The sequence below is a fragment of the Manihot esculenta genome, chromosome 15 (assembly GCF_001659605.2).
Source record: "Manihot esculenta cultivar AM560-2 chromosome 15, M.esculenta_v8, whole genome shotgun sequence".
Taxonomy (NCBI): Eukaryota; Viridiplantae; Streptophyta; class Magnoliopsida; order Malpighiales; family Euphorbiaceae; genus Manihot; species Manihot esculenta.
The window spans coordinates 15,215,718-15,287,172 of record NC_035175.2 but is presented as its reverse complement, the minus strand read 5'-3'; the positions used below and the strand labels follow the sequence as shown (position 1 = coordinate 15,287,172).

Below are 71,455 nucleotides of genomic sequence, written 5' to 3'. Positions count from 1 at the left end.
TCCAGAATGGAAATGGGAAAATATAGCTATGGACTTCGTAGTGGGGTTACCGGCGGCGTCCAACAGATTGGACTCCATATGGGTGATTGTGGACAGACTCACCAAATCTGCTCACTTCATCCCTGTCAGGAGTGGTTATTCTGTGGACAAGTTGGCGCAGGTGTATGTAGACGAGATCGTCAGACTGCATGGGGTTCCTGTTTCAATAGTGTCAGATAGAGGGCCCCAGTTCACCTCCAGGTTTTGGCGGAGTCTGCAGAATGCCATGGGTACTAGGTTGGATTTCAGCACTGCCTTCCACCCCCAGACTGATGGACAGTCAGAAAGGACCATCCAGACTATCGAGGATATGCTCAGAATGTGTGTGCTGGACTTTGGCGGTTCTTGGAGGCAGCATCTACCTTTGGTGGAGTTTGCCTACAACAACAACCATCATGCTAGCATCGGGATGGCTCCATATGAAGCTTTGTACGGAAGGAAGTGCAGATCACCTGTTTGCTGGGAGGAAGTTGGAGAAAAGGCCTTGGCAGGGCCTGAGCTAGTAGAGATTACCAGCAGGGTGGTACCCATAATCAGAGAGAGAATCAAGACTGCTGCCAGCAGACAGAAGAGCTATGCAGACGTCCGCAGAAGACAGTTAGAGTTTCAGGAGGGGGATCTGGTATTGCTCAAGGTGTCTCCAATGAAGGGAGTGGTTCGTTTCGGGAAGAAAGGTAAACTAGCCCCACGATACATCGGACCCTTCGAAATCTTGCAAAAGATTGGGAATGTGTCGTACAAGCTGGATTTACCTGCTTCGATGGAAAGAATCCATCCGGTTTTCCATGTTTCAATGTTGAGGAAGTTTGTGTCAGATCCGAGCAAGGTTCTTAGTGAGCCTGATGTGGAGGTCCAAGAGGATCTCACCTATGTTGAACAGCCAGTGCGGATCATAGACACCCAGATCAGAAAGTTAAGAAACAAGGAAATCCCGATGGTGAAAGTCCTGTGGAACCACCACAATTTGGAAGAATGCACTTGGGAGACACGGGAGTCTATGCTCCAGCAGTACCCTCATCTCTTTTAAGGTTAGATCCCTATGTGTTGATGTGTTTATGTGTTATGTTCTTTGCCATGCTATGTGTGCTAGTGAGGAACATTCGGGGACGAATGTTCTTAAGGGGGGGAGAATGTAATACCCGGCTAGACTCCGGTATCGGAATTCCTACCGTCCGGTGGAATCTCGGATGTCGGAGACCTCTAGAAGGGTAGAATCATGTTTTATAAAAATGTTTTCATGCTTTTAATGGTTTTAAAGTATGAACTAAATGAGTTTTTGCATGAAAATAGCTTTGGAGGAAAACCCAAGTTCGGCCGCCGAAAGTCAAGTTCGGCCGCCGAACATGCATGCGTTTTGGAGGCACGTTAGGCCCCCGAAAGCATGAGTGAGGGCAGTCCAGGTTCGGCCGCCGAAAGTCAAGTTCGGCCGCCGAACATTGCATGGATGCGGAGGCACATTCGGCCCCCGAACGTGGCCTGGCCAGCCACCTATAAAAGGGGCACTTAGCCGAAATGGGCGAGCTTTCTCCCATTTTCGACCACAGCAAGCTTCCGACCTTCCCTTTGCAAATCTAGTGTTCTTCTTCCAAATCTCTTCCATTTTTTCTTGAGTTTTAAACTCACATTGTAAGTTTTGAGCTTTTAAACCAAGTTTTGGAGCTTTGGGAACTCAGGAGCTCATTTTCGTGGATCTCCAAGTTTAGGTCGTCTCCCTCTCGATCTTCAAGAGGTAAGGGCCGATCTTAAGCTCCTTATGTGTTTTAAGTAAGTTTTAAGTGATTTTATGGGGTAGAATGGCATGTATAGGGTTGTATGAGTTTTTAAGCAAATGTTAGGTTTTATGTGATTCTTGAACAATGTGGCTTGTTTGAGTATGCTTGAAGTGTTGTAGTTGGGGTATTTGATGTTTTGAGGCCCCTAGGAACTTGTATGCATGATTTAGCTGAGGTATATGCATGATTGGTGAGTTTGGAGGCGAAAATGCACAAAGGAGCCAAGTTTCTGCCCTTTGGCAGAAACCAGGTTCGGCAGCCGAAGGCACTTTCGGCCGCCGAACATGGCTGGGGAGGCAGGCCTTTCGGCTGCCGAAGTTGCCCCCGAAAAGAGACTTTCGTCTCTGTCTGGCACTTTCGGCCGCCGAAGGTGCCGCCGAACCTACCTGAGTTTCGTCTCTGTCCAAGACTTTCGGCCGCCGAAGGTGCCGCCGAAAGTGCCCTGTTCAGCCACTTCATGCATATCTCTATGTGATATTTTCAGGATGTTTTAGGGGGTTTTTGGGGTATATATTAGAGTTATGTTTATGTGTGTTTGGTCCCTCATTGGAGTCCACCTGTGTAGGTTCGGACCCGAGGAACCAAGGACCCCAGCAGTGAGCCAGCTGCTACAGAGTTTGTCAGAGTCAGCCAGAGGTGAGTGGAACTAAACTTAACCTTTTTAAATTAAGAAATGAAATGCTTTTATCATGCTTCATGCATCATGATCATATTATAGGTTGTTTGCATTAGAATTCACGACTATGCCGCATTGTATTGTTGTGATAGATGATAGTGGATGGACATTAGGATGATTCATTAGCCTTCTGTATACGAAGTCCTGTGGTGCCCATAATAGGGTCGGGCAATACGAAGTCCTGTGGTGCCCATAATAGGGCCGGGCAATAACTCCGAGTACGAAGTCCTGTGGTGCCCATAATAGGGCCGGGCAATACGAAGTCCTGTGGTGCCCATAATAGGGCCGGGCATGGAGTTGAGGGATTTTTGAATCAGTCCATCCGTGGTGTGATTTGTTTGTGCAGTGGCGCATTTCATGATAGCATGTTTTAAATATTCTTTTTATAGTTCTACTCACTGGGCATCTAGCTCACCCCTCTCCCCTAACCCCCAAGTTTGCAGGTACGGGATAGATAGAGAAGACAAGAAGAGAAAAAGTCATATGTATGTAATAGTTAGTTTGTGGACATGACAATTGTATTATGATGAAATGTAAAAATATTCAGGATGTTATGTAATGAGGTCATTGAGGATAGAGTTGTGCTTGACCATAATATATTGTTAATCCCTTTTGTATATACATGATCTTATGCTATGATGTTTATGTAAACTAACTCAACACAGGTTGTTTTGCCTTTAAGGCTTGATGAGATCCCACAGAGGGACTATGTTATGTATATGTTCAGAGTATGCACAGGTTGAGTTAGTTGATGACAGTATGTATGAAGAAAAGTTTTAATTTTATGCATGTTGTTGATCATGTATGGGATTATACAGGTTTACAGGTTATATGTCAGGCTTGCTACTGGTCCCGGCGGCCTTAAGTCGACCCGGATCCTAGCGCCGGTAGCGGTCCGGATTTCCGGGGCGTTACAGAACCAGAGATTTGTGTGGTCTGAGCAGTGTGAGGAAAGCTTTGATGAGCTGAAAAAAAGATTGACGTCAGCACCGGTGTTAGCTCTGCCTACCAGTAATGAAGACTTCACGGTGTTTTGTGATGCGTCCCGTGTGGGACTAGGTTGTGTGTTGATGCAAAATGAGAGGGTGATTGCTTATGCTTCTAGGCAGCTGAAAAAACATGAGTTGAATTATCCTACACATGACCTAGAGATGGCAGCCGTGATCTTTGCACTCAAGATGTGGAGGCATTACCTGTATGGGGTTAAATGTGAGATCTTCACATATCATAAGAGCTTGCAGTACATCTTGAGTCAGAGAGAGTTGAATCTGAGGCAGAGAAGATGGGTAGAACTGCTTAGTGACTATGATTGCAAAATTCAGAACCATCCGGGTAAGGCAAATGTTGTGGCAGATGCCCTAAGCCTGAAATCACTTGGCAGTCTATCCCATATTACAGCAGAGAGAAGACCTGCGGTGAGGGAATTCTATAAGCTCGTTGATGAAGGGTTGCAGTTGGAGTTGTCTGGTACATGTGCTTTGATAGCCCAGATGAGAGTGACACCCGTGTTTCTGGAACAAGTGGCTCAGAAACAGCATGAGGACCCAAAATTAGTGAAAATTGCCAGGACTGTTCAGTCAGGCAAGAATGAAGAGTTTAGATTTGACAGCAAAGGGATCCTCCGCTATGGGAACAGGTTATGTGTACCAGATGACATGAGTCTGAAGGGAGACATTATGAGGGAAGCTCATAATGCCAGGTACAGTGTTCACCCTGGAGCCACCAAAATATATCAAGATCTGAAGAAAGTTTATTGGTGGCCAGCTATGAAAAGAGAAGTGGCACAGTTCGTGTCCTCCTGCGAAGTATGTCCGAGGGTGAAACTGGAACATCAGAAGCCGGCTGGAATGCTAAACCCTCTGCCGATTCCAGAGTGGAAATGGGAGAATATAGCTATGGATTTTATGGTGGGGTTACCGGCAACGTCCAACAGATTGGACTCCATATGGGTGATTGTGGACAGACTGACCAAATCTGCTCACTTCATCCTGGTCAGGAGTGGCCATTCTGTGGACAAGTTGGTGCAGGTATATGTTGAAGAAGTGGTCAGGTTGCATGGGGCTTCCGTTTCAATAGTGTCTGATAGGGGACCCCAGTTCACCTCCAGGCTTTGGCGGAGTTTGCAGAATGCTATGTGTATCAGGCTGAATTTTAGCACTGCTTTCCATCCACAAACTGACGGACAGTCAGAGAGGACCATCCAAACCATAGAAGATATGCTCAGAATGTGTGTGCTAGATTTTGGCGGTTCTTGGAGGCAGCATCTACCTTTGGTGGAGTTTGCCTACAATAACAGCTATCATGCTAGCATAGGGATGGCTCCATATGAAGCTTTGTATGGAAGGAAGTGCAGGTCACCTGTCTACTGGGAAGAAGTTGGAGAAAATACCTTAGCAGGGCTTGAGCTAGTAGAGATCACCAGCAGAGTAGTGCCCATCATCAGAGAAAGGATCAAGACTGCTGTGAGTCGGCAGAAAAACTATGCAGATGTCCGCAGAAAGCTTGTAGAGTTCCAGGAGGGAGATATGGTGTTGCTCAAAGTGTCTCCTATGAAAGGGGTGATTCATTTTGGGAAGAAAGGTAAGCTAGCTCCACGATACATCGGACCCTTTGAAATCTTGCAGAAGATTGGGAATGTATCGTACAAGCTGGATTTGCCTACTTCAATGGAGAGAATCCATCCAGTTTTTCATGTTTCCATGTTACAGAAGTTAGTGCCAGATCCGGGCAAGGTTCTTAATGAGCCTGACGTGGAGATCCTAGGAGATCTCACCTACGTTGAGCAGCCGGTGCGAATCATAGACACGCAGATCAGAAAGCTGAGGAACAAGGAAATCCCGATGGTGAAAGTCCTTTGGAATCACCACAACATAGAAGAATGTACCTGGGAGACACGGGAGTCCATACTCCAGCAATACCCTTATCTCTTCTAAGGTTAGTGTTTTATGTTTTTGTGTGCTTCCTTGTTGCTATGCTTGTGTGTTGAACATTCGGGGATCAATGTTCTTAAGGGGGAAAGAATGTAATATCCGGCTAGACTCCGGCATCAGAATTCCCACTTTCCGGCGGAATCTCGAATGTCAGAACCCTCTAGAAGGGTAAAATATGTTTTTCTAAAGTGTTTTTAGGTGTTTTTATACTTTTAATAAAGAAAGAAATTGAGTTTTGAAAGAAAAGACCAAGGAAGGAAAAAGCCAGGTTCGGTCGCCGAACCTCATGTTTGCCGCCAAACATTGGCCTCTTGCGGAGGCACCTTTGGCCCCCGAAGGTGGTCTGGCCAGTCACCTATAAAAGGCCCATTGTCCGAAAATGGGCGAGTTTTCTCTCTCTATTTTCGGGCATAGGTGAGATTTCGCCCTTCCATGGTCGATTTGTTGTTTTCCTTCAATCCCTTCAAGTTTTGATGAGTTTTTACTTTGTTTTGAAGATTTTTTAAGCTAAGATCAAGTTTTTGAAGCTTGGAGACCTCCAGAGCTCGATTTCTCCCAACCTCCAAGTTTGGATCACCCTCCTCTCGATCTTCAAGAGGTAAGTGTCGATCCATGCCTTTTATGATATTTTAAGTAAGTTTTAAGAAGGGTTAAGGGTTTTGGTGCATGTTTAGGCTAGGGGTTAAATGTTAGGGTTAATGTTAAATGTATGCTAAATGTGATGTTTGTTGGGGTATAGGCTAGTTTTATGCCCCTATATGCTTGAATAAGTGTTTATGCATGTTTTAGAATAGTTGAATGCATGTTGAGAAGTTGGGATGGTTGAATGTGGGATGGCAGAATCGGGTTCTGCCACTCAGAAGGATCTAGGTTCGGCCGCCGAAGCAAGGTTCAGCCACCGAACCTGTCAGGGAAGGGAGTTTAGGCCGCCTAAACTCGCCCCCGAAAGTTTGGACTTTCGGCTCTGGAGGGGAGTTTCGGCCGCCGAACCTGCCCCCGAAAGTGGGTGACTTTCGGCTTTGGAAGGACTTCCTTTGCATATTTTCTATGAATGTTTTATGATGTTTTATGGGATTTTTGGGGAGTTGCTAAGAGTCATGTTAGAGTTTGTTTGGTCCCTCATTTAAGTCCACCTGTGTAGGATCGGACCCGAGGAACCGAGGAGGCCAGCAGTGAGATAGTTGCTTCAGAGTTAGTCCAGTATCTGCCAGAGGTGAGTAGAACATAACTTCTTTTATTTTTAAAGCAATGAAATCTTTTTTAGCATGATCCATGCATCACGAATGCCATGATATGTATTAGGTTATTTTGCATTAGAATCCACGAATATGATGCATTGCATAATATGATTGTTGATGTGGATGGATATTGGATGACCCATTAGTCCTCGGTATGGTATGTTAAGAAAGTCCAGAGCTGCCCATGCCACGCGTCCTGGCACCATGTTAAGAAAGTCTAGGGCTGCCCATGCCACGCGTCCTGGCATTTTGTTAAGAAAGTCTAGGGCTGCCTATGCCACGCGTCCTGGCATTTTGTTATGATTAAGAGGAAAGGGGGTTATTGGTGACAAATCCATCCATGATGTGAATTGTTTGTGTTGTGATGCATTTCATAAAAGCATTTGTTTAGTAAATTATTTTATTATTCTGGTCACTAGGCTTTAGTAGCTCACCCCTTTCCATAACCCCCAGGTTTGCAGGTTCAGGATAGACCAGGAAGTCGTCAAGGGTAAAAGCTATGTTTATGTAATAGATTAGTAGTGGACATGATATATAAAATGATGTAATGTAACGTAAGATATTGTCCAGCGATGTAATGAGGATTAGTATTGTGCTTGGCCCTAATGTATGGTTAATCCCTTTTGTATATGATCTTATGTTAATGTTTTAATGATGAGTTATGTTGAACCAGGCTTGACTTATGATATGTTACCCCGCTAGAGCATTTGATGAGGGCTATAGTGTGGGGCTTTATATTTACAATTATGGTGTATGCTCAGGTCAAGCTTGGTATATGGAAAGTTTTAAAGTCTTTATGAAAATGTATGATTATATATGGGATTTTATCAGGTGTACGGGTTGTATAGTAGGCTTGCTACGGGTCCCGGCGACCTTAAATCGATCTGGATCCTAGCACCGATAGCGGTCCGATTTCCGGGTCATTACTGGCAGTGTTCATATCTCGACAACTGCGAATTCCTAAACCACCGTGGTCCATAAGCAGAGTGACTATATCCCAATTTACCGCTTGTAAACGCTGTCTACCAGCCAGATCACCCCAGATAAAATCTCATATTTGTTTATCAAACTGGTAACAAATTGCCCGTGGTAGATAAATAGATTGCATAACATGATTTGGCAAAACATTTAACACAGATTTAGCAAAAACAACTCTACCCGAGAAGGAGAGCATATGTATTTTCCAACTAGCAAGAGCAACATCCATTTTCTGAAACAATGGTGCAAAGAGGTGTTTGTATGGACACCTATGAACAATCGGCACACCTAAATACTTACCAATATCATTAGTAGCAGACATACTGGCAATCTCACAAATAGTTTGTTGTAACCCACATTCCACATTCGACGAGAAGAGTACTTAACACTTGGAATAATTAACTTTTTGCCAGACACTACACCGAAATCATCTAAATACTGTTTAATCAAAGTAATCTACTCAACAGAAGTGTTGACAAATAAAAGAAGATCATTAGCAAAAAAGAGGTGAGATAAAGGAGGGCAGCGACAAGATAAATAAACAAGGAGTCAATGTCTCTATGAAATAGCAGAGTAATAAGATGACCCAACCTTTCTATGGCTAACACAAACAAATATGGTGAGATTGATTCCCCTTGACGAACTCTTCTAGAAGGCTGAAAACTAGGAGAAGGCTTATTATTCCAAAGAACCCGCATAGAATAGGAAGACAAATAATAAGAAATAATTATCACCCAGCTATTCAGGAAACCTGCCAATAATAGAGATTCAAAGATAAAGTCCCATCAAAGTCTATCATAAGTCTTCTCCAAATCAATCTTCAAAATCATCCAACCATCACCAGTTGAACGCCTCTTTAATGAATGAACCACTTCTTGAATAACGATCACATTATCATGAAGTTGCCTCCTAAGAATGGAACTGCATTGGGTTGATGAAATGAAGGAAGGCAACACTCACTTCATATGACTCACAAGTACTTTGTGATAGCTTTGTAAGCAACATTACACAGGCTAATGGGATGAAATTGAGAAATAAACTCAGGACCTTGAACTTTCAAAACTAATGTAATGAGAATATCACAAATATCACTGGGAATCAGCTTACCACAAAGAACATCAAGAACTAGGCCTACCATCGAATCACCAACCACTCCCCATGTCTTCTAGTAAAAACATGTTGGATATCCATCATGACTAGAAACTTTAAATGGATCCATGGCAAAAAAAGAAGATTTGACATTGTAATACCCGGCTAGACGCCGGCATCGGAATTCTAACTTTCCGGTGGAATCTCCGTTGGAATCTGAAATTTGAGGATGTCGGAGGTTCTTTGAAGGGCAAGAGAAAGGTTTTCAAAATGTTTTTAAGTGTTTTATGGTTTTGACTGTAAAGGAATTGGGTTTTGAAAGGAAATGACCAAGGGGACAAATTGCAGGTTCGGCCACCGAAGGATAAGTTCGATCGTCGAACATTGCATGGTTTCGCCCGCCGAAGGAGAAGTTCGGCTGCCGAACGTTGCATGGTTTTGCATGCAGCTTAGGCCGCCAAAGGAGAGGCGGTTTGGCCACCTATAAAAGCCCCGTTGACCGGAAATGGAGTGTGTTTCACTCTCTTTTCATGCAAGGGTAGGTTCCTGCTCTCCTTGGGGTGTTTTCATGATGTTTCTTCAAATCTTTTAAGGTTTTCATGAGTCTTCTCCTTGTTTTGAAGAGTTGTGAGCTTTGAGCAAGATTTTGAAGCTTGGAGACTTGTGGAGCTTGGATCTCCATATCTTCACGTTTGGGGTCACACCAACTCTTGTTCTTCAAGAGGTAAGTGTAGATCCTTCGTTTTTATGAAGTTTTAAGTGAGTTTTATGGAGGTTTATGGGTAGAGATGCATGTTTAGGGTAAAGTGGGTTTTTGGTTGATTTGTGGTCAAAGCATGCTTATGTGTTTCGATGTGTTGTTTGTTGGGGTTGTAAGTTAGTTTTGGACCCCTTTGTGCCTATACTTGAGTATATGCAGGTTGTGGAATTGTGGTTTGCATGTTTTGGGTATTGGAAGTTTTGGGTGGCTTGTTTGTGCATGAAGCTGAGTTCTGGATGAACTCAGGTTCGGCCGCCGAACCCCTTAGGAAGGCTGTGATGGCCGCCTAACCTTGCCCCCGAAAGTTGAGTTTTGGCTTGAAAGCAGGCTTTCGGCCGCCGAAGGAAAGTTCGACTGCCGAAAGTGCCTGACTTTCGTCTCTGGAGAGGGACTTTCGGCTGCCGAAGGTGCCGTCGAAAGTACCCGAGTTTCGTCTCTGGAGAGAGGGTTTGGCCGCCGAAGGTGCCGCCGAAGATGCCCTGTCCAGCTTTTCTTTGCTTGTTTTCCATGCATGCTTAAGGATGTTGTAGGGGGTTTTTGGGGAGTTGTTTATGAGTTGTTTAGAGTGTGTTTGGCACCTCATTCGAGTCCACCTGTGTAGGATCGGACCCGAGGGACCGAGGAGGCCATCAGTGTTAGCTGTTGCAGAGTCAGTCCAGCGTCTGCCAGAGGTGAGTGGAACCAAACTTAATGTTTTAAATTGAGAAATGAAATACTTTTAGCATGTTTCATGCACCATGAGTATGCAATAGGTTGATTGCATTAGTAGTCACGAATATGATGCATTGCATTATTTATTGATGATGTGGATGGACCAAGGCGACCTCAATAGCCCATGATCTGTTAAGTAAGGAAAGACCTGTGTGAGCTCCCGGGGGGGCCGGGCGCTGACAGAGGGAGTTTTGAGGTCATGTCCAATCCGAGATGTGAAATGTTTGTGCTGTGACTCATTTCATGAAAGCATGTTATTAATGAACTGTTTTCATTGTTTCTACTCACTGGGCTTTTTAGCTCACCCCTCTCCCCTAACCCCAGTTTTGCAGGGCCAGAGTTAGCTATGGGAAGTCAGAGTCAGCAGAGTGCTGAGTATGAGTTGGTTATGTAATAGAGTAGCGGACATGATATAAATGAAAGGATTAGTTTGTAATGTAATGTATAGATATGTATTGTCATGTAATGGATAGAGTTGTGCTTTGCCCTAGTGTATGATTTATCCCTTGTTATGCATGATCCTGTTTTATGTTTCTTGATGAGAAATGTGTTGAACCAAGGCTGACTTGTGATATGCTGACCCTATGAGAGTGGGTTCTATGTGTTCAGACATAGTGCATGCAGGTCAAGCTTGGTAAGTGGAAGGAAAGTTTTTTTTCAGTTTTATGTTTATGTTTGATCATGTATGGGATTTATCAGGTACACAGAGTTCAGGATAGGCTTGCTACGGGTCCCGGCGGCCTTAAGCCAATCTGGATCCTAGTGCCGGTAGCGGTCTGATTTCTGGGTCGTTACAGACATCATCAGCAGTAAATGAAAAATTAAGCAACTCTTTATTTTCCAAAGACAAATAGGAAAATAGATTAACCAAAGAAGCAGAAGAGTTAGAAGCAAATCATTAGTATATAGCTGCTTATAAAAAGAAAGAGCCATATTTGCCAGCTCAACTTGATCCCAACACCAAACTCTATTGGCATCCTTAAGGCCTTGAACCACGCTTTTATTACCTTTAAGGACTGCACATGCATGATAGTATCTGGTGTTTCTATCTTCATCCATAATCCACTTTCTCCCTTGACTTCTGAAACCAAAGCAAGAAGTATTAAGAAAGGCATGCAAAGCAAATAAACTTGAAAATAATTTATGTTGTAAATGGTCTTTTAGGCTATCATACACAATTGTAAAACACCAAGATCCACCACGTTGTCTATCAACCTGGCAATGTATAAACTGCAGATGTGTAGACAAAATCGAAACCATCCCAACCGAGGTATTCCAAAAAACCATAAACCACCAATGTACCCAGCTAGTTCCACTCGTATCCAATGATCACACCCAAACTGAGGCAAATTACTATTAAGATATAGAAGCTAATAATATATTATGGATTGTACACTATACCCCAAGTCACGGATTCAACTGCAGTTTATGCATTGCCAGATTACTATTAAGATATGGAAGTAAATTTTTTTGAAAATTATTTTATCTTTTTATATTTTTTCTAGGCATATAAATATGTAATATTCTCCTAGTATATTCGATTTGAAAACTCACAGAGAAATAAAAAAATCCTAACTGCCATGGACGTAGCCAAATTGGTAAACCACTTTAAATCTGTGTGTTGATTTCTTTTCGTGCTTATTTTTTTGGATTGTGTGATTGTTTGATTCTTAACAACTAGTATCAGAGCTTTTGGTTCGTATCACAATAATCTAAAAAGATGATGGAAAGCCCGAAGGTTCGAATTGAGAAGTTTGATGGAACTGATTTTGGTTTTTGAAAGATGCAGATTGAAGATTATCTATATCAAAATAACCTCCATAAATCCCTGTCAAGGGAGAAGTCAGAAACTATGAAACAGGAGGCTTGGGATCTGAAGGATTGGAAGGTATTAGGGTTGATTCGTTTGACATTGGCGAGAAACGTTACCTTCAATATCATTAAGAAGACAACGACTACAGGATTGCTGGTGGCTTTGGCAAACATGTATGATAAACCGTTGGTTGTTAACTACATATATTTGATGCATCCTTTGTTTAATTTGGAGATGTTTGAAAGTGGATCTATCACATATCATTTTAACGAATTTAATATAATCATCAATCAATTAAGCTCTGTCAAGATTAATTTTGATGATGAGATTAGAGTCCTAATTTCGTTGTCATCTCTGTCTGAGTCGTGGAATACTATTGTTTCTAAAATTAGCAGTTCACGTGGGTCTGAGAAGTTAAAGTTTGATGAAATCTGGGATGTTGTCATGAGCGAGAGTATTAGCAAAAGAGAAATCAGAGATTTATCTAGTAATGCACTCAGTATTGAGGGTAGGGGTAAGAGTAAGTCGAAGGGAGGCTATAGTAAGCATGGTCGATTGAAGTCAAAGGGGCAAGAAAATCTTAAGGCAGAAATGAGGTTGTTTGTTGGGGCTATGGTGAAAAGAGACACTTTAAGAAGGACTGCCTTAAACCTAAAAAGAAGAAAAGCCAAAAGAACAAGTCCCATGAAGATGATGATTCTGTATATTCTGTAGATGACATTAGTGATGCTTTAATTCTTAGTGTGGACAGTCCGGTTGACTCATGAATACTTGATTCGGGTGCATTATTTCATTCTTCTCTGAGTAAACAGTTATTCCTTAATTTTAAATCTGAAAATGATAAAAAAAAGTGTATCTTGCTAATAATAAAGCCTTGGAGGTTGCCAGAAAGGGAGATGCGTGGATTGTGTGATTGTTCGATTCTTAACAATTACATCAGCTTGAAAACCACTAACCTGTATCTCCACTAGAATTAGAATGGTAAGCTGATAACGCAAACAGAAATCACGAAGGATACGCTAGCTTTTCTTGCTCTCAATACATTACACATTCCAGGCAATAATGGACATAACTCCAAAAAGGGTGAGAAAAGAAGAAAAACTAGCAACAACTCACAAAACATACCCATACAGAAAAAAAACAATAGTCACAAAGAACTCAAATTAGAATTCTTGGAAACCTCCAGCACATAAGGATCCAGTGGAGTGATAAGCGGTTGTCGAAGCCGTCAAAAATAAACCTATTAAACAATCAACAATAAACTTGCAGATAGTGGCAATAGGGTCGAATCCACAGGGAATTGATACTTACTTATTTTCCTTGTCAAGACCAAGTAAAGAAACAAACAATAAAAGTAAAATGGGGGTTTTGAGGTTTGATAAACTAAACTAATATTGAAAGCAATCGAGAAAAGCAAATAATTAAAGTAGAGAAATTCAATAATGAGCAAGGTCTAGTTGAAGAGTTGGATCCACTTTAGTTGTTGGGATTGATCATTGAAACTTATATTCTCTTATTTAACCCAATAAATTAGTTATGGAGGTGGAAGACGCTTCTCACCAACCATATCCCTCCTTAAGCATAGATTATTTAGGGAACGTCCTCTAATTAATCACTAATTAACAAGTTGCCAAGGAACGTCCTTGGGCCTTTGGCATCTAACAACTGTTAATTGCATTAAGAAAAAGAGAGACCTAATTCTAGCTACCCAAACGTATGGTGATATTGCTAGATTATGCAATTTCCTAGGTTTTTACACCAAGGGTTACTTGTGTTTGAATAATTCAAGCAATTACGGACTTCAAACTATCCAAACTAACAAAGAATTACTTTGCAATCAAGAATCAAGTGGCCAATTTGATCAAAACAACAAAGCAACAATAAATTAAGCACAAAATTGCATAAATACTGATTAATAAAAGAATAACATGAAGGTTCAGATCTCCCAATCCATAAACAACCAAAGTTTCACCTTATTCTTCAACTAGAAAAAGGGTTTCAGCCACTCATGGCTGAAACTAACATAAAAGAAAAGAAAGAAAGCAAAAAGAAGGAAGAAGAAGGGTTGGCACAAGGGCGCAGCTGCTGTGGTGCTTCTGTCGCAGGTATTCTTGATCCCAGGATGATCCAAAGATGATTGATCTGCTGGTTTGCATGCCCTTTTATAGCTGAAGAGGCTGCCCTAGGGTTTCCTTGTTGAGTTGGGACTCCTTTTCCCAATTGGAGTTGAATTCTTGGAAGATAATTGTATTTTGATGAGATTTGTCTTCCTAAATATGTGGGATTGAGTGCTGAGGTGTCTCTAGGGTTTGCTGAGCTGTCCACACGTGTTTGGGAGGAAAAACACTTCTTGAGCATTTGAATTTTGATTTTCCCGCAATTTACTATCTGCTGGTTGCTGGTGTTGTTTGCCCGAGTTGTTTGGGCAAACAGTCTGTTTTCCCTGTTGCCTGCGCACTGCTGACCTGTTTGCCCAGTCTGCTTGGGCAAACAGTCTAATTTTTGTGCTCCGCTTCTGCCCTGCTGATCTGTTTGCCCAGTCTGTTTGGGCAAACAGTCTGGTCAAACAGCAGATTGTTCCTCTTCCATTTCAGCTTCAACTTTGGTTTGGGCAAACAATTTGGGCAAACCATGCTTGTGCAATTTTGCTCTCTTTTGGGCAGATTTAAGGCCATTTTTGCCAAATTACCATTTTACTCCATTTTCTACAAAATAAGGTTAAAACCACAAAATTAGGTAGAAAATGTGTAAATTAACATAAATATCAATATGGAAAATGGGTCTAAATTTGGCTCTATCATGGAGCAAGATGTCCAATTTGGGTACAAACACCAAAATAAGTTATTGGAATATTTGAGATATCCCTTAAAATCCTTTAATCATAGAGAGGAAGGACACAATCACCCAAATCATCAGGCAGAGATCTGTTAGTCACCCTTCAATATACTAGAGGCCCAACACTAGTCTTATCAACCATCACCATATGATCATCTATTGCAGCAGCCGAAATAAACTTCCTACCCAAATGAATGGAAATCGAAGTATCAGAACTAGTATCAACCAGAATCAACTCCACAGGAGCCACACGTGCAAAATAACACAAGCCAGAAATAGGTGGAGCAGGCACCTGTTGAAGTGCAACATTACCAACGGAAGATAAACCATCCGGAGATTTGAAATGAGGGGAGCTCCCGTAGGAGGAATCACAGGCATGGGCAAATCATCAACTATTTTTCTAAAATCACCATCTAACTAAGTATTATTTAATGTAGCAAACCAGTTACCTACAGCAACTTGCAGGGTAAAAATATTGGCCCGACCATTATTTGGAGCACCTACGGTAGCTAACCTAGCTGGTTTTGTAACTGTAATTGTCAGACTACTAGAGACATGGAGAACAAAATGTCGTGATTTTTTAGCTAGCATCCAAGGCTCAAAATATCAACAACCTCTACCAACACATAGTTATCGCTAGCCGCAAAGCCAAAAACTTATCTTATGGGGAAATTGAAATATTTAAATTAATTCATATTTATATTTAAAATTTTAAATAATGTAATCAATTTTTAATAATTATAATTAAATTAAATTTAAAAATTAATAATAAATTATAACATAATCTCTAAAGTTGTATTTGACTAATAAAATAATTCTTAAAAAACATACTTTTATTTCAATAAAATCATTTTTTATTAATTTCATTATTTATTTCTCATTTACATATTATAAAGTAATAAACAAATAAATATAAAAACATTATGGACTAAAACATATAATATTTTATTTTATTTAATATTATTAATTTGAAGTATAGAATTTATTTAATAGGTCAATAAATTGATATATACCACAAGAAATTCATATTAAAGAAAGAGAGAAAAATATTGAAAAATATTGAAAAACTCACAAAACTTATAAAATATATGGCTAAGAGGTATGAGTTTCTATGAGATCATAAGAGATACTTTATAACCAAAGCGTACAATATTTTATTTTATTTATTATTACTAATATGAAATGTATTTTTTAATTTATGATGTTGAGTATAAATATTTAATAAAATATTTTAATATATAATATTTATATGTGCTATTTTATATAATGAAAACTTATTTATAATAAACAGTTATTCAATATAATATACTTAGTATTAGGTAAATTAAATTTATTTTTAATATAAATTTTAAATTAAAAATTAAGAAATTGTATGTTTTATTAATATAATTCTATTAACTTTTCATATTTAATTTAATTTTTTTATTATAACCGTGAAAAATTAAAAGTGTTTGACTTTATTATTTAAAATTTTAAATTTTTTATATAAACATGAATCAACCTAAATGCTTAAATTTTTTTTAATAGACCTAAAATAATAATAATATATAGAATGTCATGTAAATTAAATTTTTTTATTAAAATTGAGATAAATATAAAAAAAATTTAATGTATAAATTCATAAATATTTTTTTCGCAAGTCCTTTCATTAGTTAATTTTATTATTTACTCAATTAAAATAAAATTAAATAAGATTATAATAATCAATTTATATTTATATATTATTATAATAAAAATAGAAAAATACATAATAATTTTAAGACAATTAAAAAAAATAGGTAAAAATTATGAGACGGAATGAATAATAAAAATTTTAGCAATTTATTTAAATATTGTTAATATAATATTTAAATGCATAAATAATATATAATTGATTAATAATTAAGTGTATGTAATTATTACATAAAAGAGTTTTTTTTTTTTTTTTTTTTTTTTGTAAAAAAATGAGGAGTTTTTTTTAAAGAGGCCTAAGGTTGAAACCCATCAATATTATTTTTATAGTGGGCACTCGCCACCTTTGTATGCCATTCTTATAATCGGAGTAAAATATCAACTCAAATTTGAACCAACCACTCAAATTTGTAACTTTAAGCAACAACTTAAATTTGCAAAACTAGTTTAATCGTGAGGAAGATGAGATTCGAAATCAATAGGATGGATTAATAAATGAGAATAATAATGAATTTAAATATATTTTAAGTGTTTCTCAAAAGTAAAATGAGATTGAATTAGTAAACCACAGCAATAATGAAATTGAATATGTTTTTTAAACATCTTAAATTTGCAGAAAGAGTTATAAACTTATATATTCCCTCTTCAAAGACAAGAGGGTATATATACTTTCGGCTATGTAAAGTATAATTAGGACATGTCCTTTCAAAGCGGATAAATGTATTTTTTGCAATACTTTTAAATGACTCATTAATTATAGACCGTTAATTCATTTAATACTAAATCGATTAAATATATATCGTCTTTAATACATGTTGCGTTAGAATTGTCATCACACGCGCATTATAAGCAGTTCTCTCATACGTATCGCCTTTAACACATTTTACGTTAGAATTGTTATCACTCCGATTGAAAGGTCGAATGCTATGCCCGTCTTAATGCTATGGTTACCCTTATAATTAGATCATCTCCATATATCTTAATATGATATGAGGGTGTATTTTAGGGGTTATCAAATAGAAAAGGACAGGTTCAGGATCGACAATAGAAATAACAAACTAGCAACGGACCAGCAAAATTAGCGACATAATCAATAAACAAGAATAGTAAAATTAGCGACAAAAATATGTGCGAGGAGGTAACGAAACTCGATAACAATAGAAAACAATGAAATTATTCTCCATTTTATAAAGTAAATTAAGGCAAGACAGTAGAGGTAAAGTATCAAAACCTTTCTAACAATTCAATTTAATAGATTGAAAAAATAGATTTGATGTCCGAGATTCAAGATGAGTATGTTTTAGTAAGTTTGCTTTTAGTTTGATAATTTTCTTTTTTATTTTTTTTTTCAAACATGTTTTCACCGTCTTATACTCTTACTTATCTGCCACCTTCCCGTGAATATTGTACGTGAGATTGTTGTATATGAGATTCTAATTTCTATTAGACAACTATTTAATTTCTCTCGACTCTTTTGAGACACGATATTATTATGGATTTTGCTCTCATACGGAGTCGAGCCTGACTGTCCTCGCACTCTTTCGAGTCTTATCTGACTTATGGAACTAGGTTGGTTCGGATTCTGTCTTATGCGATACGTTATGGATCTATGTTATGTTGATCCAGTAAAGGACTAAAATATTATTATGGATTTTGCTCTTATATGGATATTGATGATCAGTCGAGTCTGATTGTGCTCACACTCTTTCGAGCTTTATTTAGCTCATGGAACCAAATCTTAGTTGGTTCGAATTTTGTCTCATGCGACACTTTATGAGCTTATGTTACGTTGGCCCAGTCTCTTCGATATGGCCGCCGGATTATGTTACGTTGGCCCAGTCTCTTCGATATGGCAGCTGCATATGCGGCGGTCTGAAACCATTAGTCATCAAAATTTATAGAGGTCTTGAAACCTGCAAAAGTCTTACATTTCTTTGAAAATACCTTCCTCCTAGTTCTGATTATTACTTTAAAATCCTTACCTCCCAAAACTTTCCCCTAAACATCCTGTTAGGTAACGTCGACTTGACGTTTTAGGTTTTCAAACTAAAAGAGTTGAATGAAGGTTTTTGGTGTCTTCCTTTTTCAATTTGTTTGGTAAAATATCTATGAGTTGCATAAACGCTTAAAAGAGACAGAGAAAAGAGAAAGAGACAAAGTGATCTATTATTATTATTTTTTTTTTACATAAAAAATAAAAATAACTAAATCTATCTAATTTTGAAAAGCTCAAGCTTGCTCATTAGATTTAATCTCGATTAAGCTTTAGCTTGTATTATCCTTATCACCAGCTTATATTTTGACTTACATTAGCTCATTTTATGATGACTCCAGTAAATCATAGTAACAGCATCAATTAAAGAAATGAATCTATTTAATTATACTTTCAATTGTATGACTATATTTTAAATAATTCGATTATATTATAATTTTAAATGATAATAAGTAATATATTATTACATAACAGAGTCAAATAAAATTAATTTATTTACAATATCATGGAATAAACAGTTAAACAAGGGATATAAATTTCAATAGAATGAACTAAACCAATGACCTCGTAAACAAGTGAGTTTACTCAATGAACTACTATTAAATATGAATCTTCAAATTTAACTAGCCTAAAAATTAAACTCAAACTTATTTATTAAGGTAATAAGTCATACCACGTCAAACTTCTATAAACGGATCGGCTCATTAAGATCTAATTATTTAAAAATGGGTAGAAAATATATTTAACTGATAAAAAAAATTATAAATTGAGAAGTATGACTGGCGAAAAATAACTTCAAGAATCCACATATGCGTTCAGCCAAAATTTATTCCCTTAGAAATGAACTTTTACTAAATCAAAGTGCAAGAATGTATTGCCAAATCAAGAAATATAACAAGTTGGTTCCTAAAACAAATTATTTCATGTCACAATATTGTACATCTTTGAAGACCAAGAGCAGAAAATAATCTTTTACCAGTAGGCCACAAGCGAGAGAACAAGCCTACTCTAGGCGCATTGGCTGCATTTTGAAGCAATGCCTCTTCCTCAATCCCATCTGAATCCTCCTGATCATCTTTCCTCTGATTTTGATTTTCACTTGTACCTCTTTCTTCTGTATCTTGAGTTCCAACATCTGCAATTTCTCCTGGCTTCTTGTCGAATAGTCCTTTAAATTGTTTACGGGCCTTCTTCTCAAATTCCTGCTTAATAAATGGAAGTCAGACAGAAAGATGTGAAATATTAAGCTACCTATAATATCTCGATTCTCAAATAACAAATATATATAAAATTTTGGGATTTAACCAAAACCTGTTTCTTCTGCTTCAGTTTTTGAAGCGCTGCCGTTGCATCAGGTTCAGAGGACTTGTCAACTTTCATCATCTAGGAGCATCCACAGGCAATTTTAGAAAATGAATGCCAAGGATTTTAATATGTAGGGCTAGAGAAGAAAATAAAAGACACCTTCTCAAAATCATTTTTTGCTTCCTCAAAATCTCCATCTGTCATGTAGGCCATTCCACGGCGATATAGAGCCTTCGCATGTGCAGGATTTATATCCAAAACCTGAATAATTTTATCAGGGAAAAAATGAAGTCCGTGAAGGAAGTTACAAAGAAAAAAGAGAGTGACATTGGAATGCAAACTCGATTATTTTGGCAATGAGAAGGGATTTTTTTTTACACCATTAGAAAGACTGCATTGACATCGTTTAACTGACTTTGAAGCCTACAACAGATGATCTTAGATAAGTACAACACACATCCCAATATCATAAATTCCTTGTTTCTAACTGGAAACCCAAAAATGTCTTGTCCCAACTCCCCGTACTCATATGCTAGTGGGGGAACTATGATCTTGCCAGCAGAATTTTCTTCAGAGACAAGCCTGATGCATACAATGCTTGAGCATGAGATCTAACTTCAGTTGCCCATCAAATGGAATTTCCCATCCCAAAACGTTGCCAATCCTCAAGTCTTATAGGATATCTGACTTGCAAAAGCCAATGTTGGAACTGATAAGATTTCCCTTAACACATTGAATATCTCTCAAGTTGAAGTATCCGATGATTATGAAAAAAAATCATGTATTTGGTTATCAAAATCAATGGCTTAGGAGATGTTTATGGTTCGTTGATATGATGCCTTGTATATCTTGTTTCCGTTACAAGTATGGCTCTTGTATACCATGTAAATGATAAAAGCGAGTGAATAACACTTCGGATACAGTATCCGTACATGTAGGCTCTTCAGCAGTCAAACTCAGAACATATAAATTCTTCTCTTCTCTTATTCATTTCATTTTCTCTTATCTTTTCTATCATTCTAAATTTCAACAGCCTCAAACCCTGTATAACTTGTTTCACATCTAATTAAGAAATTACGGGAACTACTAATATGGTAATTGCAATTACATCCAGCTTGACCATAGAGAAAAAACACATCACCAAAATACTATTCCATTTAAAGGAATAGCACCTATTTAAGCCAATTAAGCAATTACCAAATAAGAAAGAAAAAAGAAAAAACCAGAAGGACAGAAGGGAACTTTAACTAAATAGCATAGCAAAAATAACTGTAAACTGTAAGCACGATATCAAATCCTGAACATATGAATAGAAACTACACTTCTCCAAAACATACCTTGTTGCAATACTCGATGGATTTTTTGCATTCTCCCAGTTTGAGATAGCATGCAGCCAAGTTTAAATTTAACAAGTTCTGCAAGCATCCAAGAAAAATAATATATCACATGAGCAAAGATACTGAAAATATACATTTAGAAACAGATTGTTTTGGTCATTCTAAGGAGAAGAAAAGCTTACTCTAGTATCTGCAAAAACCTTCCCTTCTTCATCATCTTGTGGATTTACATGATTAAATTCCCTAAGCACCTGTTCAGCAGTTGCCAGACAGTATTGTATGAGGACTTGAAAGGTGCACACAGCTACACATATGTTCCACATATTTTGAGCCCAAACAAGGGATCCATAGAAACTATTTAAAAAGCCACAGCATAATGGCATGAGAAATAAAAAAGAAACATTTTATTTTGGATAGCTAATATTGTCAAAGACAAGAACTTCAGAAATCACGAAAATGGTACAACTATACATACAGAGAAGACAGAAAACTTCTAACATTTTCTTCCTTCTTTTTCCCTTTTTCAGTTTAACAGAAAAAAGGGTAAATTAGTTTTCCTCTCCCAGTTAATTAACACATGTCCCTTGATTTTTTTTAAAAAATCAATAGTTTAATTCCTGTATTTTGACTCCACCAAATTGAAGGCCCTCCATTCAATTTTCCATTAATAGTCGGTGAAATGAACAAAACCCTTAAAGTTACTTTTTTGTCCTTAGATTATGTCAAATTCATACATATGTACCCTGACCTTTCAAAAAATAATCCACATATCTTGAATTTATGAAAATGAAGAATAAACTGTTTTGACATAACTCGGAGAAAAAAGTAATTTATACAAAAAAAAAAAGGCTGAATGTATACTTGCGCCCTTGTATTAATTGGGATTAACCCATCTGATGTGGTGATAAATTATATCGACTATTAATATATTTTTATAATCACATTCATTTAATTATTTTTTTTTACTTAGATGCTTTATGTTTATGTAATAAAACAAATTGGTAGGAAAATTGCGTGTATTCACTATTAAACAATTAATTAATATCAATTACCCAATGATTTTGTAATCTATTCTAATTATGTATAGACTATGTTTAGTCTATTTATCATGTCTAACTTGTTATAAAAATGTTCTATGCTAGGCTCATTTAATGCTTTGGTGAATAAATCACTTAGTTATTCTCCTAACTTCACATATCCAATTGAAATTAAATTTTTCTAAATCTTTTCACGGAGAAAATAACAATTAACTTCAATATGCTTAGTCCTTTCATAGTATACTGGATTCGAGGCAATGTAAAGAGCAACCTAATTATCACACTAAAGTTTCACGGGTAAAATGATATCCACACCAACTTCATTTAGCATATAATTTACCCGCAAAATCTCACGGAGCAGAAAAGAACACGGGGCAGCCATGTGTAATTCAGGGTTGCCCCGTGTTTCCTCATTTTACCCCGTGTTTTTGTATGCTCAGGCATAAAGCTCTATTTTTTATAGAAACACTTAGTTTTCTAAGTTTACTCCTATGACTATGGGAAATGAGTCTCAATGTAGTATAAATATATCATATTTGAGAGCTTAGAGCATCTTTTTACTCTTTCATATCTTTACACAATAGAGATCACAGGAAGGTCAAGAAGAAATATTTGAAGACCGGAAGGAAAAATCTGCAAATCTAGAGTTTTTATTTTCTTTGCTTATTCCTTATTTGTTTTTTAGAATTATTTTAGAATGATTTTGGATTATTTTTCAATAGACTTTGTTCTTGATTCCCTAATTATGAGCAACTAAATTCCTATGCTAGAAGACTCTATGTATCTTGAATTGTGGATTTTATTTAATTTATTTAAGTTGATTTTCTTTATCTAAACTATTATTCAATTTTTGAAACTAACGCTTTTGATTATCTTTGTGGATATTTGAATGATTTTATTTTGAGATTAATAATGGAGTGGAACGTTTTAGAATCAAATAGGGAATTGAATATCATATAAATATTAATTGGATGAAAAATAAAAATTTGACTTGTAGAGCCTTGAAAAATAATCATTGTGTTTGGAAAATTAATTAAAGAATTATCATATTATCGGAAGATGGCTGATAATCTTTAGTTAATTAATTTGGTATTACTCGGGAGAAAGAGTCAATTAACTTAAGATTAACTTAAGATTATTTGCTCTAGTTTCAGTAATTAAATTGGATTGTTAACCAAGTGAATTAATAGAATTAAGTCCAAGTGAAATCAAAGTACCCTAGTGCTTAATATAAATTATTTTCTTGCAAAAAGTATTTGATTTTAATTAGTTTAAATTTCATATAATTAATCACCTTTAGATTAAATAGTCCAAATAATAATTAGATTTAGACACACTTTGGTACTTAATTTCCAATCACTATATATACGATACTCTACTCACTATTTTATTACTTGATACCATCCATACACTTGCAAATATCACTATCAAATGTTTAACCTTAGTAAAGTCATAATCTATTTACCACATAAACTTATAAAAATCATAACAATTAAACACAAATTAGTTGTATTACTGAAAATTTATTGTAAAAAACTAAAAATTGATCATTGATCACATCTATTGCTAATTGGATTCTAAATTTTGCTGCCTGCACTCTGAACTAATAAAATTATATGAGAGTAATTTTATCATTTTATGAAAATTTAGAATCCAATTAATAAAATTTTGAACACAATTAGAAACAAATCAAACTATTTCTCATTTCTTTTGACAAGTCATTAAGAATATGGTTAGTTTGTATTTAATTATTATAATTATGTAAGTTTAGGAATTTAGTAGGTTACAATTTTAGTTCAAGGACTAATTTGAAATGGTACAGGTGTAAAGATTTATTTAGCCAAAAAGTTGATTCCAGGCACCCAACCAAGCAATGCCAATACACTAGTGCTGCCAGCAAATGGCTTCACTCTACATTACTGGTTGCAGACAGTGTAGATTCACCTCAGTACAATAAATATATATATAAAAAAAAAAATCAACAAAGAAATAACTCCAAAGATGCTCAGAACATATGACTGAAAGGGAGAATATTACCTTCTCATATTTTGCCTTGGAAAGTTCAAACTTTCCCTCTTTGAAGAGCCTGTTTCCCTATGTAACAACCACCACAAATCAAGAAATGTGCAAATGAAGATGAAATGAAATTTCAAGTGGTCAAAAAAAGCACTGAATAAATAAATACAATTACATACTGTGTTTCTAATCTTCTCTGCTTCACCCATTATACTAGGAAAATCCATACCAGTCCAATCCTGCAATAAGAATGCATGTGAACCTTTCTAGTTTCTGCAAATAATGATTCTGTAACAATAAACCTTAGGCCCATTGATCCAAAAAAGTCCAACGTTTGCGCGTATTTGCATTTTAATCCAATTCTTTTAATTTTGGTTTAATTGGCCCAACCTTTGCATTTTGGTGCAATTTTAGCAAACCTGCAAAATCTTAAATTTGATATTCTATGTGGCATGCCACATGTATTATTATTATTATTATTATTATTATTATTATTATTATTATTATTATTATTATTATTATTTTTATTTTTATATAAATTAATGACCATATGACTAAAAAGGCCCAATGTTTACATTATTTTGCGTTTTAATTCAAATGTTTAAATTTTAAATGAATTGGACCAACGTTTGCATTTGGAAGTAATTTTCATCAATTTTTAAAAATCAAAATGTAAGAGTTCATATAGAATGCCAAATGTAATATTTTATTATTTTTTTAAATATAAACTAATTTCATATATGAAAATAATATTAACTCATATTTAACTATAGTCAAATGATATATTTAATTTTAAAGATAATAATGATCTGTTAAATATGCAGTCGATAGCTTCAACAGTAGATAGATTTTGTTTTATATTAATAATTTATGAAGATTTTATAATAGATATATTATTTTTAATTATTTTGTATATACTGCTATTTTGGATTAAATCACATGTCTGCTATAAAATATTTATAATTATTAATGGAAAATAAAATTTATCACTGTTGAAGATGTGACCTACATATTTAACAAATAGATTACTTATCTTTAATTTTAATTTTGAAAATTGGCCAAAATTACACCCAAATACAAACATCGGGCAAATATATTCAAAATTTAAATGTTTGGATTAAAATGTAAAATGATACAAACATCAGGCATTTTTCAACCAATTGGCCAATTAAAAAATAATAACAATAGTACACATGGCATCCCAGCTAGACTATCAAATTGCCACATAAACTATCAAATTAAAATTTTGCATATTGGCTAAAATTACACCAAAATGTAAATGTTGGACCAATTAAATCAAAATTAAAAATTGGATTAAAATGCAAATACGCGCAAATGTTGAGCCTTTTTGGGTCAATTGGCCTAAACATTAAAGATTAATTCCTAATAAGCATTTCCAGCTACTCAAAGCTGAATCAAGTGGAAAATATCATAAACTCGGCAATTCCAATTATCAATTCCAAAGTCAATTCCCCCTCAAAGCTACTGATGGCTAAATGAATGTCAAACAGAAAAATCAATATGGACTGAAAGCTCACTTGCTGACAAGCCACTGACAAAATAGTTGTCAAAATGATAAAGACAGTATATTGAGTCTTAAGAATGTTTATATATACAAGTTAAATGGTCCAGCAATTAAATTTCAGAGAAATATTTGTTGGTTACCTTTGGCATCTCAAAACCAAGTAGCTCAATTTCCCATTGAATATGAGCACCTTCAGGAACATTAGCTGGCCTAATAATGTGGAGGGATTAAAAAATTGGCAATTTTATTTCAGAAGGAATAACATAAAGAAAGAATGTGTGGCAGTAAGATAAATCAATGCATTTCTATTTTTTCAATCAATTGGATAAGTAAACAAGAATGGAGAGCAACCTCTGGAACTTGTCATATGCATAATCAGGAGGGCAAGTGACAAGAGCTATCTCTCCAGGAAGCATTAGACGAACACACATTTCAAATCCTTCAGGGACCTGAAACACAAACAAAACATAAAGATATCAGCTGTGCCACAAACTAATAATTGAGGTTGAGCATAAGATGTGAGCTAGAAATGATGATCATCATTTCTACAAACTTGTAAAATGAACTTTATAAGGAGGAAAAACTCACTAGCCCTTCCCCAGAACTGAACTCCAAAGGCTGACCATCATTATCAACTCTTGTATCATAGAAGACCTTCTTTTCCTCATTGAGAAGCATACCCTTGTAATGGACCCTTAGTAGACTGTCATGAAGGGGGCAATCCATGGGAAACTCGCCTAATTTTTCAGAGCAATTCAGATCCACATTGTATCATACAAAACATAGCATTAATAAGCATGTAATTATGCAAATAGATGGATTGGCATTTCCAAAAAAGGAAAAAAGAACCAGAAGTTTTACTTTCTTTTTTTATCAGAACAATCAACACACAGAATAACCTAGGACTTTTTTAAGATAGAATATAAAATATATATATATATATATATCACAGCATCTTATGAACATAAAGATACCAGACAATGAATAATAGGAAAATGAACAAGAAAACATCAAGCATATACAAGGACAGCTTGGATTCACAAATGAATTTATGTACACACCTTTTCCATCATGAAGCCGACGCTTTATCAGGCGCCCATCTCCAAGCATGTCCCGCACCTGTTAACACTAAGCTAGAGAGTTGAACTTGAATCGCATCATTATGAATTTCGCCATTTACCACAGCAGTGAATGCAATTGTCATGAAAAAAAAAATCAATAAACAAGTAAGGCACATGCATATACACACATATATATACACAATATTTGAACAGGATTTTTGGCTATAAGTCTGGAACAAATTAGATTGCTTTCAATACAATTTAAAAGCATATAGGTACAGGAGACATTCCAAATGCTGCACATGATGTGTGAGTCCCAAACTATGTATCTCATCTCCATTAATTATCACAAAAATCTTTTAAATTTCAGATACTTGTGATAAAAAGGAGCTTATGGGAACATCCATGTGTCACTGTGTCTCTCATCTACTAACATCAAAGCACAAGATCATACAGAACAAGGCAATTGATCATGGGTTGGTACCATCTGTTTCATGTCTAGATGTAAACTTAACCACAATGGACAATCAACATAAACAAGTATTGCAATAAAAAGATAAATGACAGTTAGACATGTGTCACGTATTATAGGAAGAAATATAGGCTGAATAAGAGAGAGAATAGAAGTGTCTAGAATGTTATTATAACTAATTGATGACTCAACTGTTTCTGTTATGACAGCTGGTAAACTTATATAATAGCACGGATATTCACATGTAAAGGCATTCAGAATTATCAATACAATTACAGCCTATTCTCTCATTTCTCTTCTCTATTCTCTTCCCTAACACTCTTTTCTTCTTCTTCTTCTTCTCTAATTCTATTCCATTCTCGTAATTTCTCTTAGTGTTAGAGTCTTGCTCTAACAATTGGTATAAGAGCATGTGAATCCTCGGAAATACTGGGTTATTGTTGTTTGGGTCCGCACCGCAACAATGACTCGATCTGTTGTGGTGAGCCAGGAGTTGGTACAAATCGCTGAGCTGGAAGAACAAGTGCAAATGTTGCTGGAATCAACTCAGAAAAATGGAGAGGAATTTAAGGAATTCAAGGAGGAGGTGAGGAAGAATTCCCAGCATACTAATACAATTCTGGACGAATTGCGAGCCTTAATGATCGAACATGTGGCTAGGAAGGGCAAGGAAACTGGAAGTTCTAGTGAAGGAGGAAGCAGATCAAAAAATAGAATTCTCCAATTAGATTCTATGGACAGTAAGGGAATGCTATCGAATCAAAAAGAGAATCAGCCCATGCCAGCTAACGATAAAGGCATCTTGGGTACTCTTCCTAATTCCTTTTGCTATAATGAAATGACTCAAATGTTGTCCAAGATTGAGTTAGTCTCTTTTGAAGGGAAGGAGCCAAGAGCTTGGCTAAGAAAGTGTGTGAAATATTTTGAGATATACAGAGTTCCTGCAGAACAAAGAGTACCATTAGCTAGCTTATTCTTGATGGATAAGGCTGACGCTTAGTTCCATAACTAGAATAGGGGTGGAGAACACGCTCGGGAAGAATTTGAGAGAGGGATTTGCAATAAATTTGGAGATGAGGGGTTAGATGATATAATAGAGGGGTTTATGAAGTTGAGGCAAGATAATACTGTGGAAGAATATCAAGATGAGTTTGAGGACATGAGAATAAGATGAGTTTGAGGACATGAGAATAAGAATGGAGAGGGTAATGCCTGAATTAGGAGATTCGTATTCTCTCTGGATTTATTGGGGGACTTAAAAGATAAAATTAGATTGACGGTAAAAATGATAAAACCTGTTTCTCTTGCTCAAGCAGTGGAAATAGCAAGATTACAGGAGCAATTAGTGGATAAAAATCAACTCAAGGGCAATCCCAATTCCTTTAAACCTTTTAAGCCCTCAAATATTAGCCAAACAACTCACGTAAACCCTGCAAACACTTACTCCAAGCCATACCAAACATACCAGTATTCTTCAAGACCACTCAAGACCACCAAACATTGACCAGAAGAGTAACTCTAACCCCACTGCTACTAAACAGTCAGTTAGCAGTAATTCTTCTACCTCACATCAAAACACTACAAACCTAACCTTTAAGACCTTAAACTCACCTGCCAAACACCAATCCAAGCCTTGTTTCAAGTGCGGAGATAAATATTTTCCGGGACACCAATGCAAAACCCAAACACTAAATGCTATTTGCACAGAAGAAAAAAAGAAGGAAGGGATTGAGGAGGAGTGGTATGAGGTGAAGGGTGCTGAAGTAGAAGAGGATGCAGGAGATCTACATTATTTGTGCATGCCTTGGAAGGAAGTCATGGGGTCGATACTATCAGGATGTTGGGAATTCACAGATAGCTGATTATTTTGGTGGATAGTGGGAGCACTACTAGTTTCCTTGACAAAAAAATAGCTCAGGAGTTAAAGTTGGGGTTAGTAAAAATACCTCACACTTCCATTACAGTAGCAGATAAAAGGAAATTGAGATGTAATCATGTATGTCCTGAATTTAAGTGGAAGATACAAGGGATAGATTAATTTGAAAATATTGGAGCTAGGAGGCTTTGACATGATCTTGGGAGTTGATTGGCTTAAGGTTCACAATCCTATTCTGTTCAATTTTGAAACATCATCCATTACCATTACTAGTCAGCAGAAGCCCATGTTGTTGAAAGGGATTGGAAACGTAGCATTACAATATGGATTACGGTGCTCTAAAAATCTCTTGCAAAGAAAGGGGGTAGACTTCCATACCCTTATTTTCTGTATTTGGCAGATTGAGGAGCAGTTAATGGCTGATGTCCTAGCTACTGTTACCATTGTAGCTGTAGAAGATAGAGAATTACAACGGCTATTGCAACAGTACCACAAAATTTTTTAGGAACCTAAGGCCTGCCTCCTATAAGAAGCCATAATCATGCTATTCTCATCCATTCTAATGCCCAACCAGTAAATATCAGACCTTATAGATACCCTCACTATCAGAAAACTGAAATAGAGAAACTAATAACTGACATGCTTGCAGCCTCTATCATCCAGCCCGACAACAGCCCAAATTCTTCTCCAGTTTTGTTAGTAAAAAAGAAGGATGGGACATGGAGATTTTGTGTGAATTATCGAAAATTGAATGAAGTGACTATTAGGGATAAATTTTCTATTCTATGATAGATGGTCTATTGGATGAATTGGGAGAAGCTAAGGTATTTTCCAAGATCGATTTGAAGGTTGTATATCATCAAATCAGGATGCTGGACTAGGATGTTCCTAAAACTGCCTTTAAGACTCATCATGATTACTTTGAATTCAAAGTAATGCCCTTTGACTGACCAATGCACCTGCCACTTTCCAAGCCTTGATGAATCACTTATTTCAGCTTTATCTCAGAAAGTTTATTTTAGTACTCTTTGATGATATTTTGGTGTATAGCAAGACTATAGAGGAACATTTACAACACCTGAAAGCAGTGTTTCAAATCATGCTGGAACAACAACTCTTTGCTAGGTTATCTAAATGTTTCTTTGGCCAAAGGGAAATTGAGTATCTGAGGCACATTATTTCAGCACAAGGAGTGGCTACAGACCCCTAAAAAATTGTTGTGATGATCAACTGGCCAATTCCTCATTCTGTTAAGGATCTCAGGAATTTTCTAGGGCTTACCGGGTACTATAGAAAGTTTATTAAAGAGTATGCAATCATTTGCAGGCAATTCACTAATTTTTTTAGGAATGATGGGTTCCAATGGAGTGAGGAGGCACAACAAGCTTTTGACACTCTCAAGCACTTAACGACTACAACACCTATGCTTGCATTACCCAATTTCTCTCAATTCAGTAGAGACTGATGCTAGTAATTGGGGAATGAGAGCTGTATTACAACAGCAAGGGCACCCCATAGCCTTCATCTCCAAGGCTTTTGGCCCTCGAAGTCAAGCTCTCTCTGTGTATGAGAAGGAGCTTTTAGCCATTACATTTGCAGTCAGCAAATGGAGGCCTTACTTGAGCAAGGGCAGTTTTTTATCAAAATGGATCATGAAAACATAAAATACTAGCTTGAGCAAAGATTGCACACCAATTTGCAGCAAAAAGGTATCTCTAAATTGTTGGGTCTAGACTACATGATCCTATACAAAAAAGGAATTGACAACAAAGTTGCAGATGCCCTTTCTAGGAGGTCTATACAAAGGAAGGATGACCAGCAGTTACTTGGGCTTCATTCAGTGGTGGTACTTACTTGGATGCAATATTTGGCCATCAGTTATGACGGGAATCCCAAGTCAGAGGAATTGATTCAGCAGTTATCAGTTGATCCAGCTGCTGTCAAAGATTATCAATTCAAGAATGAAATTCTCTTTTACAAGGGCAGAATGTTGGTCGGCACTTCCACCAAATTGAGGCAGAATCTCCTAGATTCTTACCACAATTCTCCAATTGGAGGACACTTTGGTATTCATGCTACCTATCTTAAACTGAAGAGATATTTTTATTGAACTCAGATGTTAAAAGATATCATGGTATGGATCAAGGAATGTGAAGTGTGCGCTAGATGCAAAGGAGAAAATTATGCTTATCCAGACTTATTACAACCTTTATCCATTTCTTCTCATGCTTGGTAAGAGGTTTCCATGGATTTCATTGAAGAGTTTCGTAATTCGAAAGGGAAGAACACTATACTTGCAGTGGTTTGTAGACTCACTAAAGTAGCACATTTTCTACCCTTATCTCATCCTTATTCTGCAATCACAGTGGCTCATCTCTTCATGGACAATATCTACAAACTCCATGGTATTCCTCAAGTAATTATTTCTGATCGAGATAAAATTTTCACCAGTTTGTTTTGGCAGAAATTATTTAAATAATTGGGAGTTAAATTAGCTTTCAGTTCAGCCCACCATCCCCAATCTGATGGCCAACCGAGAGAGTCAACCGATGTTTAGAGAATTACCTCATATGCATGGTCCACTTAAAACTGGTCCACTTAAAACCTGCTACTTAGACTCACTGGCTTCCTATGGCAGAGTGGTGGTACAACTTTTCACCTCACAGTGCCTTCAAAATGTCTCCTTTCCAAGAACTATATGGTTATTCCCCCTCCTAGTTTGAGGCAGTAGATCAATTTTTACAAGAAAGGCAGCAACTCTCTCAGCTTCTTAAGGAGAACTTAGAAAGGGTTCAAAACAGAATAAAACAACAAGCTGACAAAAGGAGGACAGAAAGGGAATTTTCCGTGGGATATTTATTGTATTTGAAGCTGCAACCTTATAGACAGACGTCCTTGGCTCTGAGACACTCTCTGAAACTGTCAGCTAAGTACCATGGTTATAAAATCACTGCCAGGATTAAGAAGGTAGCATACAGATTGGAACTACCTACATGCTCTTCTATTCCTGTTTTTCATGTCTCTTTGTTCAAAAAGAAGGTGGGAGAAGCTGCAGGACAACCAAGTAATTGTTGCTCCTGAATCAGTTTTGCAGACCAGGATCATTATGAGGAAAACAAAACAGGTAAAACAGGGTCTCATTAAATGGTATAATTTACCTATGGAAGATGCTACTTGGGAAGATAGGAGATTCGTTACTACTCAATTTCCTCAAAACTCCCTTTCTTAGGGTCAAGAAAGTTCTAATGCAGGGGTATTGTCACGTATTATAGGAAGAAATATAGGCTGAATAAGAGAGAATATAAGTGTCTAAAATATTGTTATACCTAATTGATAACTCAGCTGTTTCTGTTATGACAGCCGGTAGACTTATATAATAGCAGGGATACTCACATGTAAAGGCATTCAGAATTATTAATACAATTACAGCCTATTTCTTCCTATAATACATGACAACATGTTGCATAGAGACAGGACATACAATTTTTCACATCAATTAGGATTTCAGAAAATTGAATTAGCAATGAGATTATTATCTAATCTAAACTCCTCAGCCAACAAACCTCAGTTTTTTGTGGCCCCATTAATGATGAAAACAAAAGGGATTAGCATACAATTTGAGAAATAAACAACTATGATGTGCAACCTTGGATCACTTTGCATACCTGAGTGAAATGGACAAGCTCCACTTCAAAATGAACTTCATCAAGATCTTCTATCAGAGACATAAGAGGAGACTCGGTTAAGTACTCATTGGTAACATATATTACTGCTTTCTCTTCTTGTGCCATTGTTCCCATCCCCATTTCAAGTCCTTTAGGAACCTAATTCAATTATGACCAAAGAAAAATACTTTAGATGTCCAAAGCAATGTCCATAAGTACAAAATATTAACTGGATAAAAGTTTCTCCACAGTTTATGGCTTAAGATTCTCTAGCTCAACAGATCAATCTTCCATGTCAAAGAATGAGAAATGGGAACAAAATCACAAACTGATGGTAAAAGATGCACTGAAGTAAAATCCTATGGAGGATGTTATTACATGTAGCAAACGAATAAAACAGAAGATAAATAAATGAAGACAAATAAAAAGTTTAGAGCATGCAACCAACCTCAGATTTGCCAAAAGTAAAGCAATATGGTTCTTCTGTATGTGATAGAATTACTTTCCCATTGCCTGTCTTGGCAGAAATCCTTTAAATAGAACACAATTTTTCACAAAACCTTAAGATATTTCAGGTTACAGTTCAACATAAACTCAAAGCAAGGGGGTAAAAGATGAACTAGAAACAAGTTTATACCTAGCTTTTACTTCATAAGGTTCCCTTGGAGATTCCCAGCCCAGTCCTTCATTTACTACCTATCCACAAAGTAAGCATATAATATACGACCCAAGTTTGAATATGAATCTGGAAACAAACAAATGAAGATTGTAGATCTTGCATCACTGTACATTCGTTCAAATGTACATGCCATAAAACATTAGGAGAGCAGTAGCCCTCAAAACCAGGACATCTACCCAAATGCCCACTCTTTCAACCACCTGTGCTGAGCGAGTTGGACAATGTCTTCCTTGTTTTATGCAAGAATACACACTTGTTTCAATGCCATGCCCAATTCCTAAACCCCCTGTTTCCCTTCTCTATGAGGGTTTAACTTTTTCAAAATTGTTTCCCAGTCTCCTTTTGCCTAGCATTCAGGGAAGCTGGAGGCCAGGACTCAGGGACAGTTATATGCATTGTTATTGCATAGGAAAAGAAAAGAAAGAAAAAACAAATTCAACCACATTGAACATTGCATATGAATATGGACTTGGCCCTCTACTAGTATGCAAAACATCTTGAAATTATACAATGAATAGTACTATAGACTTGTGATGAAATATCAACATAAGACCAACTCAATACATTGGCCCAGCAAACAGTGTTTATACTAATCAAACAAAAGAAAACATCAGCTGGTGCTCACAGCCAGCAGTTAGTAAGGTAGAAGTGAGATTTATCATAACTCCATATCAGAAATATAATTCAATATCTAAATTCTCAATACCTTCTTTATAACTCCGAAATCATCACCCACCACCTGAAAATTATTATAGAAATGTGATTAATGAAAACTATAATTAAAAAATGACAATTTCCAATTCATGGATTTTACTAACAGTCATCATCACAAACACAAATACATCTCCAACATATTCCAATTGAAACATAATTAGACATCTTGAAATTTATATAGTGAAATATTATGTAAAAACTGTAGTAAACAAAAAGGAACTAAATTTAAAATTTAGAAAGCTTGCCTTGACTTTAGAAAAGTCTATCATTTCAATCTCAAAATGAAGTTCATCTTCCTGTGGAAAGCTACTTGGAGGTGAAACCGGACAATCAACTTCGCCATAGTGCATTTCAGGCTTCATCTTGAACTGAAACAAAAGATATGACCAGATTTTAAAATAATAAATGAGAAAATTCAAGACAATTATCCTTTGCCAACCAACTTCTCACGAGTTCTTATTTTCCAATGTTAGTTTTCCAGCCCAAGGATTTCTAGAAATGGAAATGCAAAAAAATAAATAAAAGAAAAGATAAACTGGAGTAAACAAAGACATATATCAATTCCTTCTACGTTTGTAGCACATATTTGACCCATATTCCTCCTTTGGTTTCATAACTTTTTGTTCACCATTTCTTTTCTTTTTCTTTTGCTTTTTCTTTTGCCACACAAGCATACACATAAGTTAACAGAAGCACAAGCTCCAATATCAAATTGCAAAATGTAGAAGCAAGTACCATTGCCACTTCACCCTTCAGCATTGTGGGAAGTCCTTCCAGCAATCCCAGCAGCATCTTACTTTTGCCCAAAACTTGTCTTATTGGGGTGCCCTTGCCTGTCATATAAAAGAATAGACGTTTAATCCAATAACCATAAAAACGTAAAATAACTCATAACAAAAGTCATCTCATTCATGGGCTCAAACATTAAAAAGCCTCAGGATAATACAGAAATCTTCAAGTACAAATACACTTTCTACATGACAATGCATTTATGAATCATTCAGTAATCAACTTGGCAATCATGGAGTCAATCCACCTCCATATTCCAATCTAGTAGACTCTACAACAACTCCATCCAATGTTCTAATAGTGCAATGGTATATGACCTGCAAAATGTTAAAAAAGTCAAAATAGTTAATGACTTTATCAAGGACGCAATCATTCACATATTAACCACGTCAAAATCTGACACAACCAAAGTAGTACCAAAGGGACTTTCTCGAGAATCCGACAGAAAATAGAGTTAAGGGAGGAAGAATAGAGAAGAAAGACTATCGAGAGGCTTACTACAGAAATGTTATTTATTAAGCTTGGGTGATATATCAATAATTGATCTTATTTATATTTCTTCCACATATCAAAATCATCTAAAGCTTAAAAAAATTGTAACTAAAAAAATTAAGGAAAAGAAAAAAGAGTGTAACCTGGTCACCATCTGATGGTCTAGCATCACCCCCACCAGGTCTCATCTCAGCTTTCATCAAAGTCCCAGGCACAATTTTCATTCTCCTGATACCACAACATTTAAATGCTTTAACAGAAATTCTAAAAGGAACCCAATACTAGTTTTTACAAATTTTTAGCTAATTCACTAAACATTACAATCAAAATCACCTCTTCTCGTTTTCAGTGGGCTCTTTCTTCTTCTTTGGAGCCATATCCTCATCTACACCCATGGCTGGCGACAGCATTCAAGGAATCGAAGAGAAATATTGAGAATTATCCAATTGCTGAGGTTACAAGCAGAGAAAGCTTAAATCGGATTCAAAAAGGAAAAACTTAACAAAATTAGGCTTGAAGAATGAGTAAATACGGGGGATTAATCAAATCCTAATGAGTTCAAAGTAACAAATTGATATCAATGAATTAGTTTACAGAAATTATTGAAAAAATAAGCACATAAATGGAGTTGAGTTAGCTACAAGGGCCAGGATTCACTACCAATGACGCAAATTAGGTGGGCAGAAACTAGAAATGAGTAGGGTTATGGAGGCAGACGACAAATAAAGACTGATTGACCGAAGCTGTTTCACTCTGAATTTCTTAATTGAACAATTTCATAAATAAGAATTAAGATCAGGGCCAACAACTATCAAACCCTGTTAGTAATAATTAATTATTGACATAATTTCAATTTCACATAGAAGTTTTTTTTTTTTTCTAATATCACAGAAGTTATTAAATACTATATTATTTAGTTTTTATAGTATTAAAAATATTTACTAATTAATTTTTTTATTGATAATATTTTAAAATTTTTTATAATATTTACTAAAATAATAAAAAAATTAATTAATAATTTTTAAAAATCTCATAAACATTTTAGTATATTGTTAAAATTTAACAGCTTAATTAATAAATTTCACTACTAAACTAAATAATAATTTTATTATATTACAATATTATATACTTTGTGATGAAAATTTATTATTTATTTATACGGGTAGCTATTCATAAAATTATTTATATCCCTATTTTATCATTAAATATCATATTTTTAAAGAGAATTATTTATTACTTATTTTTATACAAAAATTTATAAACTTATTTTCATATAACCTTTTTAGAAAATTAAGTAAATAACAAAATAATTAAAATTTATTTTTAGTTTTTAAAAAATAAAAATACAAAAATACACAGCGTTACCCTACATAATTTAAGGTTATTAATTTTTTATTAAAATAAAAATTAAGAAATTTAGTCTATGAATTATTTTTTAGTTAAATTGAGTTAAAATTAATAACTTCAATTTCATATATAAGTTTTTTTTTAATTTTATTTATATTAATTTAAAATTTTCAATTTAAATTTAATTTAATATAAAATTCAAATGTAAAATTGAGTGGTTAGATCAAGAATTTTAAGTTAAAATCAAATGTTAAGGTAATTATTTTTTTTTAATATTAAAAAATAAATGAGATCTAAAAATATTAAATTTTTTAGGTAATTGAGTTTAAATAAAATTTTTATTTAATTTAAATAAAAAGTTAAAAATAGTTAAATAGAAAATGTGTTAAAATTAAACATTTCACCAGTAATAATTATTATAAGTAAGTCTTCATTATTATTTTAAAATATTTAATATTTATATTTGAAATATTATAACAATAAAAATTTTCAGTTATTTTTTAATACATTGGATTCAATAATATACAACTACAATTAGGCTTGAGACTGCTTTTTTTAAAAATATTTTTTTAATAATATATCCTCTCTCATTATAAAAATAACCCTACAATTATTTTTTTACATAAATAAAAAATATAATAATATGAAGAAAAAAAATTATATTACCTTTATTAATATATTCTCTGTTCATAAATAAGATGAAGGCCAACAGCTACCTAACCTGCTAGCAATAATTGTTATCATATTGTTCCGATTTTGCAGAGAAGATTTATTTATATTAATTTTAAGTTTTAATTAAATTTAATAAAATATGAGATCCAAATACATTATAAAATTAATATGGCATGACATTCGCTCTGAGTAAGGTCGATATTCAGAATAATAGAAAACTTGCCCTCTCTTAAATCGGTTGAATCTTATATAATACAAAGTTACTGTTAAAAGATATAATTCAACAAATCATTATTACACTTATAATCGCGAGATCTCTTATTTACTAGGCAGTATCAGTCGGATTTTTAGAAGATCAACCAACTATCTTTATTTTCTTACAGCATAAAAGCGAAGTATGCACAGAGTTTAAAGTTGCATTCTTACACATTCATCCTAAACTAAAGTTTTTAATTACATTCGTCCTTTCAGGAATATTAGTGACTTGACCATTAAATTGGCTGTCCATAGACGCCAACCACCTTACTCACTCTCTCTTTTACAAATTGACTAACTCATTTTTGACTGCATTAGTTGATCAATTTCTAGGAAACCCATTAAATTCTTCTTGTTCATTTAGATTAAATCTGGTTTCCTATTCATTTTCTTACTAAAAATACCTTTCATTTCCCTTTGCTCTCAAAATGGCTGAAATTTTATGAACAGTTGCTAAGTCTACGGTCGACAAGAGATCATCGTCTTATCCATCCCTAGCAATAGACAGAACACTTCTTCCATAGTCAATGAGGTAGACCTCAACAATTTAAACAATGAGCATGTGGTATAATATATCAAAAAACTGCAGACAACTCTCGAGTAATATAAAATTGGGGAGAAAGCCTCACTTATGGCTTTCAGAATAAAGGGGGAAGATTTCTTCGAGACCCCAAAGACTCAAACGAAGGTAATTCGCACTCAATCCAAAAGGAAGGTCAAGCTAGAAAACGAAGAACCATTGGACGAAACCCCAAAAGGCGTTGATTGGAAGCTGGTTCGTACTGTGCAAAGGTACCAAAAGGAGTAAGAGAAAGATTATGGCCTGGGCGACGCTTCACTATTGTCAGAGAAAATTCTTGTAGAGACTTTTCCCAATAAGTCAAACTGCCTAGTTTGGATAAATATAAAGCGATGGCAGGCCCCCAAAACTATTTAGCTATCTTCCGGACTACAATGCAGTTCCAGGATATCAACGATTTTGTGCAGAGTCTAGATTTTATTCACAATTTTATATATTTATTATGCTATTTAAATATAAGTTTGTTAACTGTATACCTCTTCAAAAACTCTTCTTAGACTTGCAGAAAATATGGCAAGAAGATAACGAGTCTTTAAAAAACTTTATCTCTCGTTTCAATACTGAAGTAATACAGATTGAAGAGTTAAATCATAAGATAGCATATAACGCATTAAAAAAAAAATTCACAATATAAAGTTTATGAATTCATTGATAAAAATCCAGTAACCATTACATCCGATTGGATGATGAAATCCAAACGCTGAGAGAGAAAGTCAACAATAATTTTGAAACGATTAAAAAAATATAAACAAAAATTATGAAATAAATAGAATATATAGTTTAAATTATCAGACATTATAAATATAAATACATTGTTTGTAGATGTGTTTGCTATAAAGATGGGGTGTAGCTAGGATTAGACTTTCAAAACATTATAAATTTGTTATTCCTTAAGAGGGGGAAAAAAAAACAGATGAGTTGTAGCTCCTTGCAGTTCCTTTTGAGTTTTAATGGGCAACTGCAATACGGTACCCCATTCGGGACAGAATTCCAAATTAAAACTCCCACAGTAACGCTGTCGTTATGCTTTCAATTTGGCTGATTACCAATCTTATTTGGGATTTGGGTACCAGAATGCTTCTTGCGAATGTCTCAGATCCACCAGATCCCAGCCCCCAGTTTTGTATCTTAGATTTAACCTTTTTTATTGTTGCAAGAGAGGAACTCTCCCGGTTATAGATCCCATATATATATATATATTAATTATTAAGAAAAGTAACAGTTACTATTCTAAGTAAAAACCTTTATAATTCAACAGTATAGTAGTCCCTACAGAAATGTTATTGCCTGGAAGAAAAACTTAAGGGAAAGCTCTCAATACCATATATAATGACTAATGACCCCTAGAAAGAGAATAAAGCACCAGGAGTAGTCTCAAAATTTGAGAAGCATTACTATCTAGGCACTGTCAGATTCATTCGCCGACTCCAAATTCACAGGCTTAGGGTTCTTGTAGCCACTGACTTCATCCTTATAACGCTTTTTATCTGCTCGGGCCTTTGCTTCATATGGTTCTTTATCTTCCGCTGCATACGACCACACAAAAATAAATTATGATAAGACTTGCAACTCTCCCAAAACATCTCAGTAACTATTAATGAAAACAAAAAACAAATCCTCTCGAGTGAAAAAAAAACAGGTAATATATAAACCATAAAAAAAAGATCCTATAGCAAAGTGAAGCGAAAAATGTACCTGACAGCTGCTTCCACCTGTCTCCAAGAATTTTTCCAACGTCCCCAAAAGCAATGCCAGGATTACTTTTCTTCACATTCTGTTATCAGGCAACATGACGAGGTTAACAGCATATCCAAGAAAGTCCAATGAAATTATATTTTTCCATTTGTCTCCGAAGTGAGAGTATTAAACCAACCTCCCTTTCCATTTGTGAGAAGAACATGAAACCGGACATTGCCTTCTTTGGTGCATTTGGATCCTTCTTCTTCTTTTGTTTTTTCTTCTTAGATGCATCCTCATTTCCATCTTTCACTCTCTTCTTAGATACACCCTTTGAAGATGAGGGCTCCTTTGTGGATTCCTTTTTCACAGGCTTCTACAATTAGCAATTCATTTCATGTTAAGTTTTAACAGATTATCATCCAACTACTTTTAAATACAGCACCAATAGAGATCAATATAAAATGGCTAACCTTTTTCACATCTCCACTTTCACTAGCATCAGATTCTTCATCCCCAGAATCATCAGTAGGAGAGCCTTCATCATCCTTGTCTGCAACAAAATCTTCATCCTGTAAATATTAGATTCAAGCCATCAGCATCTAAAGCCCTTTGCTCTCAGAAAAGCTAGAGGACGCACATGCAAGTGCAGCCATACAAAGTGATGTGCAAACAAGTGGATGGAGAGTGTGTAAAACCATATATGCATACATCCATATTATGGCCCCGTTTAGAAATATAATGAATTCTTTTCTTACAAAATCATGCATGATTCCAATTTCTTTTAAAAATGAAATTTTTTACATTAAAAATAATTAAATTCCTTCATTCCAAATAAGAGAATAGGTAGAAAAGAAATTAATTGAATTGAATTCTTGTGAAATTATTGATTCTAAACATGGAGTATATGAAAATATAATGCTTCCCTACGACTATAATTCAGTAACTTCAACTATCACTTAAAATTTCACCTCTTCATCACTCTCATCTCCAGCTTCATTCTTAATGCGCTCAAGATGTGGGTCAACAGCATCATCATCATCATTTTGGAGAACAGCAGCCACACCATTTGCTGTTTGCATATCACCTAGATTCATAATCTTCAGACCCTTCCCACTGTACGAAAAATTATGAAAAATTAAAAAGAAAGAAAGTTAAAGCTATGGAACAATTAAAGCACAACCATGCTATGCACATAGATCATAGATGATAAAGCCAGACCTGATGAAGTCAAAAAGATTGTGATACTCATTTCTCTGGATGTTTCGGAATAGATGTTCTTGCTCACTTTTGAGTCTTATAAGAAGATCAAAATAATGCATATTTGAGCCACCAGCTGCATGTCTCTCAAATTCAACATAATCAATCTTGTACATAAGAACCAAAAGGGAAACATTAGGCACACGTCAAAATAAAACAAGCACCCATATGTTCATATTAAAGCACCAAATTAGACACCTTTGTGCGTACAACTTAATAAGATGTGTACCTCCTCATGAAGAATAAGAGTTGGAGGTTTTGGTAAGAAGAAGAAGCTTTTCTCAAGTGGATAAAGAAGGCCATCTTCAGCTTTCAGTGATGACTTCACAGCATAACCATCTTGACAGCTACGGAATTTTCCTGGTTTAGTTACTTTAGAACCAGACAAGCCCCGCAATACTGTTGTGAACACATCATGAATGAGTCCCTGTTTAATGAAGAACCCATCACGAAAAGAAATTTCAATTTTGTAAATAAGTTCCCAAGAGATTCTTGGTTTAGATTTTAGATTTAAGTAGTAATATATTTGCAGCCATCTAAACCCAAAAAGAATCATACATCTATGTATGATTATTACCTTATAAGATGGTTCTAACTTGTCTTTGTACTTTGTGCTCAAAAGGTCTTCATTGATTGACAATGTGTTTTGGATCACATTGTCAGTATCAAACTTTAGAAAATAGAACAACACATAATAAGTGCATGAAAGAAAAATAATCATAAGAAACCAAATCCAACACAACAAATGATACCTGCAACACAATGTGTGGGTACAAAGTTTGCCCCTTACGAATAGGAGGGTCCAGCGTAACAATGACAAAAGTATGCGGCTGGTTAGACTGTTGCCCAAAAATAAAATAAGAAGAAGAAGCTCATGAGATATTTCATAGAAAACAAGTTGTACAACAACAGGATTGCAAATGAGTCAACAACAGTCAAAAGAATCACTACATGCATCATAACAGGCAGATGTGATTGAAAATGGGCAACAACAGTTTCATACACAAACGATGAAAAAGAAGTGTCCCCATGAATGAGAAAAATTAACCTTTGGAAGCAAAAAGAGGCGAACAACACTGCTGTATTGAATTTTGAAATCGTTGGCCTGTCCTTGGAGCCGCAAGAATGACAGATGAAGTTCGACATTATACCGGCCCCTACATAAAGAAAATACTTTTCCAAGTCATACAAAGATTCAGAAAGAAATCTCAACCAATCAGCATGTGAAATGCAACAAAATTTGAAGGCATATGGATGTCTCCTGCTTGTCTTCTAAGTAGCTATATTGGCATGCGTATGTTTGTACATGCATCTTCCACAGTTCCTACCTGGGTGTTAGGATTGCAACACCATCAAATGTAACAACAGCTTCTTCACCACCAGGATCAACATCTGCCATTGACAAAATCTTTTCTCGAAAAACCTTGTACAAAGTCAATGGTCAATAAATCAGTGAATAGACAGAGCATTATATGCTTGTCACAAATAATTTTAAAAAATTTCTTCCACTAGGGAAAAAAGAAAAACAACTATTTTTTCCGTTTTTTTTTTGGGGGAGAGAGAGAGAGAGAGAGAGAGGATATATAACAAGAAGAATAAGAATTAAATAACTCACCTGAGCAGGAGGTCGATTTTCATCACCAACAAATTGGGTGTTGTTACCAGGTATGTGAAAACTTATCTCCATTAAGGAATCTTTCTACAAGCACAGAACCGATATACTTAGCCTATGTTTGGAAACTTTGTTAGCAGGGAAAGAAAATAGAGGTAAATAAGGAAAGAAAGTAAAAGTGAAAGAAAAAAAATAAGGGAGGAAAAAAAGTCATTTTCCTCTTCTAGTTGGATGTTAGGGAGGAAATAAGAGGGAAAAGTAGCTCCTTGAATAGTAATCCATTTTATCTTTTAATTTCTAATTAAAATAAGTAATTGTGGGGTTATACATGTAATTTCATTTATTTTCTACTCACTCTCTCTCCAGAAGAGAAAATAAATACTTATTGTGGGGTTAAACATGTAATAATCTTTACAAAGTGTTGCAGCACAAGTAAAATTGTTCCAAAGGAATGACCAGCGTAGATGGTACACACAAACCTCATTAGCTCCAGTTGTATCATCCACATGGAACTCCAAGATACAATCATTTTTTCCTTGTAGTTGAGTTTGTGAGACATCTGCTAATGATACCTCAAATGCTTGCTTTGAACCAACCAGAAAGGTAAGCATATTTCCTGTAAATAGCCCCACACAAGTATCACTACAAGATTACATATGTCAAAGCATGAGAAGTAAGGACTTTTTTTCAAATTGGAGGATCTACTATAAAACATCATATAGTTTAATGGTTACAAAGGAACTAAAAGAGCAGGGGGAAAATCTAAATAGATGAGCAAAGGAAGCTAATGAGGCACGAACTACCAACCATTTAAATCAACCTCTCCCCAATTACGTCCAGTAACTGAAAGATGCTTCTCTTCTAGTGTTACTCCACAGCTGCTCTGGAAAAAATTGGTCAAGTTCGCGATATCCTACAAGGTTGAGAAAAGAAAATTAGCACAGGCAAGTTGTGAACATCCCATGCAAGATTTATCAAAGGAAACGCCAAAAGGTTCCATAAAATGATAATTGAAAACTGCATTAGGTGAAAGGTCCATCGAGATGAGACAAAGACAATAGGACACAACCTTCGTATTTTTAAGGCTTATTTTTAAAGAGGGTCTAAGAGAATCTAAAAGAAAAATACATGAAGAAATTATACAAGATAAGAAGTTAATGAATCTGTGAAGCTGAAGCAATAAACAAATTACCATCAGCTTGTTGAGGCAAGTTCCAAAGATACATTATATGAAACATAGAATTTTTATTTTAATTTTTTTTTTTGGAAGGGGGGGGGGGGGGGGGGGGAGGGATTGCATGTGCTTCCATGCAAATAGAATGTGAATCTAGTAACAAGCAGACTAACAATTTTAGGAATGTGATACAATTTCCAACTCAACAATGATAAGAATAACAACGTGCGAAAGGTAGAGGAATGACCTGGTCCCGGAAGCCAGTGAATTTGTAATACAAGCCATCTTTGATCCGAACACCAAGTTGATTTGTCCTTGGTACCTTCATCCATGTCACTCCTGTAACATCAGCTTTATCAACTTCCACTGCTTTACCACCACCCTGTTTCTTCCATTGAATCCCCCCTGCATGTAACTTTAGCTGCCCTGGGTTCTGCATTTCATAATTTGACCAAATAAACCACATATGTGAATTTTTGGGGGGCTGTACTTTAATTTCGAAATTGAAAGGAGCAAAAAAGAGTAAATTTCAATTGAAAATATTCAACAACTTCAATAAATTAGTTTTCAGTATGAAAGAAGACAAGTAGACAAGGTGGGTGTAATCAGAAAACTTATATCATATTCGACTTTGTTATTCATATTGATGTATTTTACCAGGAAATTAAACATGTTAACAGGTAAAACTGACAATTAAGTGATTGAATATATATTTTTATCACAGTAACCACTTTACAGAATGTCACTTTTTCCCTCAAAATCCCCCCAAGAAATGTTGCATGACAAGTAAAATCAGAAATGCACAAGTACATGTTGATCGCTGTTAAATAAGAGACAGCAGGACAAGTAAAATTGACAAATTGCATCACATTCCATAGATAGATTAGGTTTTATGTGACAAAAGGACAGCCATATTATTGCTAGTTCACATTACTTGTAGATTTTCTTAGTGATCAACAATCTTAATTGCTCCTCCTTTCTTTTTTCTTTCCCCTGAATTCAATCAACTGGGAAAAAAGTTGTTAAGTTCCATAAAGCACAATCATAAAATGATAAACAAAAACTGCAAATCAATGATATATCCCACCAATACTTACAAACAAACCAAGGAAAAAACCACAAATAAGCCAAAAAAAAGGGAAAATAATTAGGGTTTCAAAAAGCACAAATCATTGGTCAACAATCATAAATCACCTTAGACAAAAAAAAAATTCATAAATCACCCATCAGTATCCATTCTCCTACAAGTTTCCAGACAAAACCCCGCTCAAAAAACCCTAAGCAAAGCATAAGAAAAAAGAAAACCGGAGTTTCAAAATACCATAATCCTAATGCACAAAACACAAATTTCTAATCATTCATCGATTGCCCATAGTAAGTCCTAGCAACCAAACCAACAAAAACCAAATTAATTTCTACAAACAAGTAATAATCATGTTTTGAGTAAAATAAGGTTCCGAAATTGAACTGCTTTCGAACATCGAAAAACACTAAGCTATGCTATTGGTTAGTTGAGAAAAGGGAGAAAGATAGAGAGTTTACCGTGCCTCCACGGCCTCCAAGAGAGATATTGTTGAAGAGATGGCCGTCGGTCATTCCTGCGAGATCAAATAAAAGCAGAGAGAGCGTGTGGAAATGGAATCCCAAAGGAACAGAACGCTTATATCACCGATAAGAAAGAGAAGAAAGTTTTTCTGTGTAGGATAGTGAGAGTATAACAAGTCTTTTTTTCTGAAATGTTATTTGAATAAATAAATGATTTGGTATTTGATTTAGTTAATATAGTCTCTTTATTTCGAGTAATTATGTTAATTAATTGTTAAAACAGATTAAATTTGTAAAAAGTTTCCATATTTTTAATTCTTCGAAAATTTAATTTCTGAATATTGCCATTACTAATAAATCAATTTTTATATTTTTAAAAACTTATTAAAATATCCTTATATTTTTTTTTCAACGAAATAATCTTTTTTTTGTTAAAATTAAATAAAAAACAGAGATTTAAAAATTTTAAAATCTAATTTTACCTTCAAATAAAACCCAAAAAATTTTTTAAATATAATTTTACTATCAAATAAAACTATTTATTTAGTTCTTAGATATTATTATTATTAACAAATTAGTTTTTATATTTTTAAATATCTATTAAAATATTTTTAATTTTATTTCATATTTATTAAAATATTCTTATCATTTCTTTTTATCAATGAAATAGTCCTATCTTTTCTTATATCTATTAATAGTTCTTATCGTTTCTTTCCGTCAACGAAATAGTTTTTACTCATAGTTTCTTTCCGTCAACGAAATCGTCCCTCCCTATATTTTTAGAAATCTATTAAAATATTTTTATCGTTTATTTTTGTCATCGAAATAGTCTCTATTTTTTCTCACATTTATTAAACGCCCTTATTTTTTTTTTTTTGTCAATGAAATAGTCTCTATTTTTTCTTTTTTCCTCCTCCAAAAAAGAAGCAAAAGAAGAAAAAGAAGAAGGAGGAGAAGGAGAAGAGAAAGAAGGAGAAGAAGAAGGAGAAGAAGATAAAGAGAAAGAAGAGAAAGAAGAAAAAGAAGCAAAAGAAGAAGAAGGAGAAAAAGAAAAAGACGGTGGAAGAATTGATAAAAAAGAAAAGAAATGAGGAGGAGAAAAATAATGGGAGGTAATTTAGTATTTTACTATATTTTTAACAGTAAAAATAGATAAAATGACTATTTTGATTGAGAGAAAAGATAAGAACGTTTTACTATATTTTAAAAAATTTAAAAACTAACTTGTTAATAATGACAATACTCAGAAATTAAATTGTAAATCTCCCTTTTTTTTAAACAATTCTCTATTAATAAATTAATTTATTAAATAAATTAGATTTTTGAAAAATTGTCACTTTTGACATAAATTTATTTATTTTAAAATAATTTGTTTTTTATTAAACATTATTTTATTTAGGCCAATTAATCTAAAATGTTAAACATTTATGTATATTTATATTTTAATTTTAATTTTTTAATTTTAATTTAACTGGCTAACTATTTTAGTGTAATTTTAGTTAATTTATACATTTTTAAATTTAATAATTTTTGTGGTAATTTAATTGTCCTGTTATGTATATTTTTATAATTGTTTTTTAATTAATCAATTTACAGAAAAAAACTTAATATTTATATTATTTTATATTTTAATTTAAATATTTAAACTTTAGATAAAATGACATAATATTTATAAATGAATGTTATTTTAATCAATTTTTAAAATTAAAACTAATAATAAGCAATTTAATTATTAAATATATAATTTATATTTTTTATCATAATAAATTTTATTTTACAATAATAATTATAAATATTTTATAACAGTCATATTATTTATTTTAAAATAACAGTATATACAAAATAATTAAAAATAATATATCTATTATAAAATCATCCTAATTATTAATGCAAAATAAAACCTATCTATCATAAAACAGTTGAGTGTATATTTAATCCAAATTACAATTGTTTTTAGAATTAAATGAGGTAATATTATTTTTATATATAAAATTAATTTATATTTAAAAAATAATAAAATATTATATTTAATATTTTACTTGAATTCTTATATTTTTAAATTCTTATATTTTAATTTAAAAAATTGAATAAAATTATACTCAAATATAAAATATTAAGGTCATCTATCCAAAATTTAAATGTTTATATTAAAAAACAAAATAATATAAATATTGAGTTTTTTAATAATTTAATTATTGACTATCGATAAAAAAGAAAATACTGTTGTTCCTATTAAGAACTCCAGAGATATTCCGATCGTTACTTATGATTTTTGCAGTGTGGAGATATTTCTCACATGCAATTCAATTAATTCTCAGAATATACATACCTTTTTGATAGATTTATGCAGCAATCCTTGAAAAATTATTGTATTTTGATTTATGGCGGCATTTCAAAAGTTTTTAGTTCTCATATGGAATTTTTTCATAATTTTTTATATTTTGATGTCGCTTCTCAGTTGATGACCGCTGGGTTTCTTCACTCCGGTCTAAGGCCAGGCCCATTAGGGCAGCTCATAATCTGAAGGCTTCTAAGCCCCCTCCAAGAATCAGGTCCAGTCCATTCAGTTCAAAGACCGGGCTCCAGTCCGTTTCTTCAAACAGGCCGACCTAGCTCTTCCGGCCCGATGGACAGATCCCTTCCGGGCCTAGTCTTAACCTCATCCTCCGGCCCAGCTCAGAACCAGGAAGGAGTTCAGCCCCGCCTTATGGGACCATCCGCATGCGCGCCCGGAGAGAATCAGGGGCCGTTACGCATGGGACAGAGATCTGATTCCCTCGTACGTCCGTATCAACGTAGCAGGGACAGGTGGTCCAATGATACACGCTCTGTTAACACGTCACTAGCAGACAAAAGGAAACATATAAAAGGAGAAATACTCTCCTCTAGGTCTAAACTTTTCCAGTTTTACAGAACCCATTGTAAAACCCCATTTTCTGGATCTCAGATCATCATCAGTCAATAGACAAAGATTGGGAGGAGGCATTTCATTAATGTAGAAGAGTCATGGATCTATTTTTGGGGTTGATTTTTTTTAAAATTTTATTGATTCGGTTGTTTCGGAAGGTAATATTCAATGGAGGTTTACTAGTTATTATGGATTTTCGAAATCACAATGACGACGTCAGTCTTGAAACCTTATTCGAGATTTATCTCGTAAAACCTCTCTTCTTTATCTTTATTTGAGAGATTTTAATAATTTATACTCGAGAGATGAGAAAGAATAAGAATATCTTTATCAAATTATTTTATACAGGGTTTAAATAGGCACTTAAAGAATATTTTTGTCAAATTATCTTATGTAGGGATTTTATTTTGAATGATTATAAATTTTTGTTAGACTCTAGAATTGATATTTCTGTTAGATGGTTTCTCGTAATACTATTCTAACTACTCATACTTTAGTTGGAGAATTTGTTAGATGAGAAAGAAGGAGCATATCTTTATCAAATTATCTTTATCAAATTATTTTATACAGGGTTTAAACATGCACGTGAAGAATATTTTTGTCAAATTATCTTATGCAGGGATTTTATTTTGAATGATTATAAATTTTTGTTAGACTCTAAAATTGATATTTCTATTAGATGGGTTCCTCGTAATACTATTCTAACTACTCATATTTTAGTTGGAGAATCTGTTAGACATAATCGTTTCTGTTTGAATTTTTTTTATTTGATGAAATTTTATTAATATAATAAGTGATTTTGTAAAAAATTATTAAATTTATAAATTTATAAATTACCTAAAATTGAACTAAGTTTGACCAATAAAATTAAAATCAAAAGAATTGAATTAAAACCGATATATATATTTTTTTAACTTTTACACTTCCAAACATACACGGTTGGAGGTGAAATTTGTTTCTTCTTTTCAATTATTATTATTATTATTATTTATCTTTTAATGACAATTGATCAATTTATATTATTTTCATCTGTTGTCCCATTTAACCATTCATAGAATTTGTTATGAAAGAATTACAATTGAGTTTCTAAAAAATTTAATTGTTGTTTTTTATTTCAAAATTACTCAAGTAAAGTCAGTTTGTATTTTATAAAATTAAATTATTTATTTTGTAATTAAAAAATAATTAATCAATTTATTTTCACATTGTTCAACTGATAATACTTTGATTTTTTTTATTTTAAATTGTTTTACTTTTTTAAAATTTATAATTATAACTTTTTAAATTAAATTTTTATATTAATAAATCATTTAAAATTATAAGATGATAAGTTATATAAATAATAACTAAGATAGTTATAATATTCATTATTATAGAATAAAAAATTATACATATACATAAAAAAATAACATAATTTTTAAAATATTTTATGCAATAAATACGTTAATAATTATTATATATTTTACATAATAAATCAATATTTTTATATTTATTTTATTAATATAATAAATTGATTTATGTTCTTATCAGTCACTTTACAAAACAAGCATAACCGATAAATCTAATTTAACAAATGCAAAATCAATTATCAACCGTTATATCTAATTGCTAAACCAAACAGGTCATTACTTCTTTTATCATCCATCACCAAAGTGAGATAAGAATAATAACATTTCAGTCACCTCTGAGTCTAATTTATCTCCTGAAAGAAAGACATTAGCCCTTCCATTTATCACTATCCAACTGCATCCTGGAACCTTCCTCAAACCCTTCAAGCACATCTCCTTCCTCAAATTTTGCACCTCAACATGTTGGCCACTTGCAGCATATATATTGGACAGCAGTACATGGGCAGATGCATTCAGTGGGTCCACCTCAAGAAGCCTTGTGGCAGCTCTTTCAGCAATGTCTGCATTTTTCTCACCAAGATTACATACACCAAGCAATGCACCCCAAATAGCCTGATTTCTTTCAACTTGCAGTCCCAAAATGAATTCTTCTGCTTCTTTCACTTTCCCGGCTCGGCCCAAAATATTAATCATGCAAATGTAATGCTCCAAACCTGGTTGAATTGCATATACATTAGTCATTGTGTTAAGTAATTCCCATCCTTGAGCGATTAACCCTGCATGGCCACATGCTGATAGGATTCCCAGAAAGGTAACAGAATTTGGATGAGTTCCAGATTCCAGCATGGCTTCAAAAACTTTTAGTGCTTCATTTGCTAGCCCATGGTGTGAAAATCCCATGATCATGGAGTTCCAAGAAATCAGATCATGAGAAGTCATGTGTGAGAATATTCTGTATGCAGTTTGTATATCACCACATTTTGCATACATTGAGATCAGGGAATTGTCAAGAATCAAGTCCTTGTCAGATAGTGTCTTTATCAGCATACCATGAAATTGCATCCCCTGATCAAGACATGCCATTGCACCTGCAGCTCCAAAGAGAATAGAATAGGTAGAACTTAGAGGACTAACACCATGAGTCTGCATATCTGAGAACAAATAGGTAGCTTCGTCAAAATGCTCATTTTCCACATGCCCTGAAATCATTGCTGTCCATGCTACTGCATCCTTTTCAGGCATGATATGGAACAAATAGCGTGCTTTGGATACATTTCCAGCTCTAAAATATCCATCAATCATTGAAGTCCAAGTGATCTTGTCCCGGATAGGCATCATATCAAACAAATTTTGAGCTTTTTCTAGTTGGCCTATTCGAATATAACCGTTAATCATGCAGTTGCAAGACTGGATAACATTATTATTTGAGTTCTTACTAAAAATAAAATGTGCACAATCCATGAAGCCAAATGAAGAGTACATGTAAATAAGGCTCTTTGACAACCGACCATCATAATCATCATTATCTAACCCTTTAATTATCAGCTGAGCATGTAACTGCTTGCCAAGAAGATGAAATCCAACACCAGCACAAGCATAAGCAAGTGAAATTAAAGTCTCTGCATTTGGTATTATGTCAGAGCTCCTCTTCATCTCTAGAAAAAGAAACAATGCATCTTCATAGAAGCCATTCCAAGCGAATCCACCAATCATGGCTGTCCAAGAAACAACGTTTCTGTTAGGAGTCCTCTGAAACAAAAAATATCCCTCCTCCACTTCACCTGCCCTACAATAACCTGCTATCATGCTTGTCCAAGTAATCACATTCCTATCCTCCATCTCTTCAAATAAAATCCTTGCTTCCTCTATTCTATCATTCTCCACGTACCCTGCAATCATGGCATTCCAAGAAGCCACATTCTTGACTGGCATGTTATGAAAAACCAATCTTGCATCCTCCAAATCTCCATTTCTAATTAACCCAGCAATCATAGCATTCCATGAAACAACATTCCTTTCTGGCATCTCCTCAAACAACCTTCTTGCCTCATAAATCATTCCTGAATCCGCCAGACCATAAAGCATGGAAGTCCACGAAACCACATTCCTCTCCGGCATCTCTTCAAACAACCTCATTGCCTCGCTAAGCTTCCCACACTGCAAAAACCCTGACAACATTGCATTATAACTAACAATATTTCTCTCAGGCATGATGTCAAAGACTGCTCGAGCTTCATCGATGAAGCCACTTCTCGAGTATTTTGTCAGCAACGAAGTCCAATAAACAACACGACTATGGGGACTTCTCCCAGGCATTTTGTTGAGCAGGTTGTTTGCATCTTGAATCCTACACTTGGATAGGCATTGGAGGAGCTGGTACTCGTTGAATGTGAGCTTAACATGATGGGTTTTCGAAAATGTTGTTGGGGAATTAAAAAAGCGAACATGGAGAGAACAGAAAAGAAGGTAGAGTGAAGTTCTTGGAAGAGAGAATTTAAGGGCTCTGAAACAAAAGGCGGGCATTAACAGGTTTTTCAAAAGTAGACGGACTTGCGTGTAGAGTCAGAGCGTGTGCCTTTAAAAGGGGGAAAAAACCAATATTTAAGTCAGTTTCCTAAGGAAAAAAAAAAAAAAGAAAAAAAAGTCAGTTTCCTTACAGGGTCTCTGTATCCTCTTCGACTGTAATCAATCAACCATGGAGTTCCTAGATGAGGACGCAAGACCTAGATTCGTCTTCCAGTCTCGCCCAATTCCTTCTTCCAACGCCGATCAGGAAAACCAACAAAAACCCATTAACAAACTACTTGTCTTCATTACAATTTCCTTCTCTTCCCTTCTATTGATTCTTTCTATTCTTTATCTCCACATTGAACCCTTCAAATCTCTCCTCGTTTGGGTCTCCATCTCCTTTCTCATTGGACCTTTCGCCCCGTCTCGCGTCACTGGCGGTGATATTCGCGTCGGTCAAGGGCCGATCCTCGAGCCCCTTGATGAGGAACCTGAAATCGTAACTGAGAAGAGAGCGCCCAAGAAGCGATCGAAACCGATCAGATCTGAAGAAAATGTTATGGGTCCAATTCCTGCTGTAGAAACGACAAAGGGGTTGTCAATTAGGGAAAGAAAGAGAGAAGTTTTGGCAAACAGTGGAAATGGGGTGGTGGCAAATGAAGGAGAGAAAGAGTGGAGTGAAGAAGATCTGGAAATATTGAAGAAACAGATGGTGAAGAATCCTGTGGGAAAACCAAGGAGATGGGAGGTAATTGCAGAGGCGTTCAGTGGGAAACATAGAGTGGAGAGCGTGATAAAGAAAGCAAAAGAAATGGGGGAGAGGAAGTTGGATGATAATGATTCATATGCAAAATTTTTGAAGAACAGGAAACAATTGGACACAAGAGTTCAATCTGAGATTGGTGAAACTAAGAAAGATAATGATGGTGATGGCGGTGTAGTGGGGTGGAGTGCAGGAGAGGATATTGCATTGCTAAATGCACTGAAATCATTTCCTAAGGATGTGGCAATGAGGTGGGAGAAGATTGCAGCTGCAGTTCCGGGGAAGTCGAAGGCCGCATGTATGAAGAGAGTTTCTGACTTGAAAAGGGATTTTCGGAGTTCAAAAGCTAGTGCTGAGAGTTAGATGAAAAGTTGGATATCTTGATTGTTTACAGAATTTTGAATTTGAGGCAGCACTGGGAAGGCAATAGGTGATCTAATATCTCCCCTTACTCTTGTTCCTTCTCTCCCCTGGCCCCTTCCCATTTTTTGACATGAGAAAGTTACTACAATATACTAGATTTTGTTCCATTCATGGTGTTTCCTAAATTTGTTGAAACTTGGTATGATGAAACTGAATGGCTATTTGGTTATTGCAATGTCTTGGTTGATTAGCTTCTGCTTATTTTGTAGCACATAAACCAGAAAACCTATGGTCATGCTTGGTTCTTTTGGCTTCTTTAATGAATATCAGCTAGACTGTTGTTCATCTGATCAATTTACTATGTTGGTGAACTTAATTGAATTAATCTTCTTGGTATTTTTTTGGTTGGCTAGCAAAGATTACCATATATGTTGTTAGAGCAGCCATGGCTGTAGCTTATAAAGCCTTTTCTAGGAATAAGCTCACCTTCTTAATCATCCATCTATTCTCCATATTGCTTCATCTTCTGTTATGTTAACCCTTGTGCTTCACAGCCATGATTTTATATATCAGAAGAAAGATAATCATTGTTTGCGTTTATATGGGAAATTCGTGAGTGAATATGTTATTCTGGTGAATATATTTGCTTTGGTGTCAATATAAATTAGCTGCAGCTTTAGCTTTCGTATTTAGCTTTATATTTTGCAATTGCAATTAATATAATTTTCCACATTTCATAAAAATATTTAAAAACCATCTTTATGCTTTCTTTTTGTGGAAGTTTATTTTGGCTTCACCAAAATCCCGGTGATCGCTCTCTCTGCTCCGCGTGTTCGGCAAAAACTCACTTGATCTATTACAAGTCGCTACATTTGAAATATTAGTCCAAAAGGTTGTTTGATTTCTTATTGCACCATGAAAAGGGGTTCATAGTAGGGTGTAACAGCCAATAGATAGATAGAGCCTGATAAGCATAACCTTTAGAGGATAAATAAAATAAAATATGATAAAAATAACACAATGAAATTCCTTTTTAGTTTGAACACTTATGGATTTTCCCATTGGTATTGCCATCCTTTCATGCTCGCCTTTTATCAATTGCACTACGTTTCAAAAATTGAAAACAAGTCAAATTATATGAAGCTTCCTGCAAATTAGAAAAACAGTGAATTGATCGTGTTAGCAGTTATAAAAACTAGCAGCTATCTACATGGTAATTAGCAAGGCTGAATTCCTTTGCTGAGTTTCCTAACCATACTCCAAGTCTACTTCTTGTATACTTGTATGTCTGGAAAAGATGACTCCAAAGAATCGATTACGCAAAAATTGGTTTAGGGTTTATGTATCTTCAATAACAGCAGCATTCTCCCAAAATAATTTTTTTGTGAGGTCATTGGAGGATTTACAATACATATTCTGCCCTTGTAAAGTACTATATCAAAAACACAGTACCATTTGCTTTTGTAGGGTGGAAGTCAGTAAATTAGGCATCTTAGGTTGTATTTTGAGGATGCATTGTTACTATGGAATATGGATAAATTTGGATGAGTTCCTACTGATCTTATCTGGAGCAGTACACAGAAATTTATATTGTTATGGTTAACATGAAATTCGTCATTGCCTGTCATAAAAACCCACAGTCCTATTAAGAGTGTTCTTTCTATCTGCAATTCTGCATGTTTCATTTTGGTTTCCACTACATGTTTGAAGTCAGTTGGAGAAGGTACAGATAATTTTATGGGGATATATGGGTTATTTATTGGGATGATAGTCCTTCATCTGTTAAGACGATGGCATATGAGGCATTTAGTTATTAACGAAAGTGTTTTGCTTTGTAAAAAGGTGATAGGATTTTACTGCAGAAATTATCTTATGCAGGGTATGTATGAATAGCTAGGAGACTGGATAGGGCACTTATGTATTTTAAGCTTCATATGGTGCCCTAAAGAGCTTTTGAGATCATTTTCCTGACCCATTGCAGGGGTACAAGGAATAGGGAACTGACTATTTAGTCTGCTAATTCCCTAAACTCTAGTGGACATCCAATGCTGTTTATTTTTCAATACTAATAGAAAGCCAATGCTTGGGAGTAGGTGCTTTTTTTCTTTCAACGATTGCAGAAAGCCAAGTTTATAGATTATATGAGTTTTCTCGTGATGGCAAGAGACTAAGAACAAAGGGTGATTATTCTTGAAGTCAATACTCGAGTGATTATAGGCTTGGAATTTGATTTTATTATGTTATCATTAATGCACAAGGTCAAAGCAAAGGTATAACTGAATGCTTTCAGAAGATTATATTTTACAACTAGAAGAACATGGAGTAGTTGTCGCATAATACTCAAATGCTCGTAGATTGTGGTTCAATAGACTATCTGCTTAATAGTGCCTAGTGAGGGATGTGAAGCTCTGTTTTGTCTGTCTGGTTTTTGCTAGGTCTTGCTGAGTCTTAGACAGTAACAATGTGTTTGGATGGGGTGAAGGAAGGTTTTACAAAGTAAGGTTTCCAATCCTTGAAAAAGAGATATTTTGCAGGTTTTAAGACCTTCAGAAACTATTATTTCCTTAAATAACCTTCTTGATAAAAAGTGACCACTTTAGAAAACCATAATTTACTCCAAAAACTTCTTCCCAAACATGGTGTAAGATGTTGCTAGGATGCTAGTGAATCTAGGTATCAGATAAGTAGGAAAAGCACAGTTGCTCAGTTGAAGATTCTTTTAGTTCATAAAACACGGACATGTTGAATTTTCATTATTTATTTTCAAATGAATCAAATTAGTGAAATGAAGTGAGCAAAACATAAGTCAACTAAGAATCTTCTATTTGGAAATGAGCACATTATCAGAAGTTATGCAGGATATGAGTATACATATTTTTCTGAGATTGACAAAAGTTTTTGCCATTTTTCAGAAATTGATTAGGATTTGATTTCAAACAGTGTTAAATTACCAAAATGGATTATATATCTAATTTCATCTGGATTAAGACTTGGTTATTGTTGTAATTGTAATATTTAGTTCAGATATTACGTTTGGATCAGTATCAATTTAAGTCATCTCTGGGTTTCCTACCTCTATTTTAATTTGCATATAAAGCTTTTCAATTCTGAGAGTAATTCTTCGATAGGAATGGCAATTTGTACTAGGGAATTTGTGTTACTAGTCCTGCAATATTGGTTCAAAGCCAGAATGATATTGATTAGCCAAAAACTTGCCTGTTGGTTCTAGATTCTGGAGTCCGTGGAACATAAATATTGCTGATCAACTGTTAAAATACTTAAAACTTTGCTTCAGGGCAGACATTTTTTTTCAATCTTGCTATTTTGTTCCAGACTTGTGATTAAAGCTGCAAAAGACGTGCCCAATAATCCTTGATTTGGATAAATTTCCGAAATGCTCTTGCCACCAAAGAAAATACTTTTCTGCTTATATCTGATCAATCAGACTGGAAATTCCTGATTACAACCACTAGATTACTTTTTCTTACTGCTGTTGTCCTCCTTCTGTTTGCAGAGCCACTAAGGAGATTTACACGTGATAGATATATTTGTAAAATTATAAAGAAAAATACTAGCAACAATCATTTTTCAAGTGATTGGCTCACATTTTATATTATTAATTGAAGGACATAATAGTTAATGATTAATTAAGCAGAAAGAAAATAACAATAAATATAATAAATATTTTTAAAAGTATCAAACAATCACTTCAAAAACAACTGTCACTAGCATTTCTCACTTGTAAGGTTACTTTGAACACTTTCAAAAACAAATGCTCATCCTCAAATCAGTAATCAAATGGCGGTTCACATTTTCCCAGTGAAAAATGAAAATTCCAAGAACATCTCACGGACTTTCATGATACTTCATACATATGTATGTTTAATGCAAGGTTGACTCATTTCATGATCTACTGAAAGCAAAATTCAAATCAGATCAATCAAAACTGTTGTGTAAAATTAAGATGAGAAAAAGTTGAAAAAATAATGGTTAGACTTGTAAAAATATCCAGTAATCAATGATAAAAACTCTAATTTGACTGTATGACAAACAAGTCATTTGTTATAAATATTTAAAAAAAAATCCTATCTTGGGCTGCCAAATCCTAGAAACTGGTCGACAAGTTTTGCTACAGAGCTGGCAAGACTGTCTGCTGCTTCTTGTGTTGATGCCTCTGCATATACACGTATAACATCCTCTGTACCTGATGGCCGTATGAAAGATCGGCCTCTGGTGTATTTGGCTGTATGACAAAAAAAAAAGTTCCTAGTTAGTTATTTCAATATGGCACATTCGAACCAAAAGATAGAAGAGAACTAGCAATGTTGCTTAAGAAGTTTCATGCAAGTATGTGTGATTAAGCCATATCCATTCTGAGTGGTGAACAACATAACATGCGGCAAAAAGTGCGAACTTCAACAAACTCAGATTAGCAAGTTATATTATTTAATCATAAGTTACATGCTTTTGCTCGTTTTATTTTTCTACTAAATGCTGATCATACAACTGTTCACATGAAACCCAGAAGATGCATCAAAAGAATGTGTAAAAATCCAGATAAACAATATGCCATGTCCAAAACACCAGGTCTCATAATATTGTTACCAATCTCTACATTGATGGCATCTTGAATGCCAGGCGGTGTCACAACCATAGTCTCTGCATTTGCTGTGACTACAGCAGTTCTGTCTGCAACTTTGACCTGACATCAAGGAAGCATTACAAAAATCAATTTCTGAATTGGAAGGGAAAGAAAATATCGCTTGGAGCATTTTGATTATAAAATGAAGCTAGCAAATTTCCTCACTACTTAAGATTCCACCATTAGCCTTTAAAAAATTGGATGCAGCCTTGAGGATGAATCATTGATGGTGTATATCATGACTAAGGCACAGTATGAGAAACAACAATACAGAAATAGTCTTCCTTCGAAAAAAAAAATTAAAAGTAAAAAGAAAGCAGGAAACATACCTTCAGCTGTCTGCTTGGAAGATCCTGATAAAGCTCAACCCATTTATGGATTGACCATCCCATGTGTTGTAAAATGGCTTCCACCAATAGCAAATTACTTAAAGCATCTCCAACAGCCTGGTTGATCAACTTACTAACAGCTAATAATCTCAAAGCAGCTTTATGCTGTTCCGTGTCTGAGTAAAACAAATAACTAAAGAATATCAAGCTTCAACCTTGCAAGTAAGCAATAACAGTACAAGAATTCCATAGAAATAACCTTGATTTTTGGAGGACAACTCATTACATCTGGTCTCTAACCAAGATAAGAAGCATTCTGAGAACAAGATCGTGCCATGGCCATTGGCCTCAAAGTAGATCCCAATATCATACTGAGCAGCTTGCTCATGCAAGTATTTAACTCCTGTTGGGGTAAACACAATTTCAAGCCCCAACTGTTTGAGGTAATCCGTGGATGCTCCATTTGCATAAGCTGTCTGTATAACACCAAATCGAGCTCGATAATCATCACTGATCTTCTCATTTCCGTCCATGCTAAGAACACTCAATTGCTCCTTAATAAATAAAGCAAACAAAGATAGTATCTTGTCACCATCAACAAGATCAATCATGTTGCTATCACATGATGGCACAGAAAAATAAACAAGTCGATCAGCATCTCCGTCTAAACTTGCACACCTGAAAACATTCTTTCAGATGCAGTTAGCTCCTTTTCCCACCAATCAGCATCATAGTCTATATAGATGATCACAAACTTTGTGGTACACACTCAATTTCACAAGCCAAGAATTAACAATTCAGTCCTTCATCAACAGCTAAAACAGCTAGTCTATCAATTGGCAAAAACAATTCTACCCTAGTTTATAACACAAGCCTTTTCAACAAAAATAAGTAAATAAAATAAATGAATAAATCTTCTGCTATTAAGTAACAACCATTGATATAATGGTTGGATTTCGGGAAAGAGATCGAGTTATGGGTCGAAGTGGTGGAATTGAGGAATCAATGGATGACAGAGGAAGAGGTTGTTTCTTTTTGTGACCTATGATGGACCTTTGGAAAGTTTGTTAAAGAAAACTTGAAATCTCTTGAGTTTGAGTACTCAACAACTTTTGGTAATTTTCAACATGTCTCCTTTATTGATTTGCTGAACTTAAATGCTAAAGTGAAAAAATAACCTCTTCCTACAAACGAGGAAGCTGAAAATCATGAACTCAGCGCAGCGGAACACCCTCCTACAATTAAGGAATTAGGAAAGACCACTACTTAAGTGGGAAACATAGAAAAATTAACTAAGTGGAGAACATGGCAGAACTTAATCCACAACCTTGGCAGCAACTCAATCATGTTGCAAGAAAAACAAGAATTTCTCAACTGCCATGTTTAGTGGCTTTGACCTGGTCTTGCATTTCAATATTTTTCTTTCTCCCATGTGTGAATCTCTTGTATATTAGCAAGGGTCTACTAACATATAACCATCTAACAACCATTGGCCATGCTATCAAGCACTGCATACATGCTGATGACAAAATCAAATGCCAACGTATCCATGCAGCTTGCACTTAAAAGACACAGAAAAAATAAAAAAGGACAGTTGCAAGAATGTGAATTTTCATCTATTTATGTTGAACTTTCATTCCTTATCCAACATACTATATAACGCAGGCATGCCAGAAACCAGAGCAAGCAAACATAAGAAATTATTTGCATGATTGACAACCACACTATCAAAAAATGAGATGCCTGACCTTATCCCAACATCCTTAAAGCCAAATCCTTGTGGAACAACCTTTTCTTTCTGCACATAATCTGCACCAACTCCTTCATTGAGTATACCTCCTCCTTTCCCAGAATTGCGAACCTCAATAGGCAGACAATCCAACATCTTCTTTAGTACTTCCATTTTTTCTCCACCAATGCCATTAGCCCCATCCATGACCAATTTGTCCTCGATCTCATGGATTTTTTGTCCATTCGGAATCAAATCAATCAAGCACCTAAATAAATCATAAAAAAAACCTCAAGTGCAGCCATTAGTGATGACATAAATTCTAAACCAATCACCTTTAGCCAGGAAAAACACCTATGTATCAAACAAACCTGAATGAAACAGAAAGCTGCTCATAGTAATCAACTTCAGTTGCTTTCATACCCTTGTTTCTAGCACGAACCATCCAGTGTAGCTGTGGAGTTGTTAAAATTCCCATGTCTATAGCAAGAGCACCAACAATTGAATTGATACCCTTCAGTCAAACAAAAAGCAAATTCAATTCAGACTATTTCTCAAAGAGATATTAAAAGGTAAAAGATCACAGCTTCACCCCCTGTCAAAAAGAAACAAAACTAAACAAACACACACATGCACAAGTTCATAGCAGATGAGGGAGGGGTATACTTGTTTAGCAGCTTCAAGAAGAGATTCACCACTAGGCCTTGTGTCTCTTCCCAACAATATCTCTGCTGACCGCACTCCATGAAAGTGGATATTTTCCTTCTTTACAAATTCATCTATCAACTACATAGAAAAATAAAATCATTTCAATATTTTAATTTAACAAAGAAAAAAAAGTATTGAATGATAATTAACAACCCACAAAGACGAGGCAGAACTCTTAAACCACACTGTATCAACTAAAGCAAAACAAACAAAATATAAGCAGACAAACATTTCAGTCCTATTGTAGCTGTAAGTTAAAAATTAATCCTTTTTCACTATATTCTCTTAAGCTAAGGATCAGACTTCAATTACAAAATCACCCCACTTCAATTTTGTAGCCTTCCTTCCAATTCCACCAGTGTATATTTGGGACTTTCTTGGACATAAGATAACCACACCATCTCAGAATCTCGACAAGAGCATGTATAGGTTATACATTACTGACCTGAACAAGATGTTCGGGAGTGGCGGCATTGGCGATAGCATCAGCGAAGGGTTCCCAGTCTTGAGTGAGCATGCCACCACTTGGATCAGCAACTTTGATTCCATTATCGCTGACTTTGTTGTGTGATGCAGTGATCATCAAGCCAATCACTGAATGGGTTTTTAGAGATCTAAGAGCTGCCAAAATCCCAGCTCTAAACACTGTTGATTCGAGGAGTAATGCGTCTGCCCTGAAACCAGCTGTACCATAGGATAGCCTCACTCCTGCAATGAACTGAAATGGAATTAGAACTAGCTTTCCGAGATGGAAAAGCTGAGAAAACGAAAAGAGAAATCGAAATTGGGATGTGGAACCTTGGGGAGGAGGAAAGCGAGAGGAGGAGTTGAGGATCAGAGATTTTTGACGTTCGTCCATGTCGTTATTCCCAGAGAGATAGAAAGGGGTTGCGTTCTTGGTTGTTTTCCAGGGGTGAACAAAAACTATTATAACAAAAATCCGAATGGAAATATATTCTTGCATTTTTATGTCCTAGTGTCATAATTTTTATTATTTTTTAATTATTTTAAAATTATTATCAAAACAAAATTATATTGCTATTAATCAAATTATAAAAAAGAAAACATATTGCAATTGGTGAAGAGAATGTGAATTGGTTGGATATAATTCCAACAGAATTTAAGACTAATTGTATATTTACTTAAATAATTATTAAATTTTATATTATAATAAAATATAATTAATTATAGTATTTTTTTTAAAATTCAATTAGTAAAAATTAATTGATCAGAAATTTTATTATTATATCTAATTTTATATTAAAATTTGATTTTTTCATGGAGCAGGAGGATGAGTCTTAATGAAAATGTCCGGATATTTTTTTTATGAAAAAAATTGATTGTGAATTTATCAAACTTTTAAATTTTATTTTATAATGATAATTTATCATTTATTTTGAGCGATTATTAAATTATAATTATAATATATAAATTAATTATTATAATTTTATTTTATTTTTAAAAATTTTTTCAAAACATTTCTTAAATTTAATAAAATTTTATGTTGGTTTTATTTTTTATATTATGTTAATATATAAATTAATTATTATAATGGTACTTAATTTTATTTTATTTTTAAATTTTTTTTCAAAATATCATATTTAATAAAATTTAATATTTTAAAAAATAAATATAATTAAAAATTTAATCAAAAAGTTGTCTTTTTTAAAGAATAAATTGCATAAAAATTAAAAAACAGAAAGTATTTCATAACAAAAATTAAAATTATAAAATAAAAATTGTAACATTAAATATAAATTAACTATATTATGAATATTTTATAAAAAAAGCATAAATAATTCAACTTCTTATTAATAATATTCAGAATTTTATTAATTGAATTCTAAATTTTCAGGATAAAAAAAATTAATTTTATTAGTTTATAAAAATTTATAACATAGTAGTTATTTATAATTTAATTAATTTTTTAAAATTATATAAATATTATATATAATATTTTATTATTGATATATTTCTTATTATTATATCATGAAGTTATATCATAATTAAACTATAACCGTGTAATATTTACATTTATCATAGAGATTTTATTATATTTTTTAATCATTAAATTTTTTTATTTTATATTTTGTATTATTTTTACTTAATACATATTTTGTATATTATATGTTTTATTCATATATTATAATTGGCCCCTCCAAAGCAAAAAAATTATGATTTCCACCCTAATTTCAATTATTCAATAGATTAATTTCAAATATTAAGTCAAATTTAATTAATTCACAAATTTGATTAATTTTGTTAAATATTCAAATCAACCCCTAAACTTTTAATTAAAGTTAAAAGAATCCCTAAAAGTTAGGTTTTAAAGTTCAAATAAGTTATAATAAAATTATTTAATAATAGCTTTTAATATTAAAGTTAAAACATTTATTATTAAAAATAATATAAAATTTGGTGAGTGTTTAAGATTTTATTTTACTAAATAAGATTAATTAAACTTGTATAATTTTAGGTGGGTTTAGTTATGGAAAATGATTTTTTAATTTTTATTTTTAGTTTTTTTATTATTTTATAAAAAATTGGAAAAAACATATTCATTTTACATAATATTAAAATTAAAAATAATTTTAAATTTGAAAAATTATAAAAACATGTTCAACTTATAATTTTTTTTATAAAAAAATATGTTTATTTTTTAATACTCTCAATCTTAATTTTTATATTAATTTAAAATAAAAAAAAAGTCATGCATATTTAAATATATACATAAAATTTTTAAAAACATGCGTTTTATTTATACAAATATATAATTTTTTATTTTTCTAATATAATAAAAAAAAACATGAAAAACAATAATCTCAATATTTTTATTTTTTTATAAAATTTGAAAAATAGAAAATTTATTTTATATTTTTTTATTAGAAAAAAGGTCAAAATAATACGTTTTTTAATTTTTACAAAATTAAATTTGAAAAACATGTCTATTTTCTATAACTAAATACCTTTAAAAAAATTTTCTACTTATCTATGTGGAAAGTCGAAAAAAGAAAAAAGGGTTTTAAAGGTTTAAAAACTTTTTAAACAAGAGAGTTTTCTTTTTTGCTTTGCGCTTGCAGAAGACTGTTGTTGGTCTATAGATATTGGATCTATAGGTATTCCTAATAAAAATATTTAATTACAAGTTGAAATTATTTATCCATCAACTAAATTACATGCAAATTATTTATAATAAATATATTAATCAATTTATTTTAAACTTTTTAAAAATAATTTAATATATTTATTATAATTATATTTTACATTGCAAATGGTCCCTTCATAATATTGGATTCAACGATGATAGTAAAATTACCTTTTTCACAATTGACAAGAACCGCTAACAAATACTTTATTAATCATACTCTTATTTATTGTGTTAAATTCTTTGGTTATAATTAAATTTAAAAAATTCAAATAAAAAATATAATATGTCCAGTTCTTTTACTTATTGAGAAATTAACCTCCCACTCTAATTGAGAAATAGAATTCTACTAGAATTATGAGCAAAGCTACTTTTATTAATCAATTTTTCATAAAATTATCTGTAGTTGTTAATATAGTAGATGTTTCATTTAAGTGCCATTATCGGTCATAATTTGATAAGGTATTGCATCCAAGGGGTCCCAATCAGGTTTTGAGACGTCAAGAACAAGTGAATGGCTGCGAATTTATGACATGTTGTGAGAGGAATTGTTGTCACATGTTACGACTCTTTACAGCAAACGCCCATGAACAGCAGGCAAGTGATGGAGACTTTATTACTTTGGTTTGGTTATTGATGGATTAGGGGACCAGTTCCAAATCAATGAGGTTCATGCAAGAGCAAAATTGATTGTTGGGGAGTAACTGTATCAAATACCAACAGCAAAACTGAATTTTGTCACTACAGTTTCTTTGGGTTAGGGTTTTAACCTAAGGTTGGTATACTAATTAACCCCAGTGTTGCATAGTAGAGATGGAGTTACTATGCCAGACTCCAATACTTTTTCTATGCATGAAACAGAATCAGCAGGGGAGAGGACTTTGGCAAAAAAGTTGTACAAAATCCTCATTGATCCCAGTACGACTATATATTACATACAACTGTTTGATCCTAGTGCAACTAAATAGGCAAATGTCACAGTAGCAAATATTGCAGAATTCCTAGAACATAGATAGTCTAACAAACCATTTTCCTTTTCCTAAAGCTTTGGTTCAATTCCTCACCAACAAGATTTGAAGCTACAGCTCAGACAATGTTAGACAAATACGAGACAAGACTCAAAACATACATAACAGAATGATGGTAAGTGATAACTAACACCAGTAGATACAAACACAAGAAGAAGAGAAAATAACTAATGGCAGGTTGACATCCGATCAAGATGACCTAGCTTGAATAGAAATTGTTTTAGGAACAAACAGATGGTTTAAATTATTAGCTTTCAATAATATATAATAAAAAATGAGATCGTTCCTCTCAAGGGGGCATTGGCTACAGCGTCACAAGACTAAGTTTCGTGGCAGATCCACAAAAGACAGAAGAACATCGGTAAGTGCAGACTTAATGGTCACCGCAAGAATAAAAAAGTTCTCTAAATTATTCATAAAACTAAATGTCCAAGAAACCAAACTACACTCGGTGTGAGAAGCTGGTGAATCAGCTCACTAAAACATAGAACTAAAGTAATCTATAGATGAAGTAAATGAGGAATACCTGAAATACTTCACCAAGGAAATAGCCTCGTAAGAAACTAGCATCACTTCTTCATTTTTGAAACCAAATGTATAATATATATATATATTCTTCTACTCTCAGTTCAACTTAATGGAACCACAATCCCGTAATAATAAGAATAATCTGGCAAAAATATTACATGATATTCAGCAGTGACTGGCAAAAAAAATTTCCCTATCCATGGCTTTCAACCTGAAAATGTCTAGACTCTAAAACTGTAATCTGTCAACTGCCGTTACAGCAAAAGCCAGTCGGTGAAAGCTTGATGGTAATACTAGATAGCAATTACTCTCTTCTCGAGTACAGCATCAGTGATTTCTATCCAAGCGGGGGGGACAGGAATGGAATCTTAAAAAAAAGGGATAATCAATAACTATCTCATGCAATTCTGCCACCTCAAAAACAACCTTAAAGGCCTATCTGACAAACTAAACGGCATTTTTCTTGTTTCTGAAGTTCTCCTTTAGCAAAGCAAATTTTTTCTTGCACTGATTCACAGTCTTCCCAGGAACAGAAGCTGCAACTCGCTCCCATCGCTGACTGGTTTCCTTTGGGAAGGTTTTTAGGGCCTGAACTAGTGCTCTTTCTTGTACAGCAGACCATGCATCTTGCTCTGAGCTTGAAGACACCCCATTCTCAGCAACCCCTTCATCAGGATTCTTGCTATTTGCAGATCTACTAGAAGATTCCTCTGAATTATCTAATTTCTTAGCACTGCTTTCAGGCCCTTGTTTAATTGCTGCTGCTCCTATTTCCTCCCTAGTTGTAAGTGGAGATGCAATGGATTGAGCAGGCTTCCTCTTCTCTAAAAAAGAATCAAAAGCTTTAGCAGAGTCAGGCTTCTGAAGGAGGACAGTTTTCGTTGCCTTCAGAATTTCTTCAACAGATCTTCCAGTACCAATGTACTCTGAAATAACCTCCCACCTTCGAGATGTTCCTTTGGGATATTTCTGCATTCCTTTTCTCAGGAGCTCAATTTCTTCTTTCCCCCAAGGTTTCTCTTTCTTTTCCAAGCTACTTAATGGGACACTTCCATTTGATACTACTGTGCCATTCTGTTGCAGATTTTTCTTCTCAGCTCGTTTATTGCTCTCAGAATCATGACTTGATCCACTTGCATCTCTGAGCACTTTTGCTTGCTCTAGCAAGTCTTTACCATCCATCTTATCGCATATATTCCTCAGCTGCTCAATATCCAATGTCAAACAAAGATTTTCCACATCCTCCTCGCCAAGATCAAGCAGACGCTGGGACAAAATAGGAGCTGAAAGTGTTCGAAGACGAGTTCGTTCTTTTCGCAGAAGTTTTTTCTCTTTCTCCTTGATCTTCTTCTGTTGTAAAGCAGCTTCAGCAGCACGCCTTTCCTCCTCCTCTTTACAGCGTTTCTCCTCTTCAGCAGCCCTTAAAGCTTCTTCCTCTTGCAACTTCTTTGCCAAAATTTTAGCTTCTTTCTTTCTCTGCTTTTCAGCTTTTTCCTCTTCCTTTCTTCTCAATATTCTTGGATCTCTTCTATAAGCATTGTCAACAAGATTGCGTATCCTTGCATATTCTTCTTTCCTTGCCTTCTCTGTGAGTTTTGCATTCTGCCTCTCCATCCACCTCTTATGCTCACGAGACTCGGCTTGCTCAATATCAAATTCATCAGCATGTGGGAACTCTCTCCAGCTCTTAAAGCCATACCAAAAATCATAAAAGCTTTCAACTTCTTTCAAAGGAGTGTTATCATCACCGAGAGATGGGATTGGCTGGTTTACTGACCACCGTCCATTCCTCATAAAAGCAGGCCCAAAAACCCTGTAGAAATCGTGCGGTGCACAGTCAGTGGGAATTTCATCATCAAACTCATCTGTCGAGTCGTATATTCTTCTCTTCAGAGGATCAATCAAAACTTCATATGCTTCCTGGATGGATTTGAAGTGGCTCTCTATTTCGTCCTTCTTGGCTTGTTTTGCAGCCTCAGTTTCCTCAGCAAGAAGTATAGCAGCCTGTTTGTCCGGATGATATTTCAAAGCAACCTCACGATAGCTTTTTCTTATCTGTTCTTCTGTGGCAAGATATCTTAAATGGCCCAAACCTAACAAGGCATAGTGATCTTGTTGCTTGTCCCCAGTGCCAGATTTCTTTTTACCCTTGCTACTATAAGAATCATATGATGGTATATATGCCTGATCCTTCTCACTGGATACTTTCTGATCTTCACTGTCTGCATCTTCCTCCTCACAACCAAGTAGTTTGAGAGCAACAGCGTGAAATGAATGCCCAGCAGGTTCAAATTTTGAAGCCTTAATTGGAAGGGAATTTGAAGCAACATAGACTGGCTGTCCATCTACAAGCTCTTGTGAGTAGGCAATCAGCCGAAATCTAGAGTGGACAGCCATACGCTTTAAAAAAGGTCTAAAAATGAAGAATAATTAGGCCAATATCAATATCAATATCCACGAACAGCTTGACTCCACTCCAGAACCCTTTTTAACAGTAGAGGTCACACAATTAAAAGCTGCACCAACAAGCAAACTTCGATCAATAAAATTCAAGCAGAAGAAATTAGAATATTAATAATAATAGAAGAAGAAGAAGAGGAGAAGAAGAAGCCATCTAAAGCACATCAAGATTTAAATATTAGAAAACATTAGATACTAGAATGTACAAGAACACATTTAACATGTTTGCTTGAAATGAAGATGAAAAGCTTAGATGTTACAAAGAAACTTTTCAAAAGCTGACACAGGATAGGAATTAGGTTTAGAGTTGCCTTTAGATTAGTTACAACATGCTCAGAAGAAAAAGGTAGGATGTGCTTACTAAATAAATAAAGGATTCACATGGCAGTTAATCATAATCTTCCAGTCATGGTTCAACAAACCAGAAACCTGCAATATTTCCTAGCTAAACTCCAGATTTTAGGAAACTTTCTAGGCGCACATAAGACTTCTAATTGTAGGACTATGCATCCACAGACCATAGAAGAATTCATTTTGCCTAAATTTAAAGTTCCCACCATCCTTTTAAAATTATACACGCAGGGGGGTGCACTGTCTCTCTCTCTCTCTCTCTCTCCCTCACACACGCACACACACTGTCAGTTGACGAATTCTTGCAAGCTGAAATAGCTCTTTCTGCAGTCCAAGAGGCCTTGATCGGTTAGGAGGTCTTCCACCATGTGAAAGTAATGAGGACATTAGCTTTTCAAAACGGTGATCTGAAGCGAGAGGTGGAAGAATTAAAAACAGAAGAAATCTGTAGTTTCCTTCGGTTCATTGGAGGAAAAAAGCCACAGGGCCAGGATGAAGCAGCTTCAAAAGCTGGAAAAAAGACGCTCAAGTTGCTAAGGAGGAGCTAATTGCTTTGGACCGTCTTCTTTGAGTTGTTTTTAGCAATGATGTCAATTTTGGACATGCTGTTATGATCAAGTTTGATCGCTAGTTTCTTACCTTTGGTTTCAATATATTCAACTTATTCCATTGTAAAGAACACAAGAAAAAGCATAGTTTACACGTTCCTCATTCCTAAAAGATTCACAGCAAGAACATCGAAGGAAAGAAAAGAAAAAAATCAGAATTTTTCCCACAAATTCAAGATATACATATTCAATTAATTAGATTGTAAAGAAAAAAAAAAGGAAAAATTTACATATTCCTTGTTCCTAAACAAGCTAAATGATGAAAAGTAGACAATTAAATGTAACGTTTATCTCTTCATTGGATCAAACTCATACTTGATTCACAGGAAGAATATTAAGAAAACGAAAAAATCACAAAAATTTTCTCACCAATGCAACAAATAAAGCAAACACCATCCCATCAAATTACAAGAATCAATCATACAAACGAAAGAATAAACTACCAAAAAATAATTGTACCTTATTCCGGCAGTGATCTTTGGGCTTTTCCTCTTCTTTTTTTTCTAGTTTTCGTGATAAATAATCGATTTATGAAGCTCCTCCGCGTGTGTTGGAAATGGTTACAATCACCAACAGCAGCGGTGATAAACGCGGTGGTTGGCAGCTTGTTAGAGCAATGGATGAAAAAAGAGAGAACGAGGGCACATTTGGCGGTGGAGAAAGAAGAGGTAATTAGGGTTGCAGTCAGCAGACAAATAGGGAAGAGAAGGGAAGATATAAAGAAACCTAAAACCAACAGTTGAGATCCGCTGTGTTATACTCATCTAATGGTCCAAAACACTTTAAATTTTATTTTATTTCGACATTAATTATTATTATTAAAAAAGTTACTATATGCTAAAGAAATTTTTTTATTAACATTGGAAATAGTTAAATGCTATGTATATATGAGTATAATTCTAATAAATTATAGCTTGATAAGTAATTTTATTGAAATAATTAATTTAGATTAAACAATAATATAATGGTAATTTGATTCAAAAAAAATAATACAATGGTAATAGATGGATTATCTTCTCGATCTTAATAAAATAAATTTGGATAATTATAATTAAATATAAAATAAATTTATATTTAAAAAATAATATTTATAATAAATTTAAATTTTATTTATAAATATTCACTGTTAAATTTATTTATATAAATAATTAATTTAATATAAAAATATATATTTTATTATAATATTTATAAAAAAATTTATATATTTTTATTTAAAAATTTAAATTTAAAATTTTAAAAAATATTAAAATTTTTAAATAAAATTATTAATAAAAATATTTTATATTAATAAAAATATATAACATTAAATAAATTTTAATTTTATTTAGATAATAATAATTAATTTTAAAATGGATTGTTATTAAGATATTATTAATATAAATTAAATTTAAATTTTGATTTTTTTTAAATAATAATTGATGATTGGAGAATCTTTAATTTAGTTAGATATATTTATTATCAGACTAAATTTATAAATATTTATTTTAATTTTTTTAAATACTCTATTTATTTACGTCCCTAAATATTAATATTTAATTTTAATTTAAATTATATCAAAATTAGTTGAATTTATGCGCCATATGTGAATATTTTAAAATTATATTTAAAAAAAATACAATCTAGAGATTTTAATTAGCAATTTTTTTCATGAGATTTATTTAAGATGTTAATTAGAATTTTTTTTTAATGAGAAAAAATAAATTATAAAAAATAATAAGAAATGAAATAAATGACACATATAAAAAATTATAAAAATAATGAGGAAAAAGAATGACTTATATATATATTAAAAAAAGTAAAAAATAAATTTAAAAAAATTCTCAATTTCAATTTGAAGTGACTGTAAATTAAAAACCTTCAATTAATATATTATAAAAATAATAAAATATAAAAAATAGTGTATATGAAAAAAAGTTATAAAAATAATAAATATAAAAATGACTTATATAAATAAAAAAAGAAAAGTAAAAAATCAACTTAGAAAATTTCTTTAAATATAAAATATAATTATTAATAAGATGAAAGTAAAATTATAATAGAAAAATAAAATAATGAATAAAAAATATATATTCAACTTTCTTTTTGTTTTTATATATATATTATCAGTATTAAATTAGATAATTATATTAAATTATATTTTAAAAATTATTAATTATTATATTATAAATTAAATATTCAATTATAATTGACTAATTAAATTATAAAAAAATCAAAATTTTCTAAAAGATAGAACGTTGGAACAGAGAGAAAGTAGCTGTAATATAGATATATTGATAGACAATTTAAGTTAGTGGCCAATATTTTTTTTAATAATTTTATGAAACGATTTGCAGATCTTAGCACCGTTGTTTCACAAGACCATTTTTCATATATTTTAGCCTTTGGAGACTTGTACAAAATCAATCACTATAAAATATTTTGATAGTGAAATAAAAAATTAA

The 71,455-nt window shown here is 34.0% G+C and overlaps 6 protein-coding genes across 10 annotated transcripts; 1 reads left to right on the top strand and 5 right to left on the bottom strand.

Moving 5' to 3' along the window:
* Positions 1-19,315: 19,315 nt before the first annotated feature.
* Positions 19,316-36,289, bottom strand: LOC110602327 (peptidyl-prolyl cis-trans isomerase PASTICCINO1). 4 transcript variants are annotated; one of them, XM_021739818.2, is made up of 21 exons: positions 36,134-36,289; positions 35,807-35,922; positions 35,617-35,701; positions 35,229-35,298; positions 34,928-35,025; positions 34,438-34,560; positions 34,185-34,217; positions 33,437-33,495; positions 33,248-33,329; positions 32,800-32,958; positions 26,787-26,844; positions 26,314-26,462; positions 26,077-26,174; positions 25,866-25,935; positions 24,380-24,439; positions 24,222-24,278; positions 21,330-21,398; positions 21,148-21,225; positions 19,970-20,071; positions 19,817-19,888; positions 19,316-19,707 (listed from the first exon to the last, which is right to left on the bottom strand). In XM_021739818.2, exons 2-21 carry the CDS (start codon positions 35,881-35,883, stop codon positions 19,432-19,434), a joined length of 1,875 nt encoding a protein of 624 aa, XP_021595510.1. In that variant the 5' UTR covers positions 35,884-35,922; positions 36,134-36,289; the 3' UTR covers positions 19,316-19,431. The 4 variants fall into 4 exon arrangements, with proteins under 4 accessions (XP_021595510.1, XP_043806860.1, XP_021595511.1 ...); XM_043950925.1 differs by having other exon boundaries at positions 35,807-35,870; positions 36,134-36,224; XM_021739819.2 differs by having other exon boundaries at positions 35,807-35,944; positions 36,134-36,207.
* Positions 36,290-39,549: 3,260 nt separating this feature from the next.
* Positions 39,550-45,767, bottom strand: LOC110602329 (FACT complex subunit SSRP1). Its single transcript, XM_043951490.1, has 16 exons — positions 45,593-45,767; positions 44,298-44,483; positions 43,684-43,789; positions 43,356-43,492; positions 42,880-42,963; positions 42,593-42,687; positions 42,313-42,421; positions 42,017-42,103; positions 41,842-41,934; positions 41,494-41,691; positions 41,226-41,371; positions 40,976-41,120; positions 40,478-40,576; positions 40,201-40,380; positions 40,023-40,101; positions 39,550-39,853 (listed from the first exon to the last, which is right to left on the bottom strand). The coding sequence occupies exons 1-16, from the start codon at positions 45,644-45,646 to the stop codon at positions 39,726-39,728; spliced, it is 1,926 nt and encodes a 641-aa protein (XP_043807425.1). The 5' UTR covers positions 45,647-45,767; the 3' UTR covers positions 39,550-39,725.
* Positions 45,768-50,054: 4,287 nt separating this feature from the next.
* Positions 50,055-52,645, bottom strand: LOC110602564 (pentatricopeptide repeat-containing protein At1g32415, mitochondrial). The gene is made up of 2 exons (XM_021740113.2): positions 52,510-52,645; positions 50,055-52,427 (listed from the first exon to the last, which is right to left on the bottom strand). Exon 2 carries the CDS (start codon positions 52,373-52,375, stop codon positions 50,141-50,143), a length of 2,235 nt encoding a protein of 744 aa, XP_021595805.1. The 5' UTR covers positions 52,376-52,427; positions 52,510-52,645; the 3' UTR covers positions 50,055-50,140.
* On the top strand, positions 52,450-53,650 carry LOC110602565 (transcription factor MAMYB). Its single transcript, XM_021740114.2, has one exon. The coding sequence runs from the start codon at positions 52,548-52,550 to the stop codon at positions 53,484-53,486; it is 939 nt and encodes a 312-aa protein (XP_021595806.1). The 5' UTR covers positions 52,450-52,547; the 3' UTR covers positions 53,487-53,650.
* A 3,804-nt stretch (positions 53,651-57,454) lies between these two features.
* Positions 57,455-61,832, bottom strand: LOC110602618 (phosphoacetylglucosamine mutase). Of its 2 annotated transcripts, none has more exons than XM_021740186.2 (9): positions 61,693-61,832; positions 61,340-61,612; positions 60,853-60,972; positions 60,558-60,700; positions 60,206-60,454; positions 58,717-59,135; positions 58,458-58,633; positions 58,092-58,188; positions 57,455-57,729 (listed from the first exon to the last, which is right to left on the bottom strand). In XM_021740186.2, exons 2-9 carry the CDS (start codon positions 61,475-61,477, stop codon positions 57,572-57,574), a joined length of 1,500 nt encoding a protein of 499 aa, XP_021595878.1. In that variant the 5' UTR covers positions 61,478-61,612; positions 61,693-61,832; the 3' UTR covers positions 57,455-57,571. The 2 variants fall into 2 exon arrangements, with proteins under 2 accessions (XP_021595878.1, XP_021595877.1); XM_021740185.2 differs by having other exon boundaries at positions 61,340-61,602; positions 61,693-61,826.
* Positions 61,833-65,444: 3,612 nt separating this feature from the next.
* On the bottom strand, positions 65,445-69,735 carry LOC110601713 (dnaJ homolog subfamily C member 2). Its single transcript, XM_021738969.2, has 2 exons — positions 69,474-69,735; positions 65,445-68,111 (listed from the first exon to the last, which is right to left on the bottom strand). The coding sequence occupies exon 2, from the start codon at positions 67,990-67,992 to the stop codon at positions 66,043-66,045; it is 1,950 nt and encodes a 649-aa protein (XP_021594661.1). The 5' UTR covers positions 67,993-68,111; positions 69,474-69,735; the 3' UTR covers positions 65,445-66,042.
* Between the last annotated feature and the right edge of the window lie 1,720 nt (positions 69,736-71,455).

What these genes read in the sequence shown, in the direction of transcription:
- LOC110602327 (XM_021739818.2), bottom strand. Translation starts at nt 35,883, where the DNA reads ATGCTGTCGCCAGCCATGGGTGTAGATGAGGATATGGCTCCAAAGAAG. An exon ending in TAGACTTTTCTAAAGTCAAG is followed by an intron (nt 34,218 to 34,437) that starts GCAAGCTTTCTA and finishes AATAATTTTCAG; the next exon opens with GTGGTGGGTGATGATTTCGG. An exon ending in GCATATGACAAGTTCCAGAG is followed by an intron (nt 25,936 to 26,076) that starts GTTGCTCTCCAT and finishes CCACATTATTAG; the next exon opens with GCCAGCTAATGTTCCTGAAG.
- LOC110602329 (XM_043951490.1), bottom strand. Translation starts at nt 45,646, where the DNA reads ATGACCGACGGCCATCTCTTCAACAATATCTCTCTTGGAGGCCGTGGA. An exon ending in GAGATGAGAGTGATGAAGAG is followed by an intron (nt 40,577 to 40,975) that starts GTGAAATTTTAA and finishes TAATATTTACAG; the next exon opens with GATGAAGATTTTGTTGCAGA. An exon ending in CAGGTGGAAGCAGCTGTCAG is followed by an intron (nt 39,854 to 40,022) that starts GTACATTTTTCG and finishes GGTCGTATGCAG; the next exon opens with CGGAAGATAAAGAACCATAT.
- LOC110602564 (XM_021740113.2), bottom strand. Translation starts at nt 52,375, where the DNA reads ATGCCCGCCTTTTGTTTCAGAGCCCTTAAATTCTCTCTTCCAAGAACT.
- LOC110602565 (XM_021740114.2), top strand. Translation starts at nt 52,548, where the DNA reads ATGGAGTTCCTAGATGAGGACGCAAGACCTAGATTCGTCTTCCAGTCT.
- LOC110602618 (XM_021740185.2), bottom strand. Translation starts at nt 61,753, where the DNA reads ATGGACGAACGTCAAAAATCTCTGATCCTCAACTCCTCCTCTCGCTTT. An exon ending in CTCCCGAACATCTTGTTCAG is followed by an intron (nt 60,973 to 61,339) that starts GTCAGTAATGTA and finishes TTTTCTATGTAG; the next exon opens with TTGATAGATGAATTTGTAAA. An exon ending in GTTGTCCTCCAAAAATCAAG is followed by an intron (nt 58,634 to 58,716) that starts GTTATTTCTATG and finishes TGTTTTACTCAG; the next exon opens with ACACGGAACAGCATAAAGCT.
- LOC110601713 (XM_021738969.2), bottom strand. Translation starts at nt 67,992, where the DNA reads ATGGCTGTCCACTCTAGATTTCGGCTGATTGCCTACTCACAAGAGCTT.